The 60948-nt window shown below is 32.7% G+C and overlaps 8 protein-coding genes across 17 annotated transcripts in view; 3 read left to right on the top strand and 5 right to left on the bottom strand.

Annotated features, from left to right (window-relative positions):
- Positions 1-10123, top strand: part of DEG7 (DegP protease 7) — an 11084-nt gene extending 961 nt beyond the window's left edge. For both annotated transcript variants that reach the window (XM_012977140.2, XM_088826480.1), the window contains exons 3-24: positions 463-597; positions 823-881; positions 1493-1529; positions 2054-2179; positions 2493-2582; positions 2953-3018; positions 3134-3190; positions 3271-3336; positions 3779-3886; positions 4241-4321; positions 4445-4494; positions 4713-4878; positions 5871-6392; positions 6719-6901; positions 6993-7095; positions 7260-7430; positions 7545-7624; positions 7937-8164; positions 8319-8534; positions 8787-8944; positions 9085-9196; positions 9792-10123. In XM_012977140.2, the coding sequence (XP_012832594.2) occupies positions 463-597; positions 823-881; positions 1493-1529; positions 2054-2179; positions 2493-2582; positions 2953-3018; positions 3134-3190; positions 3271-3336; positions 3779-3886; positions 4241-4321; positions 4445-4494; positions 4713-4878; positions 5871-6392; positions 6719-6901; positions 6993-7095; positions 7260-7430; positions 7545-7624; positions 7937-8164; positions 8319-8534; positions 8787-8944; positions 9085-9196; positions 9792-9968 (2991 nt within the window). In that variant the 3' untranslated portion in view covers positions 9969-10123. The remainder of the gene's footprint in view (positions 1-462; positions 598-822; positions 882-1492; positions 1530-2053; positions 2180-2492; positions 2583-2952; positions 3019-3133; positions 3191-3270; positions 3337-3778; positions 3887-4240; positions 4322-4444; positions 4495-4712; positions 4879-5870; positions 6393-6718; positions 6902-6992; positions 7096-7259; positions 7431-7544; positions 7625-7936; positions 8165-8318; positions 8535-8786; positions 8945-9084; positions 9197-9791) is intronic.
- A 2011-nt stretch (positions 10124-12134) lies between these two features.
- LOC105953442 (cold-regulated protein) lies at positions 12135-12376 on the top strand. The gene has a single exon (XM_012977104.2). The coding sequence runs from the start codon at positions 12145-12147 to the stop codon at positions 12370-12372; it is 228 nt and encodes a 75-aa protein (XP_012832558.1). The 5' UTR covers positions 12135-12144; the 3' UTR covers positions 12373-12376.
- Positions 12377-22326: 9950 nt separating this feature from the next.
- LOC105953474 (AAR2 protein family) lies at positions 22327-28916 on the top strand. 6 transcript variants are annotated; one of them, XR_016034665.1, is made up of 15 exons: positions 22334-22558; positions 22679-22761; positions 23216-23273; positions 23994-24053; positions 24570-24699; positions 25537-25760; positions 25837-25929; positions 26023-26094; positions 26836-26868; positions 27079-27219; positions 27435-27491; positions 27840-27935; positions 28018-28163; positions 28554-28769; positions 28859-28916. XR_016034665.1 is itself a non-coding variant. In XM_012977138.2 (13 exons), the coding sequence occupies exons 1-13, from the start codon at positions 22463-22465 to the stop codon at positions 28066-28068; spliced, it is 1194 nt and encodes a 397-aa protein (XP_012832592.2). In that variant the 5' UTR covers positions 22327-22462; the 3' UTR covers positions 28069-28331. The 6 variants fall into 6 exon arrangements, 1 of the variants encoding a protein (XP_012832592.2); XR_016034664.1 differs by having other exon boundaries at positions 28557-28769; XR_016034666.1 differs by having other exon boundaries at positions 28669-28769.
- On the bottom strand, positions 28387-30677 carry LOC105953476 (uncharacterized). Its single transcript, XM_088826320.1, has 3 exons — positions 30525-30677; positions 30353-30428; positions 28387-29070 (listed from the first exon to the last, which is right to left on the bottom strand). The coding sequence occupies exons 1-3, from the start codon at positions 30576-30578 to the stop codon at positions 28511-28513; spliced, it is 690 nt and encodes a 229-aa protein (XP_088682446.1). The 5' UTR covers positions 30579-30677; the 3' UTR covers positions 28387-28510.
- A 3254-nt stretch (positions 30678-33931) lies between these two features.
- LOC105953441 (heavy metal-associated isoprenylated plant protein 21) lies at positions 33932-34944 on the bottom strand. The gene is made up of 3 exons (XM_012977102.2): positions 34775-34944; positions 34528-34603; positions 33932-34351 (listed from the first exon to the last, which is right to left on the bottom strand). The coding sequence occupies exons 1-3, from the start codon at positions 34844-34846 to the stop codon at positions 34062-34064; spliced, it is 438 nt and encodes a 145-aa protein (XP_012832556.1). The 5' UTR covers positions 34847-34944; the 3' UTR covers positions 33932-34061.
- A 1867-nt stretch (positions 34945-36811) lies between these two features.
- Positions 36812-39968, bottom strand: PDE194 (formyltransferase). The gene is made up of 11 exons (XM_012977137.2): positions 39798-39968; positions 39617-39679; positions 38726-38860; positions 38505-38607; positions 38351-38421; positions 38159-38263; positions 38042-38075; positions 37710-37810; positions 37512-37571; positions 37227-37433; positions 36812-37116 (listed from the first exon to the last, which is right to left on the bottom strand). Exons 1-11 carry the CDS (start codon positions 39918-39920, stop codon positions 37027-37029), a joined length of 1092 nt encoding a protein of 363 aa, XP_012832591.2. The 5' UTR covers positions 39921-39968; the 3' UTR covers positions 36812-37026.
- A 1445-nt stretch (positions 39969-41413) lies between these two features.
- LOC105953472 (uncharacterized) lies at positions 41414-47305 on the bottom strand. 4 transcript variants are annotated; one of them, XM_088826262.1, is made up of 10 exons: positions 47123-47305; positions 45794-45923; positions 45503-45560; positions 45299-45433; positions 44627-45229; positions 44368-44511; positions 44163-44288; positions 42543-42587; positions 41753-42393; positions 41414-41624 (listed from the first exon to the last, which is right to left on the bottom strand). In XM_088826262.1, the coding sequence occupies exons 2-9, from the start codon at positions 45907-45909 to the stop codon at positions 41776-41778; spliced, it is 1845 nt and encodes a 614-aa protein (XP_088682388.1). In that variant the 5' UTR covers positions 45910-45923; positions 47123-47305; the 3' UTR covers positions 41414-41624; positions 41753-41775. The 4 variants fall into 4 exon arrangements, with proteins under 4 accessions (XP_088682388.1, XP_088682387.1, XP_012832590.2 ...); XM_088826261.1 differs by having other exon boundaries at positions 41414-41628; XM_012977136.2 differs by lacking the exon at positions 41414-41624 and having other exon boundaries at positions 41668-42393.
- Positions 47306-48946: 1641 nt separating this feature from the next.
- On the bottom strand, positions 48947-51158 carry CCB1 (cofactor assembly of complex C). Its single transcript, XM_088826846.1, has 5 exons — positions 50939-51158; positions 49892-50193; positions 49653-49777; positions 49407-49559; positions 48947-49323 (listed from the first exon to the last, which is right to left on the bottom strand). Exons 2-5 carry the CDS (start codon positions 50189-50191, stop codon positions 49137-49139), a joined length of 765 nt encoding a protein of 254 aa, XP_088682972.1. The 5' UTR covers positions 50192-50193; positions 50939-51158; the 3' UTR covers positions 48947-49136.
- Positions 51159-60948: the final 9790 nt, after the last annotated feature.

Raw genomic sequence — 60948 nt, forward strand, 5'->3', positions numbered from 1 at the left:
CATTATCAATTTTTATTCTGTCTATGCAATTATGAGATTATTCTGATTCTTGATGTAAAAAACGCGATTCACGAATAGAACAGGATGCATAATTCAGTTTGCTTACAGTATGTTTCTTCTGTTTTAGCTATAATCATTTAGTTGTAAATTATGAAGTCATGTTGCATAATTTAACTTATGAATAACGAATAGGGTTTAATCATTTTTCGGTTTATGCTAAATCTATATACTTTGTGAATGGGGTTTAAGATATTTATGAAATAGGGTTTAATCATCGTGGTTTAAGCTAAATATAAGTATCTTTAGCTACAGGGACAGTTTCACCGACCTAATGCTTGTTGAATTAATTAGTCTCATTCCTACATGAAAATGTATGCAAGTTAAGAGTATTCTGGTTGAGCTTGAGAAACGTGAAGGTTGAGTTCGACTTCAAAATTTGACATTCATTTTTTGTTTCTCTAGGTTCATGATTTCGGTTTCTTCCGTTATGATCCTTCTGCTATACAATTTCTTACCTATGAAGAAATTCCTCTCGCTCCTGAGGCTGCATGTGTTGGGCTTGAGATTAGGGTTGTCGGAAATGATAGTGGAGAAAAGGTATATAAATATATCATGGTTTGTATCCTATACCCGTTCACAATTTGTTTTCAAATGCACAACGGTGAATATGTCCAAAACTGCCATTTCATATTTTTACAGACATATTGACCTTTTCCCAAATATAAGCTCCAGTTTTTTAATTTTATTATTCCCCAGTTTGGTCCCAGAAGAACAATGGATTTTGTGTTCAGGAATTTTTTCTTCCCTTTTGTGAATTTGCAGGTGTCTATTTTGGCAGGCACTATTGCCCGTTTGGATAGAGATGCTCCACACTATAAAAAGTATGTTTTCTATGTCAAACTATGTTATCTGACCTTTTCTCTTCAGTATATATGAATATTTGGTAAAGGAGTGGACGGAAATTCTAGTAAGTTCTTTTATAGTGTAACATCCACTTGAAACATTGCCGTAATTTTTTTTTTCTCTAGTTGATCATGATTGATTGATGGCAACCACGAATATTGGAGGCCTTATGCTACTCTCCCCGTCTCTCATAATAAGACTCAATTTCCTATAATGGGATGAAATTTGTTTTCCAGCATTATCCTGAATTGAATTGATGTGACGAAACTTACCCTCACCCCATTACTTTTAACTTTTAAGGGATTCATGGTAAAAAAAGTTACATTTTTTCAACTTCATCTAATTCTTGATCAAAATAGGACCATAATTTTAGTATGAGGGTGTTTTACTCGTGTCCAGTTTGTGGAGTGAATTGTTTTACTTGTATATACACTTGAAGATTTCATGGTAGCGTTGTTACTAAACGAGCCTTATATATCTTATATAATTGCTTGGTCACTGTGATTTGTGTATCACTTGTTTTATGATCCACACTGAAAGCGTCTCTACAGACTCTGCTACTGATGGTGAACTTTAACCATTTATGCAGGGATGGCTACAATGACTTCAATACATTCTACATGCAAGTAAGCTTTTGAGTTCACAATAATGGATACTGTTTTGATATGTGCAGTTATTTTAGTTACTTTGCTACAAGATATATATTCTTGTATGTATAATTAATTCTTGGATGTCCATTGTGCATTTGCTTGATTAGTGTTTTTGATTGCTTGAGAGAATAATTAGCCACTTTCGGAGAATATGAGAGAACTTGGTGAAGAAAATATTTTATTTTAAAGCTATACATAGTGTGTATTAAAGCTAAACATAATGTACAATATAATTGGCTGCAACAGTCACAATTAAAGATCCAGATTTGAAGCGATGCTTAACCTAGATCTCTGATAGCATCTTATTGAGAAAGTTATTGGACAATGATTTTACCGTCTACTTGTAATCTGTAATCTTCATATATGCTTGAAATTTCAACATAATTAGTTCGGCCGTTGTAACGACTGAGTTGCTCTATAGTTCTACTTATCAGTTTTGTGCTTAGGTATTTGCATATCTGGTAATATATTTGTGTTTTCGTCTTCTCTTTGTTACACAGGCAGCTTCAGGAACAAAAGGAGGGTCAAGTGGGTCCCCTGTAATTGACTGGCAAGGTAGAGCAGTTGCCTTGAATGCTGGGAGTAAAACTTCTAGTGCTTCGGCATTTTTCTTGCCTTTAGAACGAGTAAGAAGATGTTTTTCCGAACCATATTTCCCCTTACAAAACTTATAAATCTTATGTTCTTCGCTGCTGCTTAAATCACATGGGTATTTTTTCTTCCTCATTATTGATTTGTGGAACCATAGCTTGATCTTAAGCTTGTACTCTTGCTTGATGCTATGTTTCATGTAATTGTTTAAGTTATACAGTTCCCGGTTTGAAATTATGTTGGTCAGAAATTGCATTTGTTTATCTATGTAAGGCCTGAATTTTCTGTAAATGACAGACTGATTATATTGCTACCTATTAATAAGAGCTACATTTATTTGGATATCAGGTTGTTAGGGCCTTAAGATTCTTGCAGGAAGGAAGAGACTCAAATAGTAGTTCATGGGAGGCAGTCACCATTCCCCGTGGTACGCTTCAGGTTTGTTTGTCTTTTCTTGTAGAGTTTTTCTCTTCGTCGTTACTTATATTTTTTTGTAGTACTCTTCATTCATCAAATTTCAAAACTATGTAGTACACCTTTATTGTCTTTTTGTATGAGCTCTTTAGTCTGAATTGCTTTGGATTTAAACAGGAATCTGCTACAATTTCGTAAATAATGACTTAAAACTTTCAACCGTTGCACTGTTAGGAACGGAAAATTGGGTGTCAGTTTGTTTACTGAAAATCTTTTCAGAAAACATAATCTTTTCAGAAAACAAACATAGTCTTTATTTGTCTCTCTGCTCTTTATATTTGGGAGATCTCAGATGCATTTTTGATTGACTTGTATTCACATACCTGTGATATAGGCTACATTTCTCCACAAAGGATTCGATGACACACGCCGGCTTGGTCTCAGAAGTGAAACAGAGCAGGTATCTATATTTTTATTCTCAAGTTCTAACCTCGTGTTGATTACCATATCCTCCCACCCGGTCTTTGCTTATGGATTGATAAGAAAAACTTACGTTTTTCTTATTCTTTCTTCAGTTAGTACGTCATGCTTCTCCTCTTGGGGAAACTGGAATGCTTGTCGTTGACTCTGTGGTGAGTGGAATATTCTCATTATATCATCTTTGAGTTTGTTTTATTATATGAATGCCGCCATGCTTTGTTGTTGGTTTCAGGTACCATATGGTCCAGCCCATAAGCATTTAGAGCCAGGTGACGTGCTTATACGTTTGAATGGAGAGGTATGTCTCCCTAATTTTTATTTGTTATATCTATGGATTGCATTTTTTGGTAACCCCAATTAAGATAGATTTGCTTGAACTGTTCTGATTTTCTTGTATCTTGATTCTTGAGTGAAGTCTTGTAATAAGTGTAGAATCGTGGTGTAAATTAAGTCTTCTCAGTTAGATTTAGAAAGAATATTTCAATTAAGATCTGCCTGAATTTAAATTTGAAGGCCTCCAATTTTTTTGGTTAACGAAATACCAGAAATTGGTTCACTTTTTAAGCTAAAAGCCTAAATAGACGCTACCAATCACCTATACATGGGGCAGGGCTTTAATGAGATCTCATGATATTTGTATGAAAATTTGAATTACAAATCTTATACTTTATGCTCACACTTCGAAATGATTGGTCTTTTTATTCACTTTAATAATGAGTTTTCAAGAACCTTGATTACAGGTGACCACACAGTTTCTGAAGATGGAGAGTTTGGTTGATGACAGTGTCAACCATAAAATTGAACTTCAGATTGAAAGGGGAGGCAAACCTTTGACTGTGGATTTGACGGTGAGATATAAACTATTCCTTGTAAACTCTTGCGAGTTTTATTACTGGGAAGTGTTAGTTTGTTCAATTCTATTCCTTTAAAATCCCAAAGCTGTCCTCTAAACAAGGTTCTGTTCTTTGATACTACTGCAAGTGCATACGTCATTTGTCTTCTTTGTAGATGGATTTAATATAAAATCCTTTTTCCATACCATATTATGGTGGAATGGTTCTTGAACTTATAACAAAAGTTGGGTTGGGACTTCTTGTAAGTTCAGATATTAGTTTTGTGATGATGTGGATGAGCTATTTATTGTTCTTTGCCGATTATATTGACTTAATGGTTGCATTTTTTTTCTCCTCAAACTGTTTCAGGTTCAGGATTTGCACTCTGTCACGCCCGACTACTTTCTTGAACTCAGTGGTGCTATCATACACCCTCTTTCTTATCAACAGGTTGGCTTATATCTTAATCATTGGATCTTGGGATTTTTCATCTTCGTTATAATGCTCATTATGTCGTATATTTTGTCTTTGTAAATTGTTATCTAATGCCATAAACTTTTTATTTTTATGCAGGCCAGAAACTTCCGTTTTCAGTGTGGTCTTGTCTATGTTGCGGAACAAGGGTATGCATTGTTTGTTACTTTAAACATATACTCAAAGATGTCTAGCTTATCATTTTCAGTTTGCATGTTGAAGCCAAATTTTTCGTTATCTGTTGCTCTTTAAGTAATATTGAAGCTTCCTCATGATATATTATCCTGAGCGGGAACTGTGTATAATCATTTTTACCAACTGTCGTTTCTAATAAAAACGGTGCATTTGTTCGAATTGCACAATGCAGGTACATGCTATTCAGAGCTGGAGTTCCACGGCATGCTATTATTAAGAAGTTTGCTGGTGAAGACATATCAAAACTCGAAGACTTCATTTCTGTGCTATCTAAGTTATCAAGAGGTGCAAGAGTACCACTTGAATATATAAGCTACTCTGATCGCCACAGAAGAAAGGTACTTGTAGTTCATGTGAAATACAGTATTGGATTATTTGCTCATTATTGATATTTTTTTGATAAATAATGCCAAAAATCCACTCACATATAATCCGAAGTATTTCATTGCAGAGAATAATAGTAGTAAGTAGTTACATCTTGTCCACTAAAATGGATACAACAGAGCTAGTGCTTGAAAATGGGCTTTGGTGACTCTAAAATTCAACCCCTCTGCCGTACTGCAGCTAGTCCAATGCTATAATTATGTCTTGAACAATTAAATTCAAAAATAGAAAACGAAGATTCTATTAGCAATTCTAAGATGCTTTTTGCTCCTGAATTAAATTTATTTTGTGCCACAAACGCAATGGTTTTTCACCTACCTAATTTTTTACCTTTATGTCCTCGTCTGTTCTTAAATTCTTACTCTTATTTATATATATATATATATATATGTGTGTGTGTGTGTGTGTGTGTGTGTGTGTGTGTGTGTGTGTGTGTGTGTGGTGTGTGTGTGTCATATTACGAGTCAACTAGTTTTTTTTTTTCATACTGATCGAACCGGTAGGATCACTGATCAAGTTGAGTGTTCTCTGTTTGATTGAAGTTAGTTACTTAAGGGTCCATTTGGAGGGGGGATTTGATTTGGGGAAGGGATTTGAAATGACTCCAATTTAGAGTCATTTGAAATCCACCACTATTGCTCCAAAATCAACTAAAAAGGAGGGGTGTGGATTTGAAATCCATCTCCAAATCCCTCAATCCAAACAAGTCCAAGGGATTTGTTATTATGGATTTGAAATTCCTCCCCCAAATCCCTCCATCCAAATGCACCCTAAAAGTATTATCATAATCAATTTTTACCTGGTTTTTTTCTCGTCTGCCTTTTGCTTTATCTAGTCAAATTTTATGATTGTCAAAAAAATATCATCACAAGTTTCCTAGTACTTGTGTCATTGTGGAACATTTAATACTTACTATTCAGTTGTAATTTTTTTTACGTGTCTGCAGTCTGTACTAGTCACAGTTGATCGCCATCAGTGGTACGCCCCTCCACAAATATATACTCGTGACGACAGTTCTGGCCTGTGGATAGTAAAGCCAGTTTTGCCACCAGACTCTCCATTCTTATCTCCACAGGTGCCCAGCGAACACGACTTAGCAAGCAGTAGAGTTCCGTCGTGCGCCGCTGAGTTGGCACAAATGGAGCCAGCACATCAATGCCCTGTCCAAGAGTCGATGGATGGTTTCACTAGTATGGAAACTAGCTGCGAACAAATTGATGAAGGACCGCATTCTCTAGACGAAACTGATTCTGGAACCAAGAAAAGGCGCGTGGAGGAGGAATTATCCGCTGCTGACGGTGTATTATTGCCGGAATGTTCCTTACATGAGCCTCGGGAAGAAAGATTGGAGGACAATGGAACTGGAACAGATACAGTTTTGGGAGATTATCAAGGTGCGGCAGCTGCTGTTGCAACTAATGCTTCTGTAGCTGAGCATGCAATTGAACCCACCCTTGTCATGTTAGAGGTAATATAATCACAAAGTAACTTCTGTATAGATTTAATATTTAATATTACTTCCGCTTTTGTGTTTCTGTTTCTTATTGTAATTATGAAATTCAAAATTTAAAAAAAGGATTGGCTATAAGAATGCAATAATTGGTCTGATGGAATCAGTAGCATTGTTACTATCCGATAAACAAGTAAAGAAGCAACCTTTTAGTTGAACGAGTTCTTTCTTATGATGCTTTGATGACTAAAACTGAGGGATATTGTTTTGTCATTAATGCTCGATACTCATCCTTTTGAGTCGCCTTTGTGGACTTTTATATATTTTATTATTTATTTTTGTAGGTTCACGTGCCGTCTTCTTGTATGCTTGATGGTGTGCACTCGCAGCATTTCTTTGGAACCGGTGTTATTATATATCACTCTCAAACCATGGGATTGGTTGCTGTTGATAAAAACACGGTTGCAGTGTCCGTTTCTGATGTGATGCTGTCCTTTGCTGCCTATCCAATTGAAATTCCTGGCGAGGTATTTTCCTATATATATGTATTTATTATTTAAGCTGTGAAAGGCTGTTTACCAAATTGATGTTAAGCAGTTTGGTAAAAAAATTTGACAGGTTGTATTTCTTCACCCAGTGCACAATTTTGCACTTGTTGCATATGATCCTTCTGCTCTTGCTGCTGGTGCTTCTTTAGTTCGAGCTGCTGAACTTCTTCCTGGTATGTAGTCTAATTGCTTAACAAGTGGTCATAGAAGAATAAGTAAATTTCTGTGGATTTTCTTTTTACGATGCCTATTCTTTTTATTGCTCTTTTTTTTTTGTATTTATCTCTCTCCCACTCTCTCGCCTGCAAACAACTTTGATCGTACATGTTTTTATCAGAACCAGCACTGCACCGTGGAGATTCTGTGTGCCTAGTGGGGTTAAGTAGGAGTCTACAGGCAACCTCCAGGAAATCTTTTGTCACAAATCCTTCTGCTGCTCTTAATATTGGCTCTGCTGATTGTCCTAGATACAGAGCAACCAATATGGAAGTAATCGAGCTTGATACTGGTGCGTTAGAAACAAAAATCGTTGACCAGATATGAAATTGTTTGTCCTTTTCCACTTATTACAGCGCACTGGATGAAATTTCATCGTACTGATTCTTCTTACATCTCGTTTCAGATTTCGGCAGTACATTTTCTGGTGTTCTTACGGATGACCTTGGTAGGGTTCGAGCTATTTGGGGGAGCTTTTCAACACAGGTTTGCGTTCCCTCTATTTTTTATTTATGTACTATTTACTAATATATATCGAATTGCTAATAAACTCCCGGTGTTATTAATATTAACAAAAATCTTCTTTAATGCATTTCTTTAAGTACACAAATAGTGAGTTTTTATGGGAGTAGTTTTCTAAAAAAACATTGAATTGTAGGGGGGTTTTTGCTATTAAAATAGCACGGGGAGTTTTTTAGCAATTAGAGAAAACACAGGGGTGATGAATGCAATAAACCCTATATATATTGAGCTTATCTGAAGCATTCTCTAATTGCTGCCTGTACTCGAATTGTCCAGCTCAAGTATGGTTGTACATCATCTGAAGACCATCAATTTGTTCGTGGTATTCCAATTTACTCAATATGCCAGATCCTCGACAAAATCATTTCGGGTGCGGTTGATCGCACCCTTCTCATAAATGGAATCAAAAGGCCTATGCCACTTATCAGAATATTAGAGGTCGAACTTTATCCCACCTTACTCTCCAAAGCTCGTAGTTTTGGTCTGAGCGACTCTTGGATCCAGGTAAAACATGTTCTTTTATTTATTTCTTACACGGGTTATAATTGCACGAGCTTATTGTCTACAAACATGTGGGAAATTATTTGTCTTATTGATTTCCTTTATATAGTTCAGGATATATCACGTCTTAAAATGATTTGGGTTTCTTAATTTTCAGGCACTGGTGAAAAAAGATCCGATTAGGCGTCAAGTTCTAAGGGTTAAAGGCTGCTTAGCTGGATCTAAAGCCGAAAATTTACTAGAACAAGGTGACATGGTTTTGGCGATCAATAAAGCACCAGTAACATGTTTCCGTGATATAGAAGATGCTTGCCAACAACTAGACCGATATAAAGAAAAAAATGAAAAGCTCGAATTGACAATTTTTCGCCAGGTTTGCTTTTACAGAAAATATATTATATTTTATTTCGTTCTATTAATAATTTTGTCATAACAATTAGCCAATATAAAGATCAAATAATCTCACGAAAACCCCAATTTTGTATTATTCGACCAGTAAGATAAGCCATGATAAAAAAATATTTCTGGGTTGACCCGGAAAATTTTTGGGTTTACCAAATATCAAAGAAAGTTCAACTAATTTTCCCAACCAAACAAGGATTAACTATAATATTTTAATTTTCAGGGTCGTGAAATGGATATACCGGTGGGGACTGATGTGAGGGATGGGAATGGTACGCCACGTGTCATAAATTGGTGTGGTTGTATAGTACAAGATCCTCATTCAGCTGTACGAGCTCTTGGATTTCTGCCTGAAGAAGGCCACGGTGTATATGTTGCAAGGTATACCTCTTAAACCCAAGCTAATTAATATTTTTTATTACAAATTCGTGCTTAACTATAAAGTTGTTTATTACAAACTGGTCAAATGTAATTGGGTTATACTTAGTTTTTGTTAATGGTGCAAAAAATAAAATTTTCAGGTGGTGTCATGGGAGTCCAGCTCATAGATATGGTTTATATGCTCTTCAATGGATTGTGGAAGTAAACGGAAAGCCGACTCCGGATTTAGATGCCTTAGTCGCTGTTTCAAAGGTATGCGTCTATTTTATCGGAGAAAAGAAAAAAAAAAGTCAATTGTGCGTTATTTGTTACTTGTCAAGACGTGTTGGTAGGGATGTAAATTGGAATGGTTTTTTCAAATTCCGCCAATTCCAATCTAATTTTTTTCCGATTTTGGAACAATATTTTTCTTTCCGAATTCCAAAAGTTTCGATTTCGATTTTCTGATTTTTTTTTTGGATGGGAATTGGAATACGCATTAGATTCCAATTTCCAATTCTGATTTTATGTTCCGAAAATATCTCCAAAAATTCCAATTTGTTTTTTTTAAATTACATTTTATAATATCAATATTATTATGTATTTTACATTATAGGCGACTAAAAAATGGAATTTCCTAATTCTATTCCGACTTTTTTGATTTTGGAACAATTTTTTCTCATTCCATATTCCGACCAAATTTCAATTTTTTTTTTTTTGTTTTTTGATTTCCAAAAAAATGGTTTTTTTCCAAAAGTGTTCATTTCAATCTGATCATGTAGGATGAGGTGTGGTATTAGTACAAGATGTTGCTACTATATTACTCATATTCTTGAAACTTAAATCGTTCAAAATACGAATTCTGTAGGAAATAGAGCACGGTGAATTTATTCGTGTGAAAACAATTCACTTAAACGGGAAGCCTCGAGTACTCTCACTGAAGCAGGATTTGCACTACTGGCCCACATGGGAGCTGAGATTTGATACCGAAACTGCAATATGGCGTCGAAATACAATCAAATCACTCGATAGTAAGGCTATGTGAGATTCATTTGTGTAAATCCTTTATATAATTCTTTCTATTTGGAAATTTGAATTCTTCTAAGAATCGGAATTCATCCCTCTCAAACTTGTTATCGATTAGTAATTACTGGTTTATTGCACTACAGTTCATATATAATTGCCAATTTATTTTGACAATGATTAATCCATTAAATATTTGGGATTAGAGCATCAATTTATTTGTTCTATATCATATTATTATGATAAAGAATAAAGAATTATTTCATTAAGATATTATTTTGTCATATTAAACTCCCTGTATTTGAACTTGAATCAGCAAAGCTTCATTAATTAAAATATTAAAGCATAATTAACAGCTAGTTCTTGAAATTACTATACTAACCCTGAATCTAATCATTCATCAAAACACTAACAAATGAACCACCAATAGAAATGCCCCTACATTTATAAGATAATGATTAATTGCTGCATTAGAGTATACCATCAAATTAAATGGATCATCAGTTGGGTACAAGTTTCCAGGAGCACCAGTTACATAATTAAACCTCGGTGGAGGCGGCGGAGTAATCTCTGCCGCCACATACACGGGACTTGGTGGTGGTGGACTACAGTACCGCCCTGGATTTTCCGGTGGCGGTGGTGGCGGCGGCGACTGGTGGCTGCATGGATTGGCACAAGGGCATTCCCCACACTTGATGCTAATTGGCTCGGGGAATATTTCACGATCAACCTCAGTAGAAAATGTGGTGACCGAAACTGAGAGTTGGAAAACGAGAACCGTTAGTAGGATAATTGGAGTCCGTTTGAATACTAAAACGCGCATCTTAATTTTCTCGATGTTCGAAAAAATGTTAATCGACGTGATATTAACGAGGAAGAAAGAAATGGAAGATGCGAGTGAACTTATCTAGATGCATGGTCGATCACTTAGTGTATATGTATATATGTGTGTAATTTGGTATAAGGGCTTGTTTGGTTAGGTAATTTTATGGTTATAATTGGAAAGGAGAATTGGTATTAGTTCAAGTATGAACCTCTTTTTTCCATAGTTAATTATATAAGGAATTCAAGAAAGGTGAATTGCATGTGGATGATGGTGTAACTTTGTAGGGTCACTCTCTCTCAATTTGATGCCATTTTAAGATAGTAAATATTTACATACATTGGTAAGAATGAATTATTCGCAACAAATGTCCAACAAATGTCGAAGTTGGTTTGTTCTATGTTAGACTCGGTGAACTTCGTAGGGTCCATATATATCCTACTGTACATGTGTATAATCTATACATATATTTACATGCATCTCTATGTATATGTGTGTAGTTGTGTGTAAAATCCAACATAGAAAACTGCTTAGTTGTGTATTTCATCAAGTGTAGCATCTGCAAGAACTGTCGAAGTTAGAGTTGCAACACATGGGGCAAAGATGATATTCACAAATTAGAATAGACAAAAAAATTGGAAGTGCTAAATGTCGTTTTTCATTTTGTTGCTACACGTATGTGATTTTGACAACTTATTTGGTCTGAATTTGGCGGAATTCAAAATACTAAATTTGTAGTCCTTGGAATTGGCTTTCTAATCTAACTTAAATCAGTTTTAAGTTGGATGTTACATGCGAGATATCTAAAAATTTCATTATTAAAGTTGTTTTGAGATTTGAATTGTAACTCATTCATGCGTAAATTTAATGGAAAGTAAATGAAAGATGAAAGGAAATACTGAATATATTACTATTAAAACTCAAGTACAATAGAAATATATGAAGCTAATAATACATAGAACAAGATTGATTAAAATTACATTTGAAATCCAAATACATACCCAAAAAATAGAACAAAATTTAACCCAAAAAAAAATAAAAATCGAATTTTGTTGAATTTAATAATACATAAAGTTTATTAGTAAGGTTATTTTAACATTTAAATTATTATTATTAGAAAAATGGGTGTGAGTCGGTGGTTCATCATTTCTCTTTTGGTGAATTAATTAAACAAATACGAAAAATCCGGCAAATTGAAAACGTGTAATAGGGTAGAAGAAAAACGTGTCAAGCTCCCATGGCAGAGCAACACGTGTCACGAAACACACGCCGCCACGTAGCAAAACACTTCCCTTACATAAACATCAGTTTCTCAGTTCAGTTTTCATCAAACAGTTTATCTTAATTTCGAAGTAAATTTCGAATTAATAAATAAATGGCGATTGGTGTTCCGATATGCGTGCAGTGTGGGACCGGGAGCAACCCATGCAGGTGCAAGGTGGTGGGGCCGACGCTGGGTTTCTTGGCATTTGCGGCGGCGGCGCTGGTGGAGTGGCCGGTCGGAGCTCTCGTCTACTGCTTCCGACACATGAAGGGCCGCCGTATCATGGCCCATCCCGCCACCGTTGTGTACCCCGCCGTTTCCAATTCTATTCCTATTTAATTTAATCACTCGTAATCTCCGTTTTGTTTTTTTGATTTTAATGTGAAGACAATGTAACGGCGTTAGTCACTTCCGTTTGTGTTTTTGTACTCATGTAGCAATAAAATGACATAATGTATGTTATCTTATAAACATGTGTTTTTGTGATGTATTTTGGAAATATTAATTATTTATCTTATAAGCTATGAGGAAACTATTTCTAGGAGTTGAAAATCAATTACAAAGAAGCTATGAACAATTTTCTGTTACGACTCAAGTCGTTTCCTTATCATTTTTCTTGTTTAGAACTTATCAGTGGCCTGATAGGTGTATACCGCAAAGTGAATGGCTCGGATCACTCGATGGAAATCAATGGCCTGGATCAACCGATCAAAACTCTCCTAACTCTTAAAGTTCGACCGCATCCAAGTAGGCTAAGTACTGTTAGCTTTGTTATTGGACCGCCTCATATGGAAATAGTTAATTGGCTGGATATAACTGTAGACACGGCCATGGGCCGGTTTTCGGCTCGGAACCAGCCCGTTAACGTCGACCGGTCGTTGACCGGTGAACCGGTCCCGGAACCGTGAACCGGCCCGTGTCCCTGGGGCGGGGCGGTTCTAGAAATAGGTGAACTGTGACCGCAAGGTCGGCTCGGTGGTTCACCCGAAATTTAAGAAAAAAAATAATTAAAAGAAAAGCTGAAATTGCTTAAAAACTGAACCGGCCGTTATTTGCTCTTTTCTAATTTTTCCCCCATTTTTTTCGATAAATACTCTTACACCCCATTTTTTCTATAAAATTAAATTCAAGTCATTTTATTTATTTTCTTTTGTTTTTTTCATATTTAAAAATAATTCTTTTAATTTATTTTATCCATCAACTATCTTCAAAAAAAATTATATATATACAAATATAAATTTTCGGGCCGACCTGAAATCGGCCTGAATAGGCCCGGAACGAGAGTAAACCGGCGGGCCGGTGATATGTTGCAACAATGTACGTGGGTACTGGTGAATGGTGGTTAGGAATACATGGGATAGTGTTTTGATTTAGTTAGTATATCATTAGTGGTAGATAAGTAGTGGCTTAATTAGTTGATAATATTTCCTAATTATCCGTGTATTATTTAGCTTGGCAGTTACTATATTTATTGTAAGGCTATATATATATATATATATAGCTACAGTAGATAATAGGGAAAGATATGAGAACGTAATTGTTTACTTAGTCTTCTTCTCTTATTCAACTTCTCTTCTTGCTTCAATTATCCTCTCTTCACAAATTATACCGTATCAGTGGTATCAGAGCCAGGTTCCATGGAAACTCGAAATAAATCCAATGCCGAATTTCGCACCGAAGTTTTCGAAATCCTTGCCAAACATGAATCGAATTTCGATCAAATACACAATACCCTTCAAATTGTCCTCACCGAGCTTCAAGCTCTAAGGACTTCTTCCAACCAACCTAAATCTCCCGACAATAATGTTAACCCCTTTGCTGTGGGAGAATCTTCACAAACAGGCAAGCAAAATCCAGCCATAGCGACAACACGCGCATCTCCAACTCTTCTTCAAAGTACAAATCTGAAGCTACAATTTCCGAGGTTTACTGGTGATGATCCCATGGGGTGGATATATAAGGCGGAGCAGTATTTTGAATTTCAAAATATTCTAGCAACGCAACAAGTTCAACTCGCTTCCTTTCACCTTGAGGGGATTGCCTTGCAGTGGCACCGGTGGTTAACAAAGTTTCGAGGACCCTTATCGTGGGACGAGTTTTCCAAGGCTGTTTTGAGCCGCTTTGGTCCAACCGATTATGAAAATCCTTCTGAAGCTCTCACGCGTCTCAAACAAACTACAACAGTGGTTGAGTATCAGGAGGCCTTCGAAAAATTATCCGACCAAGTGAACGGTCTTCCGGAAAACTTTTTAATCGGTTGTTTTATTGCAGGTCTTTCCGATGAGATTCGCCTTGACGTGAAAATTAAACAGCCGAAATCTCTAGTAGATGCGATAGGCGTTGCAAGACTCGTGGAGGAAAGAAACATGCTGCAACAAAAATTTCCACAACCCATTCGCTCACAAACTACACCGACAAGCTCGAGAGTCACAACCAATTTCACATCGGGAATCTTAGGCCCTCCACCCACCACATCAAACAACCAGTCAACAATTGACAATTCAAAGATCTCGCCACCCACCTTCACAAAGTTAACTGGTCATGAAGCCCGTGAACGGAGACAGAAAGGCCTGTGCTACTATTGCGACGAAAAATTCACACCAAACCATCGTTGTCAACGACCCCAGTTATATATGATCGAGGATGTGCCATTCGAGAATTATGATCCACCAAACAATCAAAACGACCCCTTACACATTTCCAGGTTATATCCTTGAGGACAAGGAGTCTTCGAGCGGTGGGGAATGATATGTTGCAACAATGTACGTGGGTACTGGTGAATGGTGGTTAGGAATACATGGGATAGTGTTTTGATTTAGTTAGTATATCATTAGTGGTAGATAAGTAGTGGCTTAATTAGTTGATAATATTTCCTAATTATCCGTGTATTATTTAGCTTGGCAGTTACTATATTTATTGTAAGGCTATATATATATATATATATAGCTACAGTAGATAATAGGGAAAGATATGAGAACGTAATTGTTTACTTAGTCTTCTTCTCTTATTCAACTTCTCTTCTTGCTTCAATTATCCTCTCTTCACAAATTATACCGTATCAGTGGTATCAGAGCCAGGTTCCATGGAAACTCGAAATAAATCCAATGCCGAATTTCGCACCGAAGTTTTCGAAATCCTTGCCAAACATGAATCGAATTTCGATCAAATACACAATACCCTTCAAATTGTCCTCACCGAGCTTCAAGCTCTAAGGACTTCTTCCAACCAACCTAAATCTCCCGACAATAATGTTAACCCCTTTGCTGTGGGAGAATCTTCACAAACAGGCAAGCAAAATCCAGCCATAGCGACAACACGCGCATCTCCAACTCTTCTTCAAAGTACAAATCTGAAGCTACAATTTCCGAGGTTTACTGGTGATGATCCCATGGGGTGGATATATAAGGCGGAGCAGTATTTTGAATTTCAAAATATTCTAGCAACGCAACAAGTTCAACTCGCTTCCTTTCACCTTGAGGGGATTGCCTTGCAGTGGCACCGGTGGTTAACAAAGTTTCGAGGACCCTTATCGTGGGACGAGTTTTCCAAGGCTGTTTTGAGCCGCTTTGGTCCAACCGATTATGAAAATCCTTCTGAAGCTCTCACGCGTCTCAAACAAACTACAACAGTGGTTGAGTATCAGGAGGCCTTCGAAAAATTATCCGACCAAGTGAACGGTCTTCCGGAAAACTTTTTAATCGGCTGTTTTATTGCAGGTCTTTCCGATGAGATTCGCCTTGACGTGAAAATTAAACAGCCGAAATCTCTAGTAGATGCGATAGGCGTTGCAAGACTCGTGGAGGAAAGAAACATGCTGCAACAAAAATTTCCACAACCCATTCGCTCACAAACTACACCGACAAGCTCGAGAGTCACAACCAATTTCACATCGGGAATCTTAGGCCCTCCACCCACCACATCAAACAACCAGTCAACAATTGACAATTCAAAGATCTCGCCACCCACCTTCACAAAGTTAACTGGTCATGAAGCCCGTGACCGGAGACAGAAAGGCCTGTGCTACTATTGCGACGAAAAATTCACACCAAACCATCGTTGTCAACGACCCCAGTTATATATGATCGAGGATGTGCCATTCGAGAATTATGATCCACCAAACAATCAAAACGACCCCTTACACATTTCCAGGTTATATCCTTGAGGACAAGGAGTCTTCGAGCGGTGGGGAATGATATGTTGCAACAATGTACGTGGGTACTGGTGAATGGTGGTTAGGAATACATGGGATAGTGTTTTGATTTAGTTAGTATATCATTAGTGGTAGATAAGTAGTGGCTTAATTAGTTGATAATATTTCCTAATTATCCGTGTATTATTTAGCTTGGCAGTTACTATATTTATTGTAAGGCTATATATATATATATATATAGCTACAGTAGATAATAGGGAAAGATATGAGAACGTAATTGTTTACTTAGTCTTCTTCTCTTATTCAACTTCTCTTCTTGCTTCAATTATCCTCTCTTCACAAATTATACCGTATCAGCCGGCCCAGCCCGCTAAACTGTGTGTAGTACGGGCTGGTTTCAGTTTCGGAAAAAGTGAACCGTGAACCGGCCGGAACCAGCCCATGGCCGTGTCTAGATATAATTAATCTATTTGGGCCCAACGAACCAACAATTTTAATTATTGCCTTCAAATTTGCACAAGGGTATATATATATATATATATATCATCATACTCCATTATTCATAGTTTATAGCTGACAAATGGATTTTGATAAATTATATTAATAAACAAAAGATAAAAGAAAAAAAAAAAAAGTAAATTAGTGTATGTAATATAGATGGCCATTTGATAATTAATTATAATTTCACGTGGCCTCAACCATACCTTATTATGTACGTAATAATTTCACGAAGGTAATCAGTTAGGACTTAATTTAATTCAAATTTATTAATCAATCCTAATTCCTAACTACTCAGGCCACAATAAATTAATAATTAAAAGCCAAAAGAAATCGGTTGGAAAGAAAACGTATACAACTTGCTTAGGCCCGTTTATTGATTTGTGCAGTAGTTGCTATTTTAATATACACGTTTTCTTCACTTGTAAGACCACCTTTGTACAGTAGTCGCTAATTGGTCACAATTTTTTTTATTTTTTTTATTTTCAATTGTGATGGTCACCATTTAACAACCCCATCTTTAAGTACAATCCACGTAGGTTTATTTTAATCAGTAATTTTATCAAAACCCAATCGTTGACCCAAGTCAACGTCAAGTCCATTATCTTTCTACACGAGTGAGTGGCAGAACACGACAATGTGTCCGTTGACTCAGTTCAAAATTCAGGGTTCTACTCGATAAAATTAATAACCTCATTTAATTAATAATTTCTTTGTTTCTGACTAGGTAAAAATGTATTAGATTATTAATTTCAGTAATTTAACGCTTCGCTAAATTAATAGAATTTTACTAGTGTCGAATGTATTAATTTTATAGAGATCTTTTAACTGTAATATCAACAAGTTTAAATTTGTTGGAATAAATCTATTTTTCAAATATTTAAAGATTTTTTTTAATTTAAACAAATTCATCAAATTTGCCGTCATTTATCATATTTGAAACCTCTGATTTAAATCCGACTTTAGTGTGAATTGATAATTTTGGACCAAAAGTAGAACCAAAATTAATTAGGGACCCCATGGCTCATATGCTTATAAATGTTATATTCATAAAGTGTAAATTTGATTAAAAATAATAATTATATAACTAACTCCTTTAACAATAAATAATTATGAGAAAAAAATTTCTTCAATATAAGAATTAGTAGACTATGAGATCTCGTTACATGGATCAAATTAATTTTAATCAGATTGAATCGTATTAATTTTGTGCTGCTTACTAATTTGTTAGTTAATAATGTCTAGTTCCTTGTATTAGATTTAGGACAAAATGTACTAGGCTCCCTATAAATTTTCCATTATTGCACTCCCTCCCGCTAAAAATTCAAAAAAGGGTATTCCCCCTTCCCAATATTATTTTGGTTGCACTTTGTCTCAGAAGATAATTTTTGGAGGGCATTGTGCAGTAAAAATAACATTTTAAAGGGGCAATGTGTAAAAGATAGTGTTTTTAAGAGGTAACGTGCAACAAAAATAACATTTAAATGGGCAACGTGCAACAAAAATACTCAATTCCGATGAATAATCCATAGGAGTTTTGTTATCGAGCAATGCGCAACAAGAATAACATTTTGAACGAGGACATTCACTTTTAAAAAAATTGGGAGTAAAGTGCGAAAATTAGAAATTTTTAAGGGTGCAATTTGCATTTAGATTTATTATCATTTCTTTAGACTATTCCAAATTTAACAATAACTATATCCTAATCTATAATATTTTATGGATTAAAACACTTTTTTCCATTTTAATCGAAATTAATCACAATGGATAGTGCCGAACATCTTTTAACATAATCGGAAATTAACATTTAATTGTGGGTGTGATCTTGTATATGACCTGAGTTAATTTAAATCTTGACAATCGAGCATGTTACTAACTCATATTATTAAATTAGCGGAATTTGGTACGACAACTACTAATTTTATTGAATAATAGCATTTAATACTGCAATTCACCTTTTATCTATCACCTAAATTAGTTTGAATCTTGGCGACCGATATATTACTAACTCTTATTATTTGATTAATTCGACTTAATAACAGTAAGCGAACGTAATCTATACATATGTATTAGGGTAAATTACGGCCACCTCCTCTAAAGTTAGGTCAAATTATGAATAAAACCCCCTTATGTTTGGGTAATTACAACCACCCGCTAACTATAAACTTCTTACACGTTCACTCTTGCGGTGTCAAATTTAGTGAAATCTTCTAGATTATATGGAATATTCTCAAGTTTGTACCCGTTTCATCCCATTCGATCTCCACATTTTGAAGCAAGATGATCATAATTCAGTTTGAGGATTTTTTTCGTAATATAATACACAGTTAAAGGGGTGACTGTAATTATCCAAAAAGGAGAGGAGTTTTCGTAATTTGACCATAAGTCAGGGATCGTCGTAATTTGCCATATATAATGGTCCACTACCACTAATTTCCAAGTCAAATTCTTTATAATGGGAGTGAAAGAAGCTTCACTAATAAAGCCTTCTCAACTCTTTCTTCCTTTCTCTAACATTCTCTGCAACTTCTTCTTCCTTCCTTCCTTAACCCAAGTCCAACCATGGTTAGACCTTTGCCGGAAATCACTACACTCCACATGCAAAAGCTTCGTTTTTTACCAGCTCCGGTCACCTTCTTCATTGCTCTAGCGGCGGTTTTCTCACTATTCACCATGGCGAGTTTTCTCTGCGGCTCTCATGGAGAGAAGAAAAATCATCAGAAAACAGTGAGATTGGGCGGTGGTGGTGGAAATAAGACGGCGGCGGTGGTGGAGAAAATTAAGGGCAGATTGAGCGGCGGGAAAGCCGTTTTAATGGCGGCGAGGATGATTTCTTGGAGAAAAGTGCAGGATGAGAGAGAAGATGTGGGTGAAGAATTTGGTGTTGATTGCGGAGAAGAAGATGAAAACGACGCCGTTTGGAAGAAGGGGATTATGAAAGGAGAGAAGTGCCGCCCGCTTGATTTTTCCGGCAAGATTTTGTACGATTGTGATGGGAATCTCCTGCAGGATTGATTAATTACTAATTAATTAATTAATCATGGGGATGAGTGATTAAGAATTAAGATTAATGAATAGATTAATTTTCTTGCTTCTCTCTTATTGCTCGATAAGAATAAATATAACATTTTGGTGTTGTTGAAGGTGATTTTTTTTCTTTCTTTTGCGTGTAACTGGAGGTGGAAATCGGACGGATGTGATTCAAAATTAACTTTCAGCGAAATTCTAATTTTCTTTTTTTCTAAAATGATTAAGTAATTTCAATTTCGTTTTAAGAGATTTCGGAAAAATGGAACATTGGAATTTTGGTGTTATTTAGTTATCTATTATATAAAATAAATAAATATATTGATGTTGCGAGTATGTCATTGCAGAAATGTTTTTACATTTTCCTATATTTTGAAAATAATTTCAAAAATTAAAATCGAATTGGAAATCAGAAACTAAAAACAACTCTAGTTGTAAATATAAATATTAGGGGTCTTAAGATATAGGTCCCTGATGACAAAATTAATTTGAACTAAATGACAAGTTCAACTAAACATTTGCTTCACATCCTTTATTAAATTCATTCCGAAAATACCCTTTCACTCATCTTTCTTTTTTCAATTTTCACTCTAGCACTTTTTACATTATTATAAACAATTTTTTTCCTTATGTTTCGAATTTCGGGTTTCGTTAAATAATTCAGCAAATTTTTAAAATACTATGGTATACTATGTTGTACTATGGTTTACACACAACTATTAAAAAAATATTTTATTCTAGATACTATTTTCGTTTTTTTTTTTTTTTTTTTGTTGTCAATACTGAAGTAGATTATGGTATACCACAGTGTACTACGGTATATTAATTACGGTGTACTATGGTATTTTACAGTGTACTATGGTATACTACGCTGTACGACCAAACCCTAGCATCCTCAACGCATCAGCCGTCAAACCCTAGTAGCCAACATCTGCAGCCGTCACAACCGTAGTCACCTACCAACTTTGGGAAAACCTAGATCTACCACTTTGAACACAAATCAAGCACAATCTCTTGAAGATCAAGAAAATCAGATTCAAATGGTAAAAAAATATATGTTTTCCATCAAATCTCCGCTATAATCACATCCACGCCGCTGCCTCGACCACCACATCCCGTCGCCGCCTCGACCACCACAGCGGCACAGCCCCCCGCCGCCTCGACCACCATAGCAACATAGCCCGCCGTCGTCGCCTCGACAATCACAACCCCTCACCCCGCCTCGACCACCACAGCCACGCCGCCGCCTCGACCACCACAACGGCACAACCCCCCGCTTCCTCGACCACCATAGCAGCATAGCCCGCTGCCGCCGCCTCAATAATCACAACCCCTCACCCCTGTCTCGACAACCACAGCCCCTGCCGCCGCCTCAACCACCACAGACCCCGCCGCCGCCTCAACCACCACAGACCCCGCCGCCGCCTCGTCTATTATTGCCCCTTCATTGTGCTACTAGTCTTGAAAACAAGAGAGAGATATAGAGATAGATAGATGAGAGAAGAAAAAATTGTAAAAAGATGTGCAGAACCGTTTGAGAGATGGAGAGAGAGAGAACGTGGGAGAATATTAAAAGAACGAAATAAATCTGAATTGGAGAAACGTGAATATATAGGTTAGAGAATTTAGGTTAAAAGGGCAAGATAGGGATTAAAAAAAAAATTAGGGATGTGGCTCATATATTATTTGAAACTAAAGATTTAATTAAAAAAATGAATTTCGACTTATCATTTAGTTCAAATTAAGTTTCGTTTGAGGGACTTATAGCATATTACCCCTAAATATTAAATTATCAAATCCTCATTTAAAGTAGGCAATTTAGCTAAGTGATTCTCAACACTATAGCGAATTCCCCTTACAAACAAATAGTGCATATATTTTGGTTTCGATTAAATTTTACACACATTATTTTAAGAAAAATACGGTCTACGAAACGCTATACTTGGTCAAATATACATTTTGGAATTATTAAACAATTGATTTTTTTTAATATATATTTCAAATAAGCCATATAAAATGTGGACTTATGAAAAGACTCAATAATGTTTTTAAAATCGAACCGGACATCGAACCGGAGAGCTAGTTGGGTCTTGGTTGGACCGATTCAACTGGGGTCCAACTGGGTTTTTACTTATTTTGTATTTTTTATTATTTATAAATAATTTTCAAGTGATTATCGTAGGAACATATTTTAAAAATAAAATACTTATCTTTAACATGAATCTATAAGATTTAATTTAATTATTAATTATGTAAATATCATTGAATATATGGAAAAAATAAATAAATAATTATACGTAAATTAATTAAACCATTTGAAGATTTTTTTTTTTTTTGGAACCAATGGAATAAACTAGAATTGATTAATATACAGTAAGACCCACCTAAATTTGTATGAGTTGTATGTATATTTGTGACTATTTTTTTGCCACTTACTTTTTCCCATTTAATTTTTGTATTCTCTTTTAAGAAAACAAACAAAAAAGGAAAAAAGTAAACCCTACAACTATATTTTCATCCGGATTGGTGAGCGGTTCCCGGTTGACTGGTCGGACCGGCCGGTTCGGTCCGGTTTTCAAAACATTGCTCAATACGACTAGACTTATTTGCTTGAACCATCTGTCTTTGTTCTGGAAAATCAACACACACAATCTAAAGAAGAAAGCAATTAGCAATTACGCAGTGCTGAAAAACCTTGAGAATTTAAAATCCCACAACAAAACCCTACATACGCCAAAACTCAAATCACCATCAATGGACGCAGAGGCAGCTCTGGAATTCGTGAAGCATGGCGCTACCCTACTTCTTCTCGACGTTCCTCAGTACACACTCATCGGCATCGATACCCAGGTTTGTGTTGTGTGTCGAAATTTTATTCTCCAGTAATTTAATTTAATTTTTTTTTTTTTTTTGCTGAATTGTGATTGAGTTCGATATGATTGATGTTGAATTCGATTTACTGGTTTGCAGATGTTTTCATCGGGTCCTAATTTTAAGGGAATCAAGATGATTCCTCCTAGTATTCACTTCATCTACTACAGCGCGTCGAACAGGTTTTTCGTTGTTTTTTTTCTTAAATTGCTGTTATTTTGATTGCAAGTGTCAAGTTTGTGTTATTCCATTACAAGAAATAAGTAGAGTTGTTGTAATGTTGATTAAGGTGGTGTTTGCAAAAGGTTTTACAAATAGATTATAAACTTTTTTTTTGCTCATAATATATTTTTAAGTGTTTGCAAAATGAACTTTTTGCTTTTGCTTCTCTTAAAATAAGCAACTTTAAGTTATAATTTGTTAAGCACCCATGACCCTGCTTTTTCTGTTTAAGTTGATTTTCCAGCCAATTTGCAAACACCAACTTTTTCCAAATAAGCACTTAAAACCAACTTAACTCGTAATCTATAACATCTACTTTTAAATAAGCTTTTGCAAACACCACCTAAGTTGTAAATTTGGATAAGCTGATTTGTAATGTATATATTGATTTGTAATGTATATATGATTGTGCAGGGAAGGCAGAGAGTTTTCTCCTGTTGTTGGTTTCTTCGTTGATGCCAGCCTTTCACAGGTTTTTAGCATTATTACATCTTTCGGTTATTGATGGTTTCTTTGTGATGCCAATTGTTTAAAGTGCCACTGTGTTCAAATATTTGTCTGTGTATATGAATTTTATGTCTAGTTTTATGTTAGTTATCTCACATGCAGACCGCCTAAAATCTTTTGTAATTTGCCTGATTGTTTGTTCGATACATTTTATCACTTTATTAATGGTGAATTGTAGGATGATAGTTAGAAATTTGGACACCTATTTGATGTCTTATAAATATGCTTATCAAAGGTGACATTTGATTTTAATCAATCATTAACCTCGCATGTTTGCATAGTATTAATAATGAAATCTGCTGGTTATGGTGTAGGATAAACTGAAAGTAACAAAGTTTCTTACATTATTGTGTCTTATCGAACCAGTTTTTGTTTACCACTGACGAAGGTGGATCATTTGAAGCCAGTATCTAGTAATAACTGCAGTAACTATGAGCATGTTTTTCATATAAGGTGACTCATTACTGAGCATGGCCAATAGGGATGCGTGGCCGAGATGAGATTTTCCGTACGAGTTTTTATCATTTTAGCTCTCTCCCGCTGGTTATTTTTTGGTCGATTACTGGCTTATGCATGGAGTTTATTTATTACCCTCTGTTATTGATTTGTGATAGATTAATTTCCATCATCCAATAAGAAAACATGCGTACACGACGAACCTTATATATCAAAATTTGTGTGGCAGGTTATTGTTCGGAAATGGGATCAAGAGGAAGAGCATCTTGTCAAATTGTCAGAAGAAGAGGTGAGTCGTCGTGAAACTACTTATTTGAGTTTTCGCTGATGATGTATATGCACATAAAGTGGCTATTAAAATGTCATATCTTAGGGATCCGTCGTTGTTTGAAGCCTGAGCCTTTTAAGTACTTTGAGAAGTTGACTTGTACTTCAAAACTCTATTAGTGTGTGCGTAGAATATGCTCGTCTACTAGCATCATGTTTTATGCGAGTAATCATGCTTTTCCATTTTTCGTTATTTGAGATGGATTTTTTATGTTTACTCAGAAAGCTACTAAGATCATTGAATTTATTTTCCCATGGTTAGCTGCCTTAGTATATAGAGTAATAGAGATGAATGATGTATCTGTAAGCTCAATTTGGCTGGTCCATTGTTCTAGTTTAGATCTCATGAACTTCTGGGGATATAGACATAGTTTAGGTCACCATCTTAAAGAATGGTAGGAAACGTTTTTCCTGATTAACACACTTACTTCCATTTCGGTGTTTTGATGCTTTAAGTAACCTTTTCTTTTTTATTCAGGAAGCAAGATACTCTGATGCGGTTAAGAAGTTGGAATTTGATAAGCAGCTAGGACCATACACATTGAGCCAGTATGCCGATTGGATTCATCTGTCAAACTATATCACCAAAGATACAATTGAGCGCATTGGTAGGTTATTTCATATTTGGTCAATTGATATTTTGTTACTCTCTTTCCGAATCCCGATCCTAGAATTGCATCATAAGTTGATTTTTACTTCCTTTTGGACCATAGTTTGTTGCATTCCTCGGTTGGATTTTCAAATAAATGACTGGGATTATGTTAAGCAGAGAGGATTACTAAACAGTGTGAATTAGCAAGAAATCGGATCCTTAAATAGCAAATTAAATGTTGGGGGGTTACAGTGATGTGTATTTTGTTTGTAGCCATATGACATTCATATTCTTTTTGTCTGTCTGAGGTGGAGTCTGGATTAAGTCTCATGTTCTAGTTTGACTTTTGTAGTTGTTGCCACAACTTGCGTAAGAGATGAAGAACCAATAGTTTTCTAGATGAATAAAAGTTTAGTTACATCAATAGAGGCATTAGACATTAAACAATAAATGAAGAAACTCTAATCCTATCTCTGCAACTAAATTCGTAGAAAATGTAATTGGCCTTTTTCTTTATTGACCACCTTTGGTGTAGATATGCAGACTCTATGCATGGCGAATACAAAAAAAAATTATGGGTATTATGTGCCTCTACGTATCCAAAATGAATTAGTTCTCAGTTCTCACAGAGGCCCTGTTGGCTGTAGCTATTATAGTAAAGCTGCGACCATTCCACTCACTGGAGAAACTGAATATTTTTCTCCGAGGATGACTTTGTGTTTCTTTTGTCTAGCATTTGTTGAATTGTTTTTGAATTTCTCGTGTAACAATGTAGGCCTGGAATTTTGATGTGTATTATGCCGCTAGGTCTGTCCTTATGTTTAGTGATTTTTACTGGATGTACACTTTACAGAACCTATTGGAGGAGAAATCACAATTGCCTGTGAATCTGATATGTTTGCGAAGTCAACTAAAACGTCCATGGAGAAAACATTGGCCGAGCAGTTAAAGAACAGCAAGCTTTCAGTGCCTGAAGAGAAGTCCCAAAGAAGAGGTTGTTATTACACTGCAGTTCCTCGGATTGTCAAGCAAAAGGGCATAGGTGTGGAAGAGCTTACCAGTTTGAATCTCGACAAGGTATTTGAATGTTGTTATTTGTCAAATTGGAGATTTTGTAGTATGCTGATTTAGGGAGTATTCTTCTCTTTTTCAGACGCATCTCTTGGAAAGAATATTGATGAAAGAATATGGAGGTGATGAAAATGCACTTTTAGGAGAACTGCAGTTTGCATTCATTGCATTTCTGGTAATAAAGAACTCTGCCCTCTGATCTTTTCTGCTATGCATGAATATGGATCTGTTTGAACATTCACATACTAAATTATGCAAAAATATTCAGATGGGACAATCACTTGATGCATTTTTACAGTGGAAGCTTTTAGCGAGTCTCTTATTTGGCTGCACAGAAGCTGTAAGTCCCCATCGTCGGATCTTTAAATTAATCGCCATATTTATCTGACAAACTGCACTCTCTTTTCTATAAAAAGTTGTCATTCTGTTAGTTGTTTTCCGTGCAAAAATGATCAACATAGCAGAGAAACCTTTGTCCATCCTAAATGCTCTAGAATCTATCAATTATATGAAGATTGGCCCCAAATTTGAAAATTGGCTTGCAACAAAATTATAGTTATCTCAAAATTAATATTTAGTTTAGAGTGTCTTGGAGAAGCGCTAATCTTAGCAAAAACTTCATTACTTTGTACGCAGTACTACTATGTTGTTTCTTTATTCAGTGAAATTGTTCTATAGGTTGCCTTACAGATTTCTCTGCTAAAGCTCTGAGTATAAAGATAAATAGTCGGGGATTCTCAAATATAACTTGGTTCTGCGGAATTTGAACTTCTGCTAGTGTTTGAATTTGTGTAGTATATGGGTTGTAGCTCGTTGCTAACCTATATGAGTGTCTTGTACATCTGTTAAGTCTATTCATGGATATGATTGGCAATTTACCTGTACTTCGTTTCAGAGATACTATAATTTGACAAGGCAGATCTAAAAAATATATTTATTCAGTATTTATAATTCTGTTCACTGTGTAAAGAGTTTTTATAAATATCTCTCTCGTGGAGGTTCTCCTTTATGGATTTGAAACACGTGTTAGAAATATTTTTCATATGCAATTCCTCACCGCTGTTGTTTCCTTTTTTTGTAGCCTCTTCGCACCAGGAGTCGGCTATTCACCAAGGTATACTATTGAAGTTCATATCTATCTATCTGTTATTGTTGCAAATATGCCGCTTTAGGAAACTACGACATTATTTTCGACATAAGAAAAAGAAAAATAAATAGGAGCATTCAATTACGATACAATAGGAGCATTCTATTGTTACTTGAGATATTTCTCATCCTTTTCGTCAAATCTTCCTTCTGAATTCTGAAAATTGTGTGTTAACAGTTTATTAAGGTCATATATTATCAGCTGAAATGTGGATTTCAAAAGGACCAAAAGGAGATCGGTGCTATGCCTGAAGGAGTGTCAGCGTTGTTGGACGAGTCCTGGTTATCTTCTGATAGCTTTCTGCACTGCATTTGCAAGGTAATGTCACGGGGATGAAATAAATACTCTTTTATCTGCAGTTAGTATTAGATGATCTTAATCATAATGCGGTCTCCAATCTAGGTTCAAAATACTACTTGACTAACAATCAATCTGAAATTTACCACTTACACTCGTTAAACCTTTTTTCTAAATTTAGTATTACTTCGTTAAATAAGTATTGGGCTTACTGTGCTATACCTTTTTAATTGCAGGATTTCTTTTCCCTGGTACTAGAAGCTCCAGTTGTTGATGGGGACCTTCTCTCTTCGGTATGTATTCTTGAATAGTAGGGATTTACTTCTTTATTTGTCATTGCCATTTGAGGGTTACAAGGACAAGTTATTATACAATTTTAAGGGAATTATAGTTATATTGAATTATTGTAATATAATATCAAATATTAATAATGCCGATCCTACTTTTTTTTATTAAATAACTGCAATATGGTGGATTTCAATTTCTGGCTTTGACTTAGAAAATACAAAACAAAGTTATTTGATCTTGGGGTCACAACATGTAAAAACTTGCTTGTGATAGTTCAATTATTCGATAGCTCCAAAATGCCCCTTAAAAATGAAATAACGTATGGCTTAAATTTTCCTTTTATCTTGTGAAAGACGAGAAGACTCAAATCACTGCTTGAGGACACTTTAGGTTGGCACTTTCAGCCGAACAGTACAGCTGACGCAATTTATTTTGACGAAGACGACGAGGTATGTATACGATGATGTAGATTATTTTACTTTAATCAATATTCGTTTCACTTATGTTCATTAATGTTTCAATTTTCTGCAGTATGCTCCAGTGGTAGAGATTTTGGATGACACAGAGTGCATGAATACATGAACTGAAGTACGAAATACCAACGTTGGTTGTCCCTCCAATTTCAATTCACAACAAGAAGCAAACTTAGTCCCCGTGTGCATGTGCAAGTAAACGAGGTGAAATCTAGGCTTCCAATTTTCACTAATACGCGAAAAGTTTTAGTTAACTAGATATCTTGTAGCATCCTTTCGTACTCCTATTGACGATATAACATAATGTTTTCACTAATGTACATTTTGTCATTTGTAGTTGAATTTTAAAATCAATAGAGCTCTTTGGATTTACTACGAGGCAGTAATACTAGCAATTAAGCACTTAATTTTAGAATTATCCTTAAAATAAATAAATAAATATATCTCGTTTAGTTCGATAGAAAATATCTAAATATATTTCGTTTAGTTCCCAGCCAGAATTTAAAATATCTTACAAAAGCAGAAACAAATGTAAACTATAGAGTCGAATCTTACATTCCGAATGTATGACCGTTCCAATTCTCGTAAGTGAAGCAGTTAGGTGGATGCATCAAGCTGTTCGTCGGATACATATTCTGCATGTTGGTGTATATCACAGGATATGTATAATTGTACGACGGTGCATGCATGTTATTATCCATCATCGCAGGTAAATTGTATTGATACGCATAAGCTGGCCACCCCGTGTAGAAGTTCTCGAGCCTGTCGAATTGTGCAGGAGCATAGTAACCTGGATGGGGTGAAGTGTAGGTAATACTTTCCATATCGCTGATGTCATTTTGTTTCCAGTCCGAGAAATCTTCGTTCATCTCTGTTTCTGCTTTCTGATTGTTGCTTAGATAATTCTCGAGCTCAGAGGAATTGAAACTATACATCGGACTCTGCATCCCGTTCAGGTATGTGTCGTTCTCGATCCAGTCATTCGGGCTTGTTTCCCAAAGCTCTGCGTTTTTGCCAGATTTGGCTAATTTCTTGATTAATATTGTGGGGTCGACATTTCCCGTAACTGTTACCTTGTCTTCTTCAGCATCTATTTCCACTTCATACACCCCTGTATGATAAAAAAAAAAAAAAATGAAAAAAAAAAAACGTAAAGCGTGATTTAGGGCTGTCTTAATTAATGCTTAGGATAGGTGTCGGTAGGGGTGAGTTCGGGACGGGATTTCGGGAATTCGGGATTTTCGGGATCGGGATTTCGGGATTCGGGATAGAAATTTTAAATCCCAATCCCGTCCCAAACTATTAAATCCCGAATATATCGGTATCCCTAAATATTTCGGGAAACGGGATTGGGATCGGGAAATCCCATATTTTGCCTAAAAACTAAGAAATATTGCATCTTTTTTCCATTACTATTATTTTATATACTAAACCAACTTGAATATATTATATACATACTATTGTTCTTGCCTTATTTAATTTTACCACAAAACTTGGAACAAAAAAAAATTTAAAAATTTAAAAATAAGTTGAAACAATATATTTTGTATTGTATTTGTCATCTCCTTCACAATATATATATATATATATATATATATATATATATATATATATATGTGTGTGTGTGTGTGTGTGTGTGTGCGTGTGTGTATTTTTTTATTAGTTTTTTTTTTTTCTTTTTTTCCTAATTCGGGATTAAAATATCCCGATCGGAATTGAACCAATTCCCTAATACCGATCCCGTATTTGTTCCTAATCCCAATCCCGAATCCCGTAATCCCGAATTCCCGAAGTTTTAGTCCCAAATAGTAAAATTTCGATCGGGACGGGACGGGATCCCGAATCCCGATCCCAAATGCCTAGCCCTAGGTGTCGGAGTCTAATTTTGTGGTTGAAAAGTAAAACAGAAAGTTTATACTCTGTTTGGAGTAAGAGGTATTTTATTAGCAGTTGAATCAAAATGAGAGAGAATATCTCAAGGCCTCGTTTGGTTGCCAAAATAGGACTAACCAAGATACGATTAAATAATCATATGAAAATCCTATTATTTTATTGAACCCCGAAAGGTCGAACAAAAAATCTGCCTACGAGAAGGACAAGGCATGATAACATAATACTTACGGGTCGACCCGAGAAGCTATTGGATTTACCAAACATCAAACGAAGTCCAATTATTTAGTTAATCATGGCTAATTATTAAGTGTTTATGGATACAATATCATTTTAGGAGCATCTTACATTTCCATTTCTGTATGGGGGAGAAATCGGCTTATTTGAATGAAATATTTCGAAACAAAATAAACGCGACTACTATTCTATGCTAATAATAGATTGATTTTGAATTTAGAGTTGAAGTTTAGTAGAAAGCATAATTTGTGGGAAAAAATCCACACCTTCGATCTTTCGAAGAAGTTTCTTCACTTTGTGCATGCAGCCCTGACAGTGAATACGGACCTTCAAAATGTGCGTCTGCGAACGAATAACAAAACACACATTGTTATTATAAATGTTAATAATATCAAGAAACTCGAGATAATAATTAATAGGTATACAATATTAACAAACCTCAATCTTTACAAACTTGAAGTTGTTATACTCATCCTCAGCCATTTTCCACATTGTTTCTCTTTCAGTTTTTGTTAATGTGAAGAATGAATTGTGGTCTCAATAACTGATTTCTAGTCTTCCTTTTGTTGCCTGTGAAAACTGTTTAAAGTACTTTAGTACTCTGGCAGTAGAATATTTCAGACAACCAACTTATTATGCAGTTTAGTCTACAGAACAAGCAGTTATGCATGACTGTGTGTGTTTCCACACACGCACAATGTGTTTACTGTGTGTAATATGTTGTATGTATATCTGGCAATGGATTAAATTAAATTACTCCTTTTAGATGTATTAATTAATTAATTAATTATCATACATGAAAGAAATTGTCATGTTTTTCGTTGTTATTGTTTTGTGCATGTAATAACATTAAAGTATTTCGTTTCATTTGATTTGATTCATTAAAATTGCAAACTTTACTACATAAATACTAAACTAGAATAAATGTTGAACTACCTTTTGAAATAGGAAAAAATTGCCCAGCTTTTTGTCAAGTTAATAAAGGAATTGTGGGGGGTTTATAGGCGATGGGTCAAGGTTCCATACTTTTACAATAGTCGGGGGCGAAATTAGGGATTTCCGGTTGGGGGGCCAAGAATTTAAGAGGATTTTCGGTCAGGGGTTCGAGGGCAGCGCCACCGATTTTTTGGAGGATGTTTTTAGGTTATAAAACAAAACAATTTTTTTTTTGACGAAATAAGTATATATTTGTAGACTTCAATTAGAGAAAAGTTAAAATTTAGTGTTTCCATTATATATGATCATTAGAATTTCTTAAAATTAAAAATTAAGAAATGTTTGTGGATGGACGCATGACCTACTAAAATAATAAAAGTTTAGTACTAAATAGAAATTTGATATATTTAAGAATCAAATATAATTCATAATTGTAGGGCTGTGCATGGATCGGTTTTAACCATCAACTAACCCATTTTCGACCCACAATTTGTGATGGTTAATCAACCATCAACCGACCCATTTAAGTTGGGTCGATAATGTCAACCAACCCATGTATAGTTGGGTCGATAATGGTTTCTAATATGCTAAAAAGTTGGTTAGTCGGTTAATATCGGCCAACCAACTTTATTCATTAATTTATTATTTATTAATTTTAATTAAAATATTTAATATTTTTAATTTCAAATTTCTATTTTATATCACATTTATTAAATTGTTTAATATTGACCAAAATCCTAAAAGTAATAAATCTAACCTAATTATCTAATTTGAACTATTTTAATTTTAAGACATATAGTCTAAATATTTGGACGATTATTATTCGTTGAACTATTTATGTTTAATTGCAATGTATATGCCCGTAATGTTTTGAATTTTTTATTTGAATATTATTGAACTAGTCGCATTTAATTTATAAAAGATATAACGTTGTAACAAGTAATAAAATATTAAAAAAAATAAAAAAATATTTAGATGGATGACCCATCAACCAAACCACCAACCAACCCATTAAATTGGTTTTCAACCATTACCCAACCCATGTAAATTGGGTCGATAACGGTTTCCAATATTTGACAAAGTGGGTTGGATGGGTTGGGTTGGTTTTATTGCTGGTTTTTAACCAAACCAACCAACGCACAGCCCTACATAATTGAAAGAATGTCACTAAAAAAAAAAAAACAGTTACTTCTATTTTTTAACGTTATTTTAGTTTATGGACTTTCATAGTTAGCTGTTTAATAAAAAAAATATGAATTTATAGAATAAAATTTGATCGAAACTTGAATTAGAAAGTACAAATTAAGTATTTTATTTTATTTCAAAAAGGCGTACATAAGAATGGGACGACGGCCCCCGAGCTCATATGTAGTTTCGCCAATGACGTTTCATTATGATAATATTGGTTTCTAGGTTTTTTTACGATATTGTAAATTTTACGAGATTCGTATGAAGCCAATGAAAAAGTGAGGTGCAAAATGACTATTTTCCGGGATAGTAAGGTTGCTAATTATATATTCTTATGAAAGAGAAGTTTACTAATTATATAAACCACTTAATATGAATGAGGGTATAGATCCCTACTTTATTTTGGCAAATGAAAATCACTTTAATCACATCTAAATTATTATATGATAGTCCGGATGGTATAAGCACAAGAATCTTTTTCTTGTTAACGCAACTTAAAAGAGAAGTCTTCTTTCGGAATCTCCGCTTCACCTTCGTTTTCCTTGTTGATTTGACCATTGCCTTCTCTTTCACCTCTGCTTTTCGGGAAAGATTTGAGTTACACTTCGAATAGTATTGACACCACAATTTTAGCTATAACGGATAGGTCAACGTCGAACCTCTTCACACTAATTATACTTGAATAAGAATTAGAGCTCGTTTGGCTCAGCTTATTTTAAACTTCTGATAAGCGTTTTTCTTTCAAACATTTTGGAAGAACTTATAAGCTAGCTATTAAACATCTTACAAGTGTAGCCAAACACCCTGTTAGAGTTTTTGGGTTTGTTGGATGTTGCACTTGGCAAATCTTTATTTTCTAGGATCCTACAATAAAAGTGTTATGTATAGATAGCTACTCATTCTGGTGTTTGCGCACGTCCACATGTTTGTATGCGGACTATATGTGTAGATTTACGATGCAAAATTGTCTAGTGTATTTTATCAAGTGTAACATCTACAAAATCGTATTTTTTTGGAAAATAGTATCGTAAAAGATAGTAACCAATAGTGGCGAATCTATGTGTAGTAATGTTCTTCCAATCTAATTTGATCATTCAATAATAATATTTTGACGCAGTTTATAAAGCTACAATAATAATATTTTGAGCATTATATGTACTTATTTTGTAACTAAAGGATGGTTGAAGAAGGCATTTTCTAATAATTAGTATCTAGAAAAAAAATACAATATGTTCCACTAATTTTATTTCCATTAATTATTTCTTTAATACATATTTAACCCCTAATTAAATATTATAGTCATTATCCTACATAAATTAACAACATGCAGTAACAATTAAGCTAACACATACAAAAGTAACAACCTTTTCTTTTCTCATTCCATGAATCACTAATCTTTTAGAATAAAGTCAAAAGAAAAAGCTTAGTAGTAAAGTGCAATGGAATAATTTATTAATAGTAAACCCCACTGTGGAAAACATTGTTCCAAAAAACGAATTAATTGAAGTCAACATGCTTCAAAAAATAAAGAATAAATTATGGCTACCTCCTGAAGTAAGGTTAAATTACAAAAATACCCTCATGTTTAAATAATTATAACTACTTTCCTCAATTATAAATCTTCTTTACGTCCACCTTAGGGGTGACTGTAATTTACCCAAAAGTAAATGTAAACAACAAGTTTTAGAAAAATTATAAAACAAAATTTATGGCAAAAAAAGTTAACTAAACTGATGGATTTATTCATCTGATATGCCTCAAGTACTTACACTAATTATTTTCTCATCCATAAGGAGCAAAATACCGAACAAAATTAGACAATAATAATAATAAGATTAAATTATAATAAGTTCACATAATCGAACAAGCGTGAGGGTTATCTTCACTGAATAGATATGTGATTGTTTCTTCAGTTGCATTTTGAATAGGATACGCCTGCACGTTTTTTACGTAACCAGACGGAGCCTTTTTGTCGTAGACTTGAGATAAATGTGGAAATTGAACTAAATTGTGTGGAATATAAGGCCAGAATTCAGCTCTTTTTCCTGTGTTATTCACTCTCTTTAAGACCTTGTTTGGATCGACGTATCCATTCACAGTTACTCGGCTTAGCTTTCTGTTAACTTCCACGGTTTTCACTCCTGAAAGAAGTTATTAAGCCAAACAGCCCTCATGATTTTCTTTTTTTTATAATAATAAATAAATAAAAGATAGAATATTGCTTATTTATAGTTAATATTTGTGCATGTAGAAATAAGTAAATAAATAAAAAAAGAGGTAATTGATATTATATTAATAAATATAATATATAATGAACCTTTGATGTTTTTAACAGCATTCTTGACTCTTCTCTCACATCCATCACAGTCCATTTTCACTTTGATCTCAACTGTCTGACAAATTAGAAACGAATAAAGATCGATGATCAAAATCTCGATCGTACGATATAAAAAAAATAAAATAGAAAACCCTATATATATACAACCACATTTCACACACAAACACACATGTTTTCTGTGTGTTTTACAAGCAATGTATGTATGTGCATGGCTGATATGTTTTACCTGCATTGATTTCCTTTTGCTTCTAGGGCTTGTGACAGTGCAGAAGTTTGATAGATAGTCAAGAGCACCCATTTATTTATTTTTTTATTATTCTTATTTTTATATATTTATTTGCTCTTGATTTCACGCAGAGAGCAAAGAAGAAGGGGTTCTTGGTATTTATACTACTATTTTGAGGGCCTCAATAGAAAAGCTAATTATCTTTTTGATGTATAAAGAATTGTTACTAAATAATACCTACTTCCTCCTTTCCATTTTATTTATCATTTTGGGCTGATGTATACGTATTAAGAGAACTAATAAATATACCCGATTTTAGAAAAATCATCATAAAATAACTAAAGTAACCCTCTCATTAATTGTTTTCCTATCAATTGTCTTAAGAAGAGTAAGGGCGAAATTAAGAAAAAAATACAATAAATGCTCATTGGAATTATCAAATTACAAGGATTCCCTGAGGCAAGGCTTAATTACTTTTCGTCTAACGAATTTACCCTCAGTTATGTGAGTTAATAATAATGGAATTTTAAATAGATTCCAAGTAATATCCATTTTGTAATTAGCAGAATATCCTTAGGGCTCTAATTGTAATGTTTGAAAAACAATTCTAATCTTTTTTATAATTTATTTAAAAAAAAAAGCTATTCTTAAACTTTTTTTTTACTGTTAACTAACTTTTTTTTGCTTCATAAGGATTTATGTTTAAGGCTTCATATTGCATATGGGGCCAAATGTAAGAAAATCAAAAGATTGAATTTGTGATCCTTTTTTTTTTTTTTTTGTCATAAGGGTTTCTGATAAGGTTTTTTGCAGCCCGTTAATTCAAAAGGGTGCTCGTAATTATGCAAACAAAAGAAAGGTTTTTTTCATAAATAAGCCTCACTTCAGGGGCTCCTTGTAATTTGGCCTATATTTTAAAATGGAGAGAGGAAATCTTAAATTAGAAGATTAATAATTGCTTACAAAGTGAAGTGCATGGCGTTGCAAATTCATGATTAGTGGGTAAAGAATGATTTTGGATAATTGTGATTAGTTTATTATGATACGATAATTAGAGGGTAAAAAGGTTGTAATAAAGTGGTTTTAGTGTTTACTTTGGTTTTGGTTCGATGTGTGTGCCTTTGCTTTTCGCTTGTTTATTGGTTAATTGCTTCTGTTGCTTGATTCTGTGTCTAACTAGAATATTTTCAACAATATAAGGGCAAAATTGTCATTGTATTAAATTTAAAAAAATAAATAAATAATTTGTTACTTCTTAACTTCAATATACCATTAAAAATTAACTTGTTTTGTTTCAAGGCAAATTAGTAATTACGGCCATCCCGAGTTATGATCAAATTACGAAAACCTTCCTCATGTTCGGGTAATTACAATCACCCATAAACTATATATTATTTTACGAACATGCCCCTCCATAGGTAAATTTAGGGATGTTAAATCGGTAAAACTGAACGGAAACTTCGGTACGCCAACATTTCATACCGTTTACCAAACTGAATATACAATTTGGTTCAGTAAATAATCGAATTACATAAAGTAATTATGTAAAAATATTTAAAAAAAGGGGATGACTGTAATTACCCAAACAAGAGGGGGTTATCGTAATTTTGGCCATACCTCAGGGGTGGCCGTAATTTGCCCGTAGTGTTTTATTTCATTCAAACAAATATGAAATTTAAGCAAGATTATTAGTTAATCAAGTCTTTTAATTAATGAGGTTCGGTATGAAAAGTTCAGGGAAATTACAATCTCCACCCCTCAAGTTTGCACTAATTTTACATTTGGTCCCCCATGTTTACAAAAAACACATTTGGTCTCTCATGTTTTGATAATTGAACATTGTTAGTCATTTCCGTCAATTTATCGTTAGTCCATTAGTTAAGGCGGTGATAGACACATCCTTGGTTCCTTTAGTACCAACGGAAAATTGACGGAAATGACTAAAAGTGATATAAAATACTTCAATCTTCATGTAATTAATCGATCGATAATTTGGATACGGTGCAAAGTTCCATTTTAGCCCACGAGTCGTACGAGAAAAAAAAAAAAATTTCAAATAATCAATAATGCCGATAAACCAGCAATTTGAATCCATTTCTGTTAACACTCCTTCAAATTACTCAATTTAACCAACTAATTAAATGCTAATCTACAGTAAAAATAAATAAATAGACACAATTAAGAGATGATGAGGGGGGTAATAAGGTCATTTATTACCTAGTATTGCAAAACGAATTGATCGATAAAGCGATTCACAACTTCTTAAGCTTTTGCCCTCTCAATCCGTTCCAAAACGAGGCCGCGTTTACAACTTTCTTACCCGGAAGCTGAAGCTCCAACACCTATAAAAATATGATTTATTTGTCATTAAAAAAAGAAATTAATAAATAAAAAAAAACGTAAACCACGCTCGAACTATTTATTTTAAAAAAATAAAAGATGAAAAGATCACCTCTAATGCTGTACCGCCACCACATGGGAATATCAACGAGCCTTTTCTAAAGAACAGATCATCCGCTTCGCCACTCGGAATTTCACTACTCTCGTAAACTCTTGTTGTAATGATTTTGAGTTCTACTGTATTACTGTGGCCCCCACTTTCTGGATCAAGAACCGAAACTTTTGCTCGGGTTCCGGGCCAACCTGCAAATGCACGAACCTGAAAAGAGTCGCACGTAAATAAGATACAGATATTGTAAAGAACAAAATCGAGGATAAATTGAAAGGCTTTATTTACTTTGTTGTGAAGTACGATAGCTTTTTGATCGAACGATAGCCACGATTCCTCTGGAGCTATCTGGATCAAGAAACAAAACAGGGTTGATTCAAAGTTTCTTCTTTTTTTTTCTTACAATTTAATTAATTATTCTTTTATCGGACGATATTCATTTCAAACAAATTTTTTTTCGGGTATAAATATAAAATGTCAGCTTACTTTTGGAGCTAGCGTAGTTCTAGATTCGTCTTGGGGAAGCGCTTTAGATTTCGCGGAACCATCAAATATTGACGGGAGCTCACCGATCAGAAGTTTCGTTCCTACATTTTGTAACAAACCATCAAGTATACACACACACACACACACACACACACACACACACACACACACACACACACACACACACACACACACACACACACACACACACACACACACACACACACACACACACACACACACACACACACACACACACACACACACACACGCGCACACGCACACACAAACACACACACACACACACACACACACACACATAAAAAACGGACCTTGACCGAATAGCAACTGAAGTAAATCCGGTGCCTGCAATAAGATAAAACGCAAAGCTTTGTCACAGAACTGAGTATTTAAGCTAAAATAGCAACTTAAATGCATGGCGTAAATACCTTTATTTGATCATCAATCTCCACTTTCTCACAAGCAATAACGGGGCCCGCATCCAGTTGGCGAACGGTAAACGCTAACGAAACTCCCGTTTCTCTTACGCCATCCTGTACAAGAAATGCATTTTCCCACCAAGTTAAAAAAATAAAAACAAAATACAAATAAAAGGGACACAAACGAAAGGGAACACGAACCTGCAGAGCTCTCTGAACGGGGGCTGCCCCTCGATAAAGTGGAAGCAAACTAGGATGTATGTTCACTGTCCCTACAAGAGTGCACTTAACATCATTTTTCTCGTTTCGTTTATAAATATATTATCGTTTTACGGCAACGTATTTAAAGACTAACCCATTGATGGGATCTTGAGGAATTTTATCGGTAAAATATTTCCGTACGCAGCAGTGACGCAAAGTTCGGGCTCCAGAGCTTGAAAGCACGAAAGAAACGATTCCTGCAAATCATAATATTTGTTTATATATATGAGAATCTTTTTAACCGAAAGAAATATACGAGTATCGAGATTCTGAAATATATCAGACTAGTTAATGATTTACTTTGTAATTAATTACCTCACCGGCTTTAAGTGGAGTGAAGATGAAATTAGAAGGAAATCCGTAATCGAGAGCACGTTGTGCAACTGGAGAAGGCAATACCTTTCTACCCCTGTCTCTTCCCGACGGTGGCTGTGTCACAATTGCTGCAATCTGAACCGTATTAAAATGTTTTTAATACATTTATTATTTACTTACTGTTAACACTGTTCAAATATATACATATACATATATATAATATGTTCATTCAAGAACTGGAACTAAATAAAAATTTGTTCTTTGATCAAAATTTGACTGATTTCCTTTTTCTTTTTTTTTTTCTTATTTCTTCACTTATTTATAAATAGGTGGTCATTGTAATGTGAGAAATTGAACAGTTGATCGAACGAACTAGATTATACCCATGCTTTCTTCTTTCTATCTATAATTTCTCGTTACACTTAAAATCGTAGTAAGTTCAAGTAATTGTGCTACACGTTCGAAGACAACAGATAGAAACAATCAAAATCGAAAAGCATTGGAGTATGAATATAGACTTTCAAGAAAGTTGTACAAAACAGTTTTATGTAAACAAACGATTCGTGCACGAGTTTTTTTTTTTTTTTTTTTTTTTTTTTTTTACGATGTTTGAAACATTTTGGATCAACATGGATTGCATTGAATCTGGTCATAATTCACATATGACCTTGGATTTTACCTTCTTGTACTAATTAATGCTTCGAGAAATTAAAATTACGTTTCTAGGCTTCTTTTTCGAAACTTAGAGATGCGCGAAGAACATACAATACAATGTGATAAGATCCTTGGCTGGAAATTGATTGAACTACTTTGATATGATAATCTTCTATATGAATCATCAGATATACAAAAAATAAAAAAATAAAAATGAAATCAGAAAAATTAAGGTACCTCAAATATAGAATCCGGGGCAGAAGATGCATTGAAGAGGGCATCAAGAACAGAAGCGGAAACCTGAGATGAAGTTAACCCAGAAATTATCATCGAGAGAGAGAGAGAGAGAGAGAGAGAGAGAGAGAGAGAGAGAGAGAGAGAGAGAGAGAGAGAGAGAGAGAGAGAGAGTTTGACCGACCTGAGGGGAACCCAGGAAAACGAGGCGTTTCTTCTGGGGAGTAGAAAGCGATGATGATGGAGAAGAACCGGCGACGGCGCTGGAGCAGCAGAACCGCCGGAGAATCTGTGAGGACGATAGCATCACTTGAAGATTTCAATTTTTAATTGAACTTTTGGTACTCAAAATGATAATAATAAATAGGGTAAATTCCACTTTCTACCCTCATACTTTGACTCGATATCACTTTACACCCTTCTACTTTTGATTGCATCGGTTTACTCCCAGCACTTGAAAAATTGTCTAAATGTGTCCCTCGCTGTTAGTTTTGAGACCTTTGACCTTCACACCGTTTGGTCTAATGTCTGAAAATTACAAAAAACATCACTCCTTCCAGTTTAAATAATTATAAAAAAAAATTTGTGGTTGTCGTCGTGGACTATACTTTCTCATTGTTTTGATTTTTTTTTTTTACTTTGTTTATTTTTTTGTTTTTTTAATAATTATTTCAACTGGAAGGGATGGCGTTTTTGTAATTTCAGAGCTTAGACCAAACGGTGCTAACAACGAGGGACACATTGGGATAATTTTTCAAGTGCAAGGGGGAAAATTGATGCAATCGAGAATATAAGGGGGTAAATTGATACCGGACCAAAGTACGGGGATAGTGGAATTTGCCCTAATAAATATAATAAAAAAAAAAAAAGATTATTCATTTGCAATTTGGGCACATAATTTGTTTAAGAATGACAATGGGCACCCAACCGGCTGAGTGTACCCGCTTCGACCCGGTTTGATAGTAAATAGTAAATAGTTTATGAGTTTATAACTTTATATATTTGTAAATATACCTTTGGAGCTTATGTTATACTAAATTAAAATTAAAGTTTACTCGGGTGAGAATAGACAACTTCTAAATTATCAAAAAAGAAAAGAAGAGACAACTTCTAAGAGTTTAGGGTTATGTAGCACGAAATTTTTTAAGAATTTAAGACACATTTTGTGTCGGACACTCGAAAACACCTGTCGGACACCTTATGGGTAATTTTGCGATTTCTAAAAAGTTCAAAACATGTTTGAATAGCAAATTTTAAAATATTTTTGTTGCTTACCTAATCTACACAATTTAATGATCAATTGCAAAAGATCAAATATTTCAAGGTACATTCTAAAGTCTTAAACATCCATTTTTTTAAGAGATCATACAAAAAGCTCAATAATGAAAAACACACTCTAATAAGATTGATACAAGAAACACATCCTAAACTACTTAATTATTAAAAAGACAATCGACTCAATCCACCTAATTTTTTTTATTCCTTTAGATCAACTGTATAACCGTGTAATCAATTAATTAATATTTAAGTACAAAATTATGCGTAAAAACAAAAATAAAAAATAAAAAAATCGATCACAAGGGCCGAAACTAGGGGTTTCATTGCATCGGCTTATTATGCCAAACCATGCACATCTATTTAAATCTAGGGTGATATTTGAATCTACAATTGATAGATCTTTACCGTTCATCTACACACACCAGCATGTGTGTATGTGTTTCTCTGTGAATGAATGGTAACGATCCACTCGATATATAATCACCCATTAATTGTAGCATAAAATAAACTCAACTCAAAGCATTCAATAGAAAGTATGTATTACTCTTATAGCTGCAAAGTAACCACATCTACAAAATGTATCCCCCAAAACATAACATAAACGGCACAAGTCAAAGAAGATTTGTGCCTTTTGTAATTCATAATTTTAAAAACAAAAAAAAAAAAAAGTAAAACAAGAAAAAGGAACAATCCTCTTCCTGAGTCAGCCAGCCAGCCTCTATTGTACACCTACCTGACTAAATGTACAACAAACAGACATATATATATGATATATAAAAAAAAGAAAAAAAAACCCCTTTCCCGAAATCCGATAAATACACCTTTCACGAACATTTTAGAGAGAGAGAGAGAGCGAGCAACCTTTATTAAGCCAATCAAAAACTTCAATCAGCGCCTATATCAGTCGAGTTCCATATACACATCTCCAAATCCAGCTTGCCAGTGGGCCCCACAAAATCAAACGGAACAAGGAGGAAATCCACGGGCGGGGAGCCTTCGACCCTACCCGGGTAATTGTTGGTGTACGACTTCAATCTCAGACATGTGTTCCCTCTTTCAGACACGACGTCGTACAAGTACTGTTCGCTCGAAGAGCTAGGGTTTATGCAGGTTATCATCACAGTGTAGCCGATGCTCTCTGTTCCTTTACTGAGGAGAAAGAGTGCACCGTCTTTTTCGGACTGTAGTACTAAAAAGGCTTCGTTCTTGTTTAAGGTTATGGCTAAAGGGCTGTTGTACTGAAAACGCCGGCCCGAATCCCAATGCTTACTGCTGAAATGCTCTGACAGCTGTGCGGATGAGCCGATGAAGTGGCACTTCTGGAGCGGGCAAGCACATGGCGAAGAAATGCAGAGACTTTCGTGCTCTTTTCTTTTGGTGTAGTCAATGATTTCTTCACAGCCGTATTGGGCGTTTCTGCATGGTGCTCGAACGGGGTCCGCTATTTCGATGTCCACACAGACGGCATTGTTGCCCTCGTTGCCACTCATCGGAATATTCTCCTGAACAGCTCATATAGCCAATAATCAACTTTCGTATAAAATAAGATAAAATGCACACTGTCCAAAATAGAGTAGCTTATCTATTTTTCCTAACTGGCACAAAACTTTATAATAGAGAAGATTATCTATAAATGGGAATCATCGGTTACCTCTGCCGTAAACATGCCTCCGTTGAGTTGATCTTCTCCAACAACCTGTCATGTAATATTATCAACAGGTCAAAAACAGAAATAAATCGGGAATGCTACTGGATCAAGTAAATGATGAATTGATTTCACAAGTCAACGAGGATTTCAAGTCACAAACAACTTATAGCAAATCCAGGCCATTTACAAGAACTTTCTCACTTGAACAATAAAGGCAAGGACAAGAAAGATGAAAAGATGACTAGATCCACAAGATGTAATGGTTTATTTGCAATAAATAGGAAGTCCGAAAAATTTCAGTATCTGCATAGTAAAATAATTGAAAAGACGAGTGGTGTCCGATATAATATGATGGGATATTTAATGCAAAGAGAATAAAGAAAAGGCGAAACGTTTGGCCATTTATAAGACAGCCATCTTATGTCTACATGAAACATTGCCATTCGGTCGGAGCAGGACATAACAGCAATTTCCAACTGATGAAACTAGGAGCGGTAATCGAACGGATATGATCGGAATCAGAACTTTCCGGAAAAATGCCGAGTTATTCAGAAGTGAAAAACGAATGTTTAAAAAAAATAGAAAATCGGAAATCAAAATTGGGATGAAAAAACTTGTTCCAAAATCAGAAATTTTCAGATCGGAATTGGTCGAATTCGGAAAATTCCATCTTATTAGTCACCTAAAATATAAAATACATAATAATATTGATATTGTAAGTGTAATTTTCAAGAAAAAAAATGGAATTCTCGGAAATTAAAATCAGATGGGAAATCGGAATCTCATATATATTCCGATTCCGATCCAAAAAAATCAGAAAACTGAGAAATCTGGATATTCGGGATCGGAAAATTTTGGATCTGAATCGGCGGAAATCAGAAATTCCATTACATTTTCCACCACTAAATGAAACCATTACGAATCTAGAAAGCCATCATTACAAGATTACACCATTCTTATGCTGCTGACCATGTTCAAATCTTTGTGGAAATACAGTCATGGATAATAGTAGAAAGAACATATATAAGCAAAATGACTTGTAACATAACTAACAAGTCGGAACAAAAAAAGGGAAATACAACCAAAATCAAGTGCAACCTTGAAATCTTAATTCTTACGAGATCAAGCAGTTAATTCTCAGACGCACCTGAGTGAAGAGGCGCCGCCGTGAGCCTCAATGAAGAAACCTAGATTTTCTTTTCAGTGTTATTTATTAGGTTTAAGCCTCTAGATTTTTTTCCCAGTGCTATTAATTTATTTTACACTTTACCCATCAATTATATATTAGTCAATCAAGGTAAATCAGGAATCTGATACCATATTTAAAGACGCTAATAACGCTTTAAATAAATTTTAAAAAGCACAGAACCCAAATGCGACAATGATATATTATATATATAATTTTGCGCCTAAATTTGCTCAGGCTAGCGCCTAATACAATAATGACTAGTGTAAAAAATGCTAGGTCTTTGTGCATAATCAGAAACAGAGAGACTCACTTCCATCGCAATTTACTAATATTTAGTTTTAGAAATCAACCACAAGCACAAAACTTAACAAATATAAAACGAAACTTACGAATAATCACGGAACAAATAATTTATTAGCACATAGATAATATACCTGATACCCTTGCTCAAGTAGAGCATAATTTTCAAGCTCTGGTTGCATTAATGCCGAATGAATGCTGTCTGGCTGATTTCTAAAAGCCAGCGTTCCCATCCCTAAGCCTCTTTCTTTGCAAACTACCTACGGGGAAACACTTGAAACTGATTAGCATTACTACAATAATCGGCCAAACTACCAAAATATAATATGCAAAAAATACCTCTCCACATCCATAGCCTCCAAGCTCTCTCTCTTGCTTTTCTCGCTCGCTAATTTCTTCTTCACCCCAAGAGGCTAGGCATGGAAAAATAGCAGGCGACAGTTCAGATGGTTCTCCAACAGCAACACTCTCGTAGTAAAAGAGCTTCAGGACAAAATAAATGTCAAATTAAGCAGAATAACAAACAGTTTGAGAGAGAGAGAGAGAGAGAGAGAGAGAGAGAGAGAGAGAGAGAGAGAGCGAGCGCATTAAGCCTCACCTGTAGAAACAAAAGACAACCACCAACTGCACGTTGCTTTCCTTGACGATAACGGGCTACCTCTCGAACTAGCCGGTCAAGTAAAAACTTCCCCCAGTTATATTGGTGGACAACTTCCATGTTCGTCAAGAAATGGAGAAACGATGGGCTAACATCCAGTCTTGCTGTGGGGCACAGAAGAGTGCCCAACACATAAAGGAGAAAGGATCTTTGAAAATCCTCTCCAGCTTCTGGTACTGCTAACCTCTCCTCCAACAACCGCACAGAAATCCCACGATTCGTTGCGTTGTAATTTTTGCGTAACTCAGCAATTAACTCATCCGGTCCAGAGTTAACCACATCTTTCCCACTCGATGACAATCCCATCACCAGTTCAACATCTCGAGCAGTTAAAGGTATGCGCTCACCACAAATCTCTAAGCTTCGCCTAACGGTATTGAACTTCTCCAATAACCAGAGGCACAAACTGCGGCGAAGAGTGCGGCATTTGAGATTAAGGATACTACCAAATCCCATGCTCTTTACAGCATCCCTTTGGTCAGGAGTGAGTCTTTGCAACACATTTAATAATCGACCAGGAGAGCACCTTGTAACAAGTTTTGTCTGCAAAATATCATGTATAAGTATGTATAAGTGTGCAAAAATGGTGGAGAAGCTACAAGAAGAAAATACCTGTCTTCTTGGCTTGGGAGTACGGGCTGGTGTAGTGCTCAAGTACTTATCCCATACTTCACGAGCTCGATTAGTGTATTTGGCCTTTTCTTCTGGAGTCATTAATTTCCATGCATCCGAGGCAGCTTTTGTAGCCTGAAACAAAGATAGGTTGTTATGATAAATTCAACATTAGTACTTTTAAGACAATATAGACATCCTTACCACTTTCAAGCCTGAAGATTCGGGATGGGTAGCAGTGTACTCCTTGATAAATTCACGACTAAAACAAAATCCTTAAAATCGTTAGCATGTATGTATATAAGGGTGTGTGTGTGTATATATATATATATATATATATATATATATATATATATATATATATATATATATATATATATATATATATATATATATATATATATATATATATATATATATATATATATATATATATATATATTATATGGAAATTATGTTGAAATCCTACTTCAGATTAATTAAATGTAGTGATACCTAAAATGCACCCAAGAGCACGCTGGGCGAGATGTTCCATCTTGTCTCTTCTTCTTCTTTGTCTTACTGCCTTCAGTCTCAGTATGCTCTTGTTCAGTTCTCATTACCATCATCATACTTCACTTGGAACCTTTATTTAGAATAGAACTTCAATCATCATACAACTTACTTTCAAATAAGAAACGACAGAAAATAATATTTTCATGCCAAACTGATATCATTTAATAGAAGGGCAAAAAAATTCATGATATTAGAAACGAATCTTAGGTTTCTTTCAATGGATTAGAAACTCATACACATTTCCAACAAATTTGCAGTTATTGATAAGATAATTAGTCAAAAATGAACTTATGTTAAGTTTTGAAATAAATAAATAAGTTTCCAAAAGAGTTTACGATCACTGCAGCTTCCAAGCATTCCGAACTTTAGATACACGAGTAGGAAACATACAGTAGTGGAAACTAATACGGCCTTTTTAAACAGTCTGTAGCATTTGCCACAAACTTGCATAATTTACAATGCCCCCATAAATTATGCACCGAATCCACAAACTATTTAAGGAAATGGGTGGAGAGCCACGTGTCGGAAAATATATCGGATTGACCAATCGAATTGGAAATCTTTTCGATTATCAATTTCTTTCCATGGACAGATCACAATAAAAGCAGAAGTGACGTGAATTATCGCCAACACGTGGAAGGCAAGAGCTTATTCTAACCATAGGGAAAATTTAAGAAACTCTTGTCGTATACTAACTACCAGTTGCAAGTGTAAAGACCAGCAGGGAGGGTAAATAAAGGGCAGATAAATGTCCGATAGCTAATTCATCGAACACGTGGACTAACATACTATTTAAGCTACAAAAAGAACTGAGTAAAGCCTTTGTCACCCTCAACTAAGTAAACATAACTGAATATCTCAAGCAATTTTTTTTTATGCAGTCTTCAATTTTTCAATCATCATCATTTTTTTAAATGAATCATTCTATGAGGACACAATTTCGATAGCAAGACTTACCATTTAAACTATAAATAATTTGTCTAAGGGCTGATCATACGATATAAAAAATTCAATCTTCCAGGATCAGAAAAAAAAAATTAAAAATTGATGTGCAGGAGAAATCAATTAACATGTCATTTAAAATCGTAAATTAAATTTAACAAACTCAAATTCAATTTTCAATTTTTCAATTATCAATCTTAAACACCAGCCAGCGGTTGATACGAGAGGCGAGGCGGAGGGCTAACACGAAAAGGTGCAAAAAGGCGCATGCATTTTGGTGAGAAACCCTAATTTGGGTTTTTGAGGGCTAGAAAAATCATCACGTACCGCGTTCAAGCCCTCATCGGAGACAACGACGGCGGCTCCACCTGCTGTATCAGTGCACGTGGCTTTCTCTCTCCTCTCTCTCTCTCTCTCTCTTTCTCTCTCGCTTTCTATTCTCCTTGAACCCCACAGACCCACTCTCTCTCTCTCTTCTCTTCTTTATTATGTTGCTGTTCTCTAATTTCCTCTTTTTTTCCAATTCACTTACCAATTGTGATATGGGCCGGATCTTCTTACCATAAAACGGGTCGGGCCTTATTATCTCAATATATGGGCTTTCTGTTTTATCTGTTTAATTATAATTAGAAACCCAAATGGGCCCACTAATTATTTTTCGATTCTTTTTTTAATTTTTTTTAAAATGCGCATTTAAGTTTTTTTATTTATTTTTTCTTTTTAATTAGTGTGTTACTTTTACTTTTGTCAAACACTATATAGCACAGACAAGGGAATATTGGGACGACGAAACAGGAAAACGGATACTGGAAAACATTTTTTTTTCTCTAAAAAGTTGGATACGGGATGTGGGGAAGACGTGTAAATATTAAAAATATAGGAGTACACTCACAATGTCTAAAATATATTATAATGGTTAATTAATATACTTATCGTCGATTACATATTTATAGGTTTAATCTCACTTTGCACCTTTGAAATATACTATTTCGATACTTTGCACCCTCGAAATAAATTAATAGCACTTTGCACCCTAAACACACAAATTATCATACACAGTGCACCCCAAATGGATTTTTAAAGTTAATAAAGGCAATTTAATATTTCTATTTTCTAGTGGTATTCTTTAAAGATCATAAATGTCAAATAATTTTTTTTATTCATAAATCATTTTGAAACTATAAAGTGCAAAAATAAAAATAATTTCATCAACATATTTATAAATAAAAAAATTATCACAAAAAAATGTTTTATTAAAAAGAAAATCCTAAGCTATTTCGTTATCAAGTAACTTGAAAATGACATTTTTTCTTCCAAATATTTATACATAATATTTCCACCATTACAATAAAAGATTTATCAATCAAATAATTCACTAATAAATAAAATTATTTTATTTTATTTCGAAAGAAAATATAGTTTTTTTTCAATAATTCAGTGTGATTTATATTTTTCGCACTCTGTGCGCTCGAAATTAGGTTGGAGGTTGAAAAAAGTAACAAAAAAAATTGTTATTTTGAACCCTGGAAAAAAAAAAGACCAATAAAAAAAAATTGTCTTTATAATTCAATTCATGGTGCATTGTGAATGATTTATTGTGTTTTGAGGGTGCAAAATGCTATTATTATTGTTTAAGAGTGCAAAGTGCCAAAAGGCTCAATTTTGAGGGTGCAAAGTAGAATTAAGCCTATATTTACATCTACAAATTATATATTTACAAGTTTTAATCCGAATCATCATTCCACAAATTAAATTCGGAATAAATTTATTTTAGTATGGAATTAGCATCTATAAAAATATTAAAAGTAAAACACACCACTAGAAGTGAGAAAATAGACATAAGATTGTTTTTTTTTAAGCGTATGCAATTTCGAACTTTTATTTAAAATGGATTTTGGATATTTCTTACTGGAAACGGGTTTCCATTTTATAATTATTACCAAAAAATGTTCCCGAAACTTTTAAATAATTATATAAACAGCCCCAAAACATTTTCATCAGGTGTCATGACTCATGGAGTTTCAATTTCCAACAATATACCAATATCATACTTACCAAATGAAAATTTTGATAGTATAATAAGATCAATCAAATCTACAGATTAAAAAAACCGAGAAACAAACCCCATCGAAAACACTAATAAAATCGATATCAATACCAATTCTTTTAGTATAACTTTATTTATTTATTGCGAATCGATGTATGCAATGGATACAAAATATATATATATAAAATATATATTACATTCTCATACAATAATCATCAAAATTGGTGGTGAGAAAATAATAATTAAATTAAAAAAAGAAAAAGAAAAAAGATTTTGCTACTTAAAGCAAAATGATCATTTCTCAAAAATACCCTTGACATAAACCATGCCCTTTTCATTCAACTGAAGCTCCTTTCTCATTTGCTCCACCTGTTGGTCGTCGCCTTGAACGACTATTTCCGATAGTTTTCCGTCTTCCGCTACTATCATCTTTACCTTAATCTCCTCCTTTCTAGAAGCTTTCGTCCAATAGTACGCTCCTCTGTTTTTTTTTAATTAAAAAAAACAATGAGAAGAAAAAAATACGCTACGTATAATATGTTACGTATTTATTACACTACTTACGCTAGGGGGCTGAAAACGGTTAGCAAGAACCAATAGTTTCCGAAATCGGGGTAAGTTATCGTAAGAACAAGCGCCACGCTTCCAAGACTTATGCACGTGCAAAACGTTAGCAGCGCTGCTTGACCGCGGCTCGGTGTCATCATTCCTTCGAATCTGAAACCGAAATATAGATTCGTATTTTTTTATTTTTTTTTTAATTATTAAATAAATGAATAAAAGTTTCAAGGGTTATTACAAGTCGCTTACGTTATCGTCTCCCCTCTATCCGCCACTGCGAAATTGTTTCGTGTAAAGAACGAAAGAATTTCGCCTGCCACCTGGCTAGGGGGCTTCTTCACCTCCCCTTCTCCTACGAATGTCTTCTTCACAACCTGCGAATTCGAACACCAATATTAAGGATTACAATAATATTTAAATAAATTGTAATCGCAAACCATTGTCCGTAAAAAAAAGGAAATTGAAATTAAACTAAAAAATTACGGTACCTTAGATTTAACGGAGCGTTTAATGAGGGACCAAAGACCGGGAACCGAGATAACAAATAGACCGAGCGAAGTGTAATAACTAGCCAACGAGTAGCCAGCATTATCAGCTAGCATAAACAGAGACTGCGGATCTTGGTGCAGATGCTCCACAAGTACTGAAGTAGTGGATAATCGAACTACGACGCTCCTCTGTCTTGACGGCATCCGGATATGCGGGGCCCACGTGTTAATACGGGTCGGGTCTTGGGTCGAAAATGTGGGATTATGAGAGATTGGAGATACTAGTAGCTTCGTCGCCATTTCTTGAATAATCGAAAAATGTAATAAACGATTCGATTAGTTTGCTAACAAAGTAAATCGGAAAAAAGGGTCCATCAAGATTTCGTTTTCTTTAATCTCAGCTCGTTCTATGGTCTCTAAAAACGTGATCTTTACTTCAACAAAGATAAAACAATCATCGAAGCGGCAATTCGTTATAAAATCAAGAAACCAACCCTTTTCGATTCTTCGGAAGCAATTCATTGTATAATCATAACACACTCGATTAATAAATGATTCGATTAGTTTACTAACAAAGTAAATCGAAAAAACGGGTCCATCAACATTTCGTTTTCTTTAATCTCAGCTCGTTATATGGTCTTTAAAAACGTGATCTTTACTTCAACAAAGATAAAAAATCTTCGAAAGCGGCAATTCGTTATAAAATCAAGAAACCCTTTTTCGATTCTTCGAAAGCAATTCATTATATAATCATAACACACTTGAATTTATCTACAGGGATGCTGAGTTAACTCAGTTGAGCTACACACTTGCTACATGCTTCTTAGCTTCTATGGCAACTCAACAAAAACTATTTCAACATAATCTCAAACACGAAGTCACCAACAGAAATATATTTAAAAAAAAAAGAAAAAGAATCTAATCCAAATAAATTCAATTATTCATTTCATTCCTCAATTTGACATTTTCTTTGCCCACAAACATATAAAATCCAAATTCAAATGGGGAAACCGCAGTTACTATTTTCTTGAATGGATAAAAACATACCTGCCCGAAAATAAAACCCAACTCTGCGTTTCGCTTTGTTTATTTTTGTCTTGGTAATTTTCTAGAGAGAGAGAGAGACTGTGCAGTGTGTTTTTTTCTTCCAGTGGTTGTGGTAGAGAGAGAGAGAGAGAATGGACGTACGGTGGTTTCGGTTCTATCCACAAAACATTTGGTATGTTTTTCTGATTTTCTCAGACCGCCCGCACGCTAACTAGACTTCAATTATTATTATTATTATTTTATTTTATTTTTCAGAAAATAAAAAATTCAAAACTTAATCCCTTCAAAACGTTTTCTTTTTAATTTGTTTTCTAATCCAAAAAATAAAGAGGTAGTAAATAATGTATTGTTATGATTTTCGAATGAATTTGGATTGAAATCGAAATATTTGTGAGATTTCTATTTTCGATCTGATTTTAATATTGGGGTTTTTGAGCATCTTATGTATAAAAGAAAGAAACGCTGGGCAACCCTAAAAAACTCTAATGGTATTTTTTTAATTATTTATTTTTAATATTTTTTTTTCTACTAATTTCTAACTATAATTTTTAATAATTATCAATCTCCGATTTTTCATCAATATATCTCAAATCTTAAGAGATAAAGATAGAAATACGAATTTTTAAATTTTTATCTAGATATTTGGATTATAAATCTTAATATGTAAGATTTAAATAAACCAATATTCTATAAAATATGAATAATACTACATTATTAAATTTTACTATGTTAGTGTACGATATTTTCTTATTATGTATTAAATTGATTATTTTTTTCATTTTTTTAATAACATCCCGTGCATCGCACGGGGAAAAAATGCTAGTAGATCCTAAACCAAGCATTATTATTATCTAGGTTTACGGGCTATATCTCTTTCACCAATAAGCCCATCCCTTTAATATTTATTATAAACTAGCATTTTTCCTCCGTGCGATGCACGGGATATTATTTAAATAGTGAAAAAAAATAATCAATTTAATTCATAATAAGAAAATATAGTACACTACTAATATAATAAAATTTAATAATCTTATATATAAAAGAAAGAAACGCTAGGGCAACCCTAAGAAACCCTAATGTCATATTTGTAATTTTTTGAATTTTATCATATTTGTATCCCCTAAATATTATTTTAAATATTATTTTTCATTTTTATCATATTTTTGTCTCCTAAATATTATTTTTCGATTTTTTTATCAAATTTTTTCCTCCGAAATATTATTTTAAATATTATTATCGATTTTCATCAAAGTCTCCTAGATATCTTATATCTTATATATAAAAGAAAGAAACGCTAGGGAAACCCTAAGAAACCCTAATGTCATATTTGTAATTTTTTTTGAATTTTATCATATTTGTATCCCCTAAATATTATTTTAAATATTATTTTTTATTTTTATCAGATTTTTGTCTCCTAAATATTATTTTTTATTTTTATCAAATTTTTATCTCCTAAATATTATTATAAATAATATTTTTTTAATTTTATCAAATTTATATCTCCTAAGTCCTAACTATAATTTTAAATATAATTTTCAACTTTTATCAGATTTTTATCTCCTAAATATTATTTTCGAATTTTATCAAATTTATATCTCCTAAATAATATTTTAAATATTTTTTTCGAGTTTTATCATGTTTTTATTAGTTTTTTATCTCCTAAATATTATTTTCGTTTTTTATCAGATTATTGTCTCCTAAATATTATTTTTGATTTTTATCAAATTTTTATCTCCTAATTATTATTTTAAATAATAATTTTAATTTTAATCATATTTTATCTCCTAAATATTATTCTAATTATTATTTTCATATTTTATCAACTTTTATCTCATTAACATTATTTGAAATATTATTTTCGATTTTTTATCAAATTTTTATCTCCTAACTATTGTTTTAAATTTTATTTTTGATTTTTATCTCCTAAATATTATTTTTGGATTTTTTTATCAAATTTTTTCCTCCTAAATATTATTTTATATATTATTATCGATTTTCATCAAATTCTCCTAGATATCTTATATATAAATGAAAGAAACGCTAGGGCAACCCTAAAAAACCCTAATGTCATATTTGTAATTTTTTTTCAATTTTTATCAAATTTTTATCTCCTTAATATTATTTTAAATATTATTTTTGAATTTTATCATATTTGTATCTCCTAAATATTATTTTAAATATTATTTTTTATTTTTATCAGATTTTTGTCTCCTAAATATTATTTTTTATTTTTATCAAATTTTTATCTCCTAAATATTATAATAAATAATATTTTTTTAATTTTATCAAATTTATATCTCCTAAGTCCTAACTATAATTTTAAATATAATTTTCAACTTTGAGCAGATTTTTATCTCCTAAATATTATTTTCGAATTTTATCAAATTTATATCTCCTAAATAATATTTTAAATATTTTTTTCGAGTTTTATCATGTTTTTATTAGTTTTTTATCTCCTAAATATTATTTTCGTTTTTTATCAGATTATTGTCTTCTAAATATTATTTTTGATTTTTATCTCCTAAATATTATTTTAAATAATAATTTTGATTTTTATCATATTTTATCTCCTAAATATTATTCTAATTATTATTTTCATATTTTATCAACTTTTATCTCATTAACATTATTTGAAATATTATTTTCGATTTTTTATCAAATTTTTATCTCCTAACTATTATTTTAAATTTTATTTTTGATTTTTATCTCCTAAATATTATTTTTTGATTTTTTTATCAAATTTTTATTTCATCAAATTCTCCTAGATATTATTTATAATAATCTGATTTTCTATCTATATATAATATAAAAAGAGAATCTATGTCCTCAATGATTGACATGTGGCAAATGATGATGTCATTTATCAAAATTGCTTAGTTGGAGTTCAATTGATGAGGTGGATTCTTCAATTGGTGAGTTGTCAATTTTATTTTGGTATGTATTTAAGTTATTTCCTATTTAACATTTATACACTCATTTAAACAATTACCACATGTATGTTATTTACTAATTTAATATTATATAAATTCGAAAAAAAATTCGAGTTTATATTTTCAATATTTCAAAATATATTTATTGAACAAATTCAGGATACTCAATTTTTTTTACGAAATTCAAATAATTTTCAGGTTTTTTTTTAATATTAAAATATTAAAATAAAAGAATGCAGTTTTTTTTTCTCAATATTTTGCAATATAATATCCATTCAATAAAAAAAGTATATTAGCAAAAATATTTTATTTTTACATTGTACTATTTAATAAAAATATACAATATTTTTTGTTAATAATAATTTGACATTGCGTATTTCTATTATACGTTCAAACAATTATACTTGATTAATTTATACTTTTTTTATTAATACATTATTATATTAAGACGATGATTGTATTAATACATATATATATATATATATATATATATATATATATATATATATATATATATATATATATATACATATATAAATATATATATATATATATATATATATATATATATATATATATTTATATATGTATATATATATATATATATATATATATATTTGATATTCATTTATTTATAAAAATATTTTGATTGTGTATATACTGATTTTAAGTTTGTGAGAATTTGGTAGTGACATAAATGCACAATGCAATATCTAATTTAAATCCAACAACTTTCCTTTTACAATTTATCCTAACTTCCCTTTAGTTAGCAAATCGTAAATGGCAATATATATGCTGACTTTGAAATCAAATCATAATTGCAATCAAAGCAATTATTAGTTTTTTTTTTTTTTTTTGCGAGCAATAATTTCGGTGTAAGAATAACACGAATTGCCAAAAACGAAGGCATCAAATCAATGCTAAAAACAAATGCATCAAATCTACTCAAATTATATTTCCTTATTCAATTATTTTATAATATTTCTTTTCATATTAATTATGTCCAGTTATGGTAAAAATATTAATTTTATATGTAAAAATATATATTCATTCGATGTTACATATTCTACACATGTTTTGAATATGGAAAGAATGCTCATCGTATTTAGACCCGATCATGATTAATTAATTTTTAGGAAACTTTATTTGATATTGCCGCCCAAATCAAATTTTTGAAATTTGAACGTGTATATTTTGAAAACTATATAAACACCTTACATCTATATAATTTTTACCAGCATTTACATCTACTCGAGCGACACTTTATAACAATGTATGCGTGTTTCATATTCACATGTTGTACCTCTATTTACATGTTTTAAGTTTTATATTGTCTGCGTTTTCATATTTTACTTATCGCTGTTATTGTTTTGGTTGCAGCTTATAATCACGATTCCAAAGTCTTCGGTACGTAATGTCTTATGTGTATGTTCAATCCACTCTAAGCGTACTTTGCAATAAGTATTTATTACTATGTCTGTTTTTGTTTTTGTTTTTGTTTTGCAGATGTCATAAGACTAGGGAAAATTGTCATCAATCAAATACCGTGATAGATTTATATTTTTTGAATTCAATCTTTTCTATTGTTTGGTTGTATTGCATATGAGATTATTTTTTCCAAAGATAGGAAATTTGACGTCTTTGATTCATCCAAAATAAGAGACTATATGGAATTTCTATTGTGCGTTTTATGGGTCAAGTACATTTATCTGAACTTATTTATCGGATTTTTGAGATTTTATCTCCATAACACTAGGCGAACATAAACTATGGCACTATCATACACCTGCCACCTAGAAGTTTATTCAAAATATCTCTCTCTCTCTCTCTCTCTCTCTCTCTCTCTCTCTCTCTCTCTCTCTCTCTCTCTCTCTCTCTCTCCATTGGCATTTTTTTAATATATTTGCATCTATATATTATGCATTATATTATTGATTTTTGTTTTGTTTATTGTTTATATTTGTAGCATATTAACAAAACAAACATTTTGTTGAGGCAACTAGATTAATTAGAAGTAAAATAGTTCACTTTGAAGTTCAAGGTCGAAGTTCTTCAATAAAAACTCACTCGAGTTTGAGGATGGAGTTTACAATAGGTTCGAAGAATTGTGTGAATCACATGTGATTTATGCGGGGAATAAATATTCGTTTGCGGCAATCCATACAAAGAAAATATGCAATTCATATTTTTCTACGTTTTAAATATGATTGATTTTTTTTTTGTTCATTGAAGTTTTTTAATGTATGCACATATACAATTCATCCATGTACGATTGTATTTGTTTCATTTTATTTGTTAATATGAATGTTTATTGTAAAATAACTTAAATCTCATCAATCAACTACATGTTCATATTAAAACAACAGAAATATTAGTACATTATATAAGATCATATATTTAAGATTTTATTTGTTTCGCTCGCTGCTATTATGTCCGTTCTTCCCTTTTGTTTTTTATAATTAATGAAATAATGAAAAAGTGTTATTTTATCATTAATCAACTAAAAGTTCATCTATCTAAGTAACATGATAATTGTATATTTATACATAAATGCATGTATTAAATCAATATTATGTATTTCAATTACTATATGATTAAAGTTTTCGTAATTAACACAATTTGACAAAATTTTCTACTTATGTTTAAATATATTCCATCCAATCTTTATTCAATTTAGAAAATATTTAAGACTATGGATGAATTTAATGGTCTGTCATATTATAATCCACGTAAAATCATTATTCTTACCAATTACTCCCTCTAAAAATGTAATTAATATGACATTATTATAATATGTTCCATGTAATTGTCCAACAATAAATTTTCATTAGATACCACTGAGTCCCTCTAACTAATATGGCATTATTGTAATATGTTCCATGTAATTGTCCAACAATAAATTTTCCCACATTTTACGTAATACTGTTTGGTTGATTTCTCATTCCTAAAAAAAATATATTCGAATAAATTAATGAAACATAGGTACAACTTTTAAGTATTAGTATTAGTATTAATATTATTAGTATTAGTATTAGTTTAATATTAGTATTAGTATTAGCACCGGTGGAACTAGAAGTGGGCAGCCAGGGGCCCATGACCCCCGATGATTTTGCTTATTTCCTACTAATTACTAATATATTATTTTAATTATATGTTATTATGTATTAGCCACCTTAAGAAATAATATTTATATTTTATCAACTGAGTTTTCTTTTAAATTTGATTATTGATTCTATATTTCTAATCAATATTTGATTTTTTTTAACAATATCACACATTCACGTAATTATCTACATATATAATATCCTTAGAAAAAATCAACTACAGTAAGTACCGTCGAGCAAGTCACGCCCCTACAAACTTTTAGTATACCATCTAAAATTCCGACCCCCCAACTATATATACCTGGTTCCGCCACTGAGTATGAGTATAGTATCAATATCAGTATCAAAATTAATATAAGTATCAGTACAAAAATCAGTATCACTATTAGTATTAGTATTAATGTTAGTATAAGTATTAATATTAGTATCAATATTAAAATACGTATTAGTATTACTATCAATATAAAAAGCAGTATGAGTATCAATATTAGCATTAGCATTAATATTAGTATCAATATCAGTATCAGTATCAGAATCAGATCAGTATCAATATGAATATAGATATAAAAGTAAGTATTAGTATAAAAATCAGTATCAATATCAATATTAGTATTAACATTAGTATTAGTATCAGTGTCAGTATAAATATCAGTATCAGTATCATAATCAGATCAATATCAATATCAATATCAGTATAAATATAAAAATAAGTATTATTATAAAAATCAGTATCAATATCAATATTAACAATAACATTAGTATCAGTATTAGTATAAAAATCAGTATCAGTACAAGTATCAGTATCAATATTAGTATGAGTATGAGTATGAGTATGTATTAGTATTAGTATTAGTATTAGTTATAGTATTAGTATTAGTATCAGTATTAGTATCAGTATTAGTATAAAAATCAGTATCAGTACAAGTATCAGTATGAGTATGAGTATGTATTAGTATTAGTATTAGTTATAGTATTAGTATTAGTATCAGTATTAGTATCAGTATTAGTATCAGTATTAGTATTAGTATTAGTATTAGTATTAGTATTAGTATTAGTATTAGTATTAGTATTAATATTAGTATTAGTATTAGTATTAGTATTAATATTAGTATTAGTATTAGTTTAGTATTAGTATTAGTATTAGTATTGGTATTAGTATTGGTATTAGTATTAGTATTAGTATTAGTATTAGTATTAGTATTAGTATTAGTATTAGTATTAGTATTAGTATTAGTATTAGTATTAGTATTAGTATTAGTATTAGTATTAGTATTAGTATTAGTATTAGTATTAGTATTAGTATTAGTATTAGTATTAGTATTAGTATTAGTATTAGTATTAGTATTAGTATTAGTATTAGTATTAGTATTAGTATTAGTATTAGTATTAGTATTAGTATTAGTATTAGTATTAGTATTAGTATTAGTATTAGTATTAGTATTAGTATTAGTATTAGTATTAGTATTAGTATTAGTATTAGTATTAGTATGAGTATGAGTATTAGTATGAGTATGAGTATGAGTATGAGTATGATATGAGTATGAGTATGAGTATTAGTATTAGTATTAGTATTAGTATTAGTATTAGTATTAGTATTAGTATTAGTATTAGTATTAGTATTATTATTAGTATTAGTATTTGTATTAGTATTAGTTTTAGTATTAGTATTATTATTTGTATTTGTATTAGTATTAATTTTAGTATTAGGATTAATATTAGTATTAGCATATTAGTATTAGTATTTGTACTAGGATTAATATTAGTATTAGCATATTAGTATTAGTATTAATATTAGTATTGATTAGTATGAGTATTAGCACCAATATCAGTAGCATTATCAGTATCATAATCAATGTATAAATCAGTATCAGTGTCATAATCAGTTTAAAAATTAATATCAGTACCAATATCAGTATTCATATTTCTATTACTATTAGTATTAGTAATAGTATCAATATTAGTATCAGGATTAATATCAATATCAACAACAATATTTATATCAGTATTAATATTAATATGAGTATCAATATTATTATTAGTATCAATATTAGTAATACTATATTAGTATCAGTATCAGTATTAGTAATACTATTAGTATCAGTGTCAGTATTAATATCAGTATCAATGTTAGTATTAGTATTACTATCAGTATCAATGTTACTATCAGTATCAGTATCAATGTTAATGTTAGTGTCAGTTTTAGTTTTGGTATTAATGTTAGTGTTAGTGTTAATATTAGTGTTAGTATCAGTGTTAGTATTATTATTAGTGTTAGTATTAGTATTATTATTAGTATTAATATTAGTATTAGTATTAGTATTAATATTAGTATTAATATTAGTATTAATATTAGTAAAATTATTAGTAATAGTATTATTAGTATTAGTATTAGTATTAGTTAATATTAGTATTAGTTTTAGTATTTGTATTACAATTAATGTTAGTGTTAAAGTTAGTGTTAGTGATAGTGTTAGTGTTAGTGTTAGTGTTAGTATTAGTATTAGTTTTAGCATTAGTATTAATATTACTGTTAGTCTTAGTATTAGTAAAGTATTAATATTAGCATTAGTATTAGTATTAGTGTTAGTATTAGTATTAGTATTAGTATTAGTATTAGTATTAGTATTAGTTAGTATTAGTATTAGTATTAGTATTAGTATTAGTATTAGTATTAATATTAGTATTAGTATTAGTATTTCTGTTAGTAATAGTTTAGTATTAGTATTAGTATTAGTATTAGTATTAGTGTTAGTATTAGCGTTAGTGTTAGCGTTAGTGTTAGTGTTAGTGTAAGTGTTTGTATAAGTATTAGTCTTACAATTATTGTTAGTGTTATATGGACTTTTATACATCGCTATGTCGAGAGTTAAGAGTAGAGGTGGCATAAAGATATTCATCAAGTCGGAGCGGCGAATAATGTTACTTACATTGCAATGTTGAGAGTTAAGAGTATATGTGGCATACAAATATTTATCAAGTCGGAAACGACGACCTATGTTACTTGCAATGTTGCCTGCAAATAAGTTTTTCAGCGACTATGAAGATAATCAGAAAAATTGTATATTATGATTCAGATACACATTTGTTTTTTCTATTATTTACATGTATAATTATTTTTTTCGTGTTAGGTTTATTTGCAATTTATGCTAATCTTATTGTCGATCGCAATGGGTTTTTTTCTTTAATAAAGGTAATTTAGTATAAATCGTATTTATTTTCTTATATTTTAATTTATGTTTCAATAATGTGTATACAATGAAAAATGTGAATGTTACTTGCAAGGTATTAGATGAGTTGTAGGCCATGTCAATGCATGAGTTATGAAATACTACTTTGATAATTAAGTTTCATATTAAAGATTTGAGTGTATTGGACGAGATGATTGTACCATTTGAGTCAGATAATGTCTCTTATTATTTTTTTAGCCCAAATTTTCGTATTTTATATTTTATTTTATCATTTTTTTTGTCTAACTCAGAACTTCAATCAAATGGAATGGATTTTTTTTTTAAGTTTCGGGCTATATCGTGTTATATATCAGCTATTCAAAATTTTAGGATTATATCGTATTATATATCAATTATTCAAAGTTTTTGTATGATTATTTTATTTAAAACTTTTTTTTTAAATTACCCCCATATATAGCATTAGCATCCTCTTTTCATTCATAGAGATATTCGATTCACCTCCTCGATGTGTTTTAGCTATTAATACACTTTAATCTTAGAGCTGATCCCCGTGCATCGCACGGGTGATCTACTAGTTTTTATAGAAAAGGGTAAATAAATCTGATTTTCATCCCTAGCGGATTTTGTGACATCGTTTTACAGAATGTCTGCAACATTTGAATTTTATTTCTTCCATACCTCTAAGGCTTCTTCTTTTGGTAACCCGACTTTAGATTTTGTTTCTTATCTTCTTCTTCATCCTATTGCATGTGTGGCAATTAGTTTATATCTTTTTCCATCATGGCTTA

This window comes from Erythranthe guttata, chromosome 12 (genome assembly GCF_056151865.1).
Source record: "Erythranthe guttata isolate IM_541 chromosome 12, IM_541, whole genome shotgun sequence".
Lineage (NCBI taxonomy): Eukaryota > Viridiplantae > Streptophyta > Magnoliopsida > Lamiales > Phrymaceae > Erythranthe > Erythranthe guttata.

Bases quoted from the DNA above. Each gene is read 5' to 3' on its own strand.
- LOC105953442 (XM_012977104.2), top strand. From the start codon at position 12,145: ATGGCGATTGGTGTTCCGATATGCGTGCAGTGTGGGACCGGGAGCAAC.
- LOC105953474 (XM_012977138.2), top strand. From the start codon at position 22,463: ATGGACGCAGAGGCAGCTCTGGAATTCGTGAAGCATGGCGCTACCCTA. The intron at 22,559-22,678 runs GTTTGTGTTGTG...ACTGGTTTGCAG, and splicing joins TCATCGGCATCGATACCCAG to ATGTTTTCATCGGGTCCTAA. The intron at 24,700-25,536 runs GTAGGTTATTTC...TACACTTTACAG, and splicing joins AGATACAATTGAGCGCATTG to AACCTATTGGAGGAGAAATC.
- LOC105953476 (XM_088826320.1), bottom strand. From the start codon at position 30,578: ATGTGGAAAATGGCTGAGGATGAGTATAACAACTTCAAGTTTGTAAAG. The intron at 30,429-30,524 runs GTTTGTTAATAT...ATTCGTTCGCAG, and splicing joins TCAAGTTTGTAAAGATTGAG to ACGCACATTTTGAAGGTCCG. The intron at 29,071-30,352 runs GTGTGGATTTTT...TTTATCATACAG, and splicing joins ACTTCTTCGAAAGATCGAAG to GGGTGTATGAAGTGGAAATA.
- LOC105953441 (XM_012977102.2), bottom strand. From the start codon at position 34,846: ATGGGTGCTCTTGACTATCTATCAAACTTCTGCACTGTCACAAGCCCT. The intron at 34,604-34,774 runs GTAAAACATATC...CTAATTTGTCAG, and splicing joins GCAAAAGGAAATCAATGCAG to ACAGTTGAGATCAAAGTGAA. The intron at 34,352-34,527 runs GTTCATTATATA...AACTTCTTTCAG, and splicing joins TGCTGTTAAAAACATCAAAG to GAGTGAAAACCGTGGAAGTT.
- PDE194 (XM_012977137.2), bottom strand. From the start codon at position 39,920: ATGCTATCGTCCTCACAGATTCTCCGGCGGTTCTGCTGCTCCAGCGCC. The intron at 38,608-38,725 runs GTAATTAATTAC...TATGATTTGCAG, and splicing joins CTCCACTTAAAGCCGGTGAG to GAATCGTTTCTTTCGTGCTT. The intron at 38,264-38,350 runs GTTCGTGTTCCC...TTTCTTGTACAG, and splicing joins CCGTTCAGAGAGCTCTGCAG to GATGGCGTAAGAGAAACGGG.
- LOC105953472 (XM_088826260.1), bottom strand. From the start codon at position 45,909: ATGATGATGGTAATGAGAACTGAACAAGAGCATACTGAGACTGAAGGC. The intron at 45,561-45,793 runs GTATCACTACAT...ATTTTGTTTTAG, and splicing joins TGCTCTTGGGTGCATTTTAG to TCGTGAATTTATCAAGGAGT. The intron at 44,289-44,367 runs GTATTTTTTGCA...GTTTCCCCGTAG, and splicing joins GAGGCTATGGATGTGGAGAG to GTAGTTTGCAAAGAAAGAGG.
- CCB1 (XM_088826846.1), bottom strand. From the start codon at position 50,191: ATGGCGACGAAGCTACTAGTATCTCCAATCTCTCATAATCCCACATTT. The intron at 49,778-49,891 runs GTACCGTAATTT...TCGAATTCGCAG, and splicing joins AACGCTCCGTTAAATCTAAG to GTTGTGAAGAAGACATTCGT. The intron at 49,324-49,406 runs GTAAGTAGTGTA...AAAAAAAAACAG, and splicing joins ACCGTTTTCAGCCCCCTAGC to AGGAGCGTACTATTGGACGA.